Source organism: Meleagris gallopavo, chromosome 4 (assembly GCF_905368555.1).
Source record: "Meleagris gallopavo chromosome 4, MGAL_WU_HG_1.1, whole genome shotgun sequence".
NCBI classification, from domain to species: domain Eukaryota; kingdom Metazoa; phylum Chordata; class Aves; order Galliformes; family Phasianidae; genus Meleagris; species Meleagris gallopavo.
This window is the reverse complement of record NC_139407.1, coordinates 26,369,319-26,439,668: the sequence shown is the minus strand read 5'-3', so window position 1 is coordinate 26,439,668 and position 70,350 is coordinate 26,369,319. Positions and strand designations below refer to the sequence as shown.

Genomic DNA, 70,350 nt, shown 5'->3' with positions numbered 1-70,350 from the left:
CTTCTGTGTAGCGTTCTAAGCACAGATCGGAGCTTTATTTCACATCCCATTCCTTCTTTTTCACACAGTCCCTTAGAAGTGTCAGGGGCCTGACCTCCACACTGCAGGCAAGACAGCCCAGCTTCTTGCTCCACCCAGCTGCTGGGGTGGAAGACAAGTCACAGCCAACAAGTGGGCCAGTGAGACTCCAGCACCCAGCGCACCAGTAACATTCCATGCACTGCTTCCCAGAACCCAGAAAGCTCAGCCAAGCAGCTGCCTTCCCAGCTCGGGCTTCTGAGCTCAAACTGCTATGAGCACCGACACAAGGCTCAAGTTGAACACAGTGCTGGCACACCACAGCTGTAACCTTTCCTCACCAGCTGCACAGTCATCGTCACACCCCTGTGCACAGGCTGCCTTTGGGACAAGGTACTACAAGCAGGACCTGAAGGTATTATGATCAGAACTAAGCACATGCTACTTAAGTGATATACTTAGCCTTCTGGTTATCAGAAGATAGTATTTAACAGCCTTTAATCCATTGGCCGTAGGCAGAGCTCAGTTTGTCAGAGGTAGCTGAAAGACAGTATTAGGTAGGAATACAGTGAAGATCTTTCTCAACAACACACCACAGCTACTACATTACTCAGCATGACAACAAAAGCCCTAAGCCTCTCAGTTCTCACACACTGGTTAGCTAATTATGCAAGCCTCAATCTTCTCACTATCTGCTACTTACATTACTTGCATATGTCTTCTAGTGGATGTCACTTAAGTGACTTTAACAGTGTTTCAGTGTTTTCATATCTGTCAACTTGAAGAGGATTGCTTTTTGACCAGCCTGCACTTATACTGACAGCTCAGAGCTGGCTCCCCAGCTGCTCTGAGACTCAGATCTAGCCTCTAAATACCTGCTCGGCCAAGAGCTCTAATACTGGAACCAGCACAGAAACACGCTGCCCTCTATACATTAAACACAAGGTAACAGTCCCAGATAATTCCTCACGTAGCAAGAACCAGCCAACGTGTTTCTTGGGTCTTCTCCTCACACACATGGGAGCTGACTGCTATTTTTGCTAACAGGTATTAAATACACAGGATTTTGGTACTGGAGAGAAAGGCAGTGTCTGCTCAGTCACCTTCTCCTTTTTATATCAAGAGACCATGTGAGATTAGTATTTAAGGTATTTGAGTAAGCACATCATTCCTCTGTCGGGAAAAAAATCAGTCCTTGTATGTGCAACGTTCCCTTCTTTCCTGACCCATCTCCCAGTGAGGACTGGGTTGTTAGGACAGACAGGAGAGGTACTGCACATTCCCCTCGTGTCAGCCAGCACTGAATACACACGTGCATACACACATGCATACACACGTGCAGACCCCTACCTTTACCCCATTTTAATCAGCTACGCAACAATTCATTATCAGCAGAAATTTCTCCTCCCTCAGTAAATATTGCATAATGCAACCAGGCCTCTGCCTGCTTGCATTCTGACACCTCAGCAAATGCCAGTACAGGATTGATAGACCTTCACCCACCCTGGTCACCAAGTAGTCTCATCCACGTACAGGAACCTAATCATAAGTCAGTCCCTACAGAAGTAGTGCAGAGAAAGCAGTTTGGTATGAGAGCGCAGATATCCTCCATGCTTCCCACACCTTCTCAAAAAAGTAGATCAGAGCAACATGCACTACTTAAGTCTTCTCTCTGTGAAGCTTTCCTCTCTTTTCTGGGAAAAAACAGCCTATGTGCCTCCACAATCAACCCTACAGGAAGGACAGTGATCTCTATGACTCTGCAATTAAAGCAGCACAGTCACATCCTCCACCCTCTCAGTGACCCAAGGTACGATGGGACTCATCACTCTTAAATGAAGGATGAGTCTCACTCCCTGTTTCACTGACTCCGTGGAGCATAAGGCAGCTGACAAAACACAAAGGAAACCATTACCTCCCTTTTTGTCCCCCCAAATTATCTTCAAAACACATGTGACACAGAAAAAAATAAGTTTTTCTCCAGCCACAACAAAAATTGTTAGAAGACCAATTTTGACCTGCACTAAGAACTGCTGTGCAGTACCTCCAGTTTACTGTTACAGCTGCCAACTGATAGCTGAGTCTGCTACCATCAAAGCCTGTTTCAGGCCTGCCATGAAGACAGCACAATAACCAGTGTTTCCAGTATTGGTAAGGATGCTCCTTTAATTGCGTTTCATCTGCAATCAGCTCTGCAGCTCCATCCCTATTACTGTATCACAGTCACATCAGCTAACTGGTAGAATCAGATAATAATTCAGTTGTATACTAAAGGGCAAACTCCTGCTTCCAGCTCTGCTGCCGAACAAAGAGAGAGACAGAGAAAATGCTGACACTAAAGCAGTCAAGAAAACAGAGCAAATCCATGGTGATACAAAGGCAGTTGGTACCAGGACCAGAGCTACACTCACTGCATACACAGTTCCCACATCCTCTTGTGGCCAACAGTGACCCAGCACAAGCTACCATGACACATGCACTGTATGGGATAAGATACAGTTGTTTTTTGAACACCACCACATTATTTCAAAATTGGGCTAAAGAACGAAATATGAAGCAACTATTCAGTTGTCTTAACAAAAGAGAGCAGCAAGAAGCTTACCTGGCAAACAGTGAATTAACTAACTCAAGGGACCACCTCTTAACACCAGCACACTAAGAGAAAAAGTGTAACAGCATACATATTCATAGACCTCCAGTAGCACAGAGCTTGTGAAACACAGTCCATTACGCAGTCAGATCTTCTAAGATATTACCAAATGTACCCTGATGCTCCCAAGATAGAGAGTTGGCAAGCAGCCTTGCAAGCTGGAATCTAAACGCAGCTTTCAAGACAAAAGCAAGTTAATATTGCAACTCATGCTTCCCCTCTGCAAGAACAGGGAATGTGCCAGTAGTATTGCAAAATAATTAGACATACAGTAAGTAGATGGCCATCCCACTCCTCCGCTATTTCTCTTTCTTGAACTCACACATGCTCTCATTTGAAAAGGGCTCGGTCTGCCTACTCCAGCATGTTAGTCTTAACAATATGATCTTACTCCAAGTTCTTACCATTAGCAGCAGGAATCTTCAGCATCTGTGGCTGTGGCTTTTTGACACCTTTTTCAATCCGTATAGTGGCCCACTGTTGAAAAGAAAGAACACATTAATTTTCCAAATGTAGTAATCACTTAAGAAACAAGTCTCCTGCAAAGCAACACTGTAATTTTCAGTCTCTTCACCAGATAATGATCATTGGTATTCCTAAAACCTTATATATACTACCCCTCTGAAGGAATACTGGTGAATATGTCTAATAACAAAAACCACGCAGGTACAGTCAGCACTTTCTGACTCTGCTTGCCAGTCTTCAGAGAAGCAACACAGAGCCTGTGTCATTTCAGGCACAGAGCCACCACAAGCCTCCGTCACTAGGCAGCTCCTGGAGCTGAGCAGCACAACAGCCCTGATGAGCACGTAGCACAATGCAACTCATTCTACCAATGCTATTTCACTACCAAAAAAAAAAAAAAAAAAAAAAAAATCAAACTATAAAAATAAGGTCCTCAGTGAATTAAGTCCAACTGAGGCCTGAACAAGCCAGCTCACCAGGGTTAATTGTTGTTTTTTACTACATGGTTTGGGAAAAGGAGACTGAAACATGGGAGGAAGCAACCCCTGCTCCCCTGGCCACAGGGAGCACACTGATGCTTCTCAGCACCTCCACTTGCCCACAGACATGTGAGGTAGAACCTCCCTGGCATCATGAAACATCTTCTCACTTGCAGCTCTGGTGAGGCTGTAGCTAGTTTACGTTATTCTTGGGCTTTCTTGACCTTCAGCTCTGTCAGTTCTGTGCAGCACCATGCTACAGCCCTTCTGCCTACATCAGGTTTCATTTTTATCAGGTTGACCACGGCAAGCCCCTGGCTGCCCTGGAGCTTGCCCTTCACCCTGGAGCAGACCTTCTGCCCTGGGTCCACTCCTCCACACAGCTACTTTGCCATCAGATGGAAAGTCCAGCTGAAAAGGACTGGCTTAGCAGCTCATTCTGAAGGTAACTGTTTTAGTTCCTTCCCCCTGAGACTTTGCCTTATTTATAGAAAAGTTATTACAGTAAGTGCTTCCAAAAAACACTGATCCAGCAGCTCCTATGGAAAAATATGGATATTCTGCTGTTCAGACCTTCACAGCTCCAGCAGCAAAGTCATGTTGGTTCACAGCACAGAAACAAGCTGTGTTAATCTACGCAGAAAGGACTCGAAGCAAGGTGGGACAGATGGAAGTCACAAGACATCGTTTCGGTGATGCGTTTGATTCAGCCCAAAGCTAAACCATGCTGGTTTCTCCTTTTCCATTCAACAGAGCTGTGGGGCACTGGGGATTCAGGTCTATCCTGAAGGCATTACCTCTAGCACATAACCTCTCATGACCAGCACTGACAGAACTGCTTTCTATATCCCATCTCACTATACCAAGTCTTCCTCAAATAAGTCTTCAAAACCTTGTGCTGGCCCACTTTTGTTTTGCACAACCAGGGAAGAGAGTTTCTCTGGAGCTCAGAAAAAATATGCAACTCTCTTCAGATTATTGTCATTACAGAAATCCTGTGGTTACAAGCTCAGCTCACATCCAAAGTAAGTTTCAGCCCAGCCAAGCACAAGGCAGCAACAACTTGAAGATGCAAGCTATTGAGACATGGTTGTGCAATACTCTGAAATTTGCAATATGCCAATATATAGCAATATCCTCTGACACTTCACTTAGCAAAGCAAGAAATGGACTTTTCCTCAAAGCACATAGAGACCCACAGGCTCACCTAAGTCCACTAACCAACCTTCTATCACCTTATTAGAATACATTTGTGCTTCCCACTCAGTCTGACAGTCCACCTCTTCATCTAACTTATGCAAGCTGCAATACCCCCAGAAGAGAACTTGAAGGGCAAAGGAAAAGATCAGAGAGGACCGTTCTTATTGCCCTTTGCTTTGTCAGCAGATGGGCACAGGGCCACTGCCCAGCACCATAACAGACATTGTACAGAGCATTTCTAGGGACTGCTTCCTTGCACTCCATCAGGGGAGAGCTGAGGCAACTTCACTTTTGCTGCCAGCTCTCCCAGGAGACTGAGGCACACTTCAGAAAGCCATCCAGCCACCACATCAGGCCATCTTCCCTTCTTGTTCTTTTCTCACACATGAGACTTCGGGCACTTATCAGGGAACAGCTCTACCAGCCACTACTGCACACTAGTTTAAAATCCTATTAGCTCTTTCTCCTATGTCTGTCAAACTTCCAAAGACCAGGCACGTGCCAAGCAGCAAGACTTGATTCTAAGTCAAGTTTACTTAATGTAATCATGCCACTTATCCTTAGGCACTTGAAATAAATTGCTGGCTTTGACAGCACCTCTAACTTTGATCAAGTGAGAAGCTTGTTTATATCCAACTTGGAAAACAAGAAGCACCTCATGCAAGCTACGTGAGTCATTTTCCTTCCTCCTTGCCAGCTGGTGATCTGCACCATCCATTGCGACTTCACCTGCTTCCTAACCTAATGCTCAGCTTCACACCACAATGAGCTTTCACTACGTAATCTGATTCATCTCACAGAGAGGAAAATACTGTGTCTGCATACTGGAGATCAAAAAGCATCCTGGAAGTCAAGTACAGGCTCAGTTTTCTTAAGCAGATGACCAAAAAGCCACGTGGCAGGTTTCACGGATGTACTGCAGTAACACTGACATGAGTACAGGTGCTGAGCAGGCAGCCTGAGGCACCAGTTGTAGACCTAAGCCTTCTCCAGGGATGCCAGAGCAGATTTTGGGAAGAAGCATAATACACCAGATTCTTCAACACTAAAAGTAAGTTGTGCATCTTGTGCTACTCACTGAACTAGAATATAAAGCTAGAAATCAGCACAGTGACAAAGTATGCAAATACCACAGATCCAACTCGGTAACGTTGTTATTTGCGCTGCTCAGAGCTAAGTAGTTTTCATGCTTTAGTCACACACACCAGTCTGAAGATACCATGCTACATCTCACCAGATAAGAACAGCCTACCAACCTTCCCTTGAGAACATCCCCACTTCATCCTGATAGGAAAGGCTTTTAAGTTTCCAGCCCCTGAAAAAGAATACAGCACACGCAGCAAGCCAACAGCCTATATAAGATAGTTAAGAGACCTATATGGGTTATGCAGTACTCAAGAAAGATCCAATTAGACTTCAGATGCAGAAATAAATAAATAAATAAAATGAAATTGCAAAAGATTTTCAAAGCCAACACATTTACAAGCAGATAGCTATGTACAAAGTCAAATGCAACACATGGTTTCATGAAAGCAAACAGAAAAGATCATTTGTGAGAATAAATCAAATCAGTTCAGAATACAATGTGGATTTCCCCTAGTACTCTAGTAAATTGAACTTTTCTTGTTTATCATCTCGAAATATCATCTCTGATTTAGGAGCCGTATTCACTGATTACTGAAAAGAGAGATTACCAAACTACTGAAGCAGACTGAAATCTTAAGTCATAACGGTGTTGGAATCACTGCTGGTTTATTTAACGAGGCTGGCATGTCACACACTAGCTGCCGTGCTAGTTTAGGTGATCACTCCTTCCTGGAGGCCTTCCAAACCTCAACAGCAACAGAGATTTCAGAGCACCTCCCACACAATGGGAGGCGGGGAAATCTGTGTAAATGAAAACAGCAATGCAAAAAAAGAGCAATCATTCCAGAGGGGGAGTGAAAGGTTCTCTGGTTATCCATGTTATCTTTTCCTCACCCTCACGAGATGTCTTTGTCATTGCCTCCAAACAGGACAACTTGTTCCAGCTTTACAGGAAAGAAGAAGGGGGATCTGCAACAAAAATGCTTAGCTGCTAATGCCAGCTCCATGCATTATAACTTGAAGGCAAGATGTGGCTAGAGCTGCTGCTCTTTGTGAACAGCATTTACTAATCAACAGCATCAGAAACACTGGTGCTCATTTGCAGTGAAGCTGGGAGCATTTCAGGTCAGTGTTGTTGACCAGGAAGATGTTGAATTAATTATTGATGCAACCCTGTGGAGGGTAACCCCAGCTCTAGTAACCTGACCTGCATACAAGCAGTCTTCATTATTAAATCTGTTGAAACCACCCATAAGAACCTGCACAGGACTGGGGCAGCTGAGGAACTTAATTAACACAGCCAAGAAATTTAAGATATGTAGTAGATGTACTAAAACATTTTTCCAAAAACTATTTCTGGCCTGTCAGCATGAGTGCATCATCCCCATCAGACTCATCTTCAAGAGCTGCTTTCCATTAACTTCTGCCCCTTCAGAGCCGTCCTCTTAATTCAGAGTTCTCCACCCAACAACTCACAAACAACACCAACTAGGAGATACAAAGACCTTCAACAACGCTGTTAGACACCACTCGTCAGCAAAGCTTGCTTAAAGAAGTCCACGTGAATCAGCAGAAAACCCACAGTGATTCACAGATTAATAGGCTATGTATTTCCCCTTTTCTTTCCTCACCCTTACACTTAGCATCACGTCGTAGCTCCTAATCCCAGTGGTGGCTTAGGGAGCAAAGCCGATGCCTGGAGAATGGGGGAAGGAACACATCCTATCCCACATGGCAAAGGCATACTGTTTGACCAGTGGCACCAAGACATCCTTGCTGCCCCAAGGTATATTCTCAACTTTAGGTCCTTTCAGGTTGTACAAGAGATCTCTAAAGCAATCACCTTCACTTCATAGCTTCTAAATACTGTTACACCCTTGCTCAGTGAAAGTGCATTCCCTGCCTGGCAGCATAATAAGCTATTAGAAATTGCTTCTGTTACCGGGGGCCACAGTTACATAATGTTAACACACCTACTACTCCAAGTATCTGCTGTGCATTATCACACTCTGGGAAGAAAAAAAAAGCAAGCCAAAAAATGCTTTCTCTGCTAGTCAAAAGCCCCAGAGATGGAAAACTTTGATGGAGGGGAGCATACGATTGAGACCAGGAAGGAAAGATGCACAAAATTAAAAACTGGAAGCAACCTGGAAGTTTTTCAAACCAACAAGGAGAGCGGTCTCGCTGTGAGAGGTCACAGGAGGCAGTCTCTGTCATTTCAACAACAAGAAAGATTTCTGTGGTAAGTGATTCCACAAGCATCAACACAGCAGGGCAGCATTAGCCTAAAGTATTCTTCATAGAAGTCAGCAGCTGCCGGAGAAGCTTTTGTAGCAATTACCCAACATTTGAACAACACATACATGCTAACACTGTGCCAGAGATCGTTCTTATCATACTGGAAGGGAAGCCACAGGCAGAAGAAGTTTCCTTTCAATTTGGAAGAGCAATTCAGAAGCAAGTTAATATTCAGTAAAGAATATAGCAGGGGAAGATGATTTTCTGATAACAAGTAGGCAACCAGGACTCCTCCAATATAAGGATAGCTTGTCACAGTCTTCCACTATTTTCACCTTCTCATATAGAAAAACAAATACATATTTATGTACCTTATATAAAGCTGGTCATCCCTAGTACAATACTCTGGGTTCAGTCAACGAGCCCAACATCCTCGTTGAAGTACATCCTCAACACTGCTGTCTGTACATGCTTAGAATAATGTTCCTTGCTAAGACAGCTCAGCATGGAGAAAAAGTCATTGTGTACCAACTGATCTCCCTTGTCAGTAGTACCAGAACATCAGAGCCACAAGAACATTTTTGTTCTTTAAAGGAGCTTTTACCCTCCTTTTTCTTGGGCCATGCCTGCAACATGGGAAATAAGCATTGCCCCTTCTGAATCAAACGTAAACAGATCTACTTGTATGAGCAGATGAAAATACTATCTCAAGCCCAGCACCATTCTCATCTTACTTCATACCACAGTCTCACGTGTGTAATGTGGCAGACAAACGAGTGTGGATTAGCAGACACACTGCACACTTCAGACTCTCCTGTTACTTGGCACCCAGACTCCAGTACCCAAGATGGTGGAGCTGGCCCATTGTAACTGATTAGCTCTAATAACGCATGTACATTACCTGACAATACAAGCTACGCCGAAATTCAGCACAACAGTCACCGTGCCCTTCCAATGAGTCAAGATAGGAACACATATAGCCAAAGCAGAGTAACCTCATAAACAGCAATAGTTCCTTCAATCCAGCCCAAAGAGACAATAGCGGCTGTAGATGTGCAAATTGCTCTACAGGCCCAAGATCCCACCACCATCCTAGCAAAGATGAGGGGTTGGCTGGGAGATCTGAGGCTGGAACTGAAGAGGAAGCCGTCAAGAGAGCCACTGCAAGGAGTCTCACTTGTCTGAGACTGCAGCATCCTATGACTCAACACAGCCACTACTCAGCAGGAAGCCCACAGACTGAATTCAACAGCCAAGGAAGTTTCAGCCAAGGAAGCACAGCTGCACAAGGCTAACAGTTATATATTCACCACGTTCCTCTGCTAACGTTATTTCTGGCACAGAAAAGTCAGATGTGACAATACCTATCCCCAGGGGCTCCTGTAGGTGCTACCTGGAACTGGCTCTGTGACAAGCTGCTAAGCAAGTCATATCTGTGAGCCAAGGAGACACTTCTCAACAACAGGCCAGCTGTGAGATATTCTCTGCATGCACGCATTCTGTAGGAGAGAACGATCCACATCTCAAGTTCACCTTGTTTCATCTGAGCAGGACAAGTCTGTCTGCTCAGGGAATGAAGCAGAGCACAACGCGGCCGGCTCCTCACCTCAGAACCCTTCCCCAGCTTGGGAATGGCTACTCTGCACCCTACACCAGAATAAATCTGTCTCAGGCCCCCAAAAAGCACTTCAAGCACGCTCACTCGCACGAAAAGCCTTAAAACGTATCCACGGCAGACACACCCGAGAGCTATCGCTGAAGAACGGGACGAACCGAGGAGGCACCCACGGCACAGCCACAGGCACAGGCCGTACCCAGCCCGCCACGGCGGCCCCGCGCCCCCGCCCGCGCAGCGCAGCCCCGGGGCAGCGAAGGACGTGTGGGCCGCCTACCTCCAGCGTCTTCACCAGCACCCACATGTAGGCCTCGGAGATGCCCAGCGAGACACCCAGCGCCGAGGGCAGCACGATGAGGACGATCACCAGCGAGAGCCAAGCCGTGCCCAGCGACACCGCCAGCGAGCCCAGCTCCTCCATGGCGGCGAGCGCCCGCCGGCACCTCCGGCACCGCCACTGTCCCCGCGAGCGCGGGCGCCGCCGCCCTAAGGCCCTGCGGCCCGCCCCGCGGCCCGCCCCCTTCGCCCGGCACGGGCATCTCGCTGCCGCCTCAGCGCGGTGTGCTGGAAAGGTGCGGGACGAGCCGGGTGTTCCGTGTTATTTAGGCGCTTTGTCTGCAGGGGGCGCGCGGCGAGGGAACGCGCGAGAGAGTTGTTTCCAGGGCGGTCGGAGGCGAGAGGGCGTGGGGTCACAGCATCACAGGGGTCGGAAGGGACTTCTAGAGATTCCCAGCCCAGCCCCTGCTAGAGCAGATCCCTGCAGCAGGTCGCGCAGGAAAGGGCCAGGCGGGTTCTGAATATCTCCAGAGACAGAGATTCCCTGAGCGCACTGTTCAGTGCTCTGTCACTCTCTTTCATCCGAGGAGGACTTCTCCTGTTTGGGTTCAGTGGGCATTCTTTTGTCCAAAGCCCCTTCTGTCTACAGAGGGCTCACTGATCTATTTTTAGAGGAGCCCTCCCACCCTGAAAGGAAGATCTCCATCCTGCTCTTCATCCCCAGTTTGATAACCTGTTTGGGCTGATCTGCCTGCTTCACCAAGCTAGTGCTGCGGCCAGAGCTTGTCATTTACTGGAACTCTCCTTGCTCCTTTTTCTGCATCTTTTTCCTCCATTTCATCCCTGTTATTACGCACCCCCCATACAGCATCCAACAGTTTGTCAATAGATCTGGCATCCCTTTCTTCTTCTGCTTTGGCAATTTCTTTCTAATATCTGAATTTGACTGTCCCACAAACAATGTGACAAAGCTGAATGCATGTGACTCTTTTTCAAGATCCAGATCTGCCCATTTTCTCGCTGTTTAGCATAATATTTCATAAAATGCAGACGGAGTTTCATCTTTGCCCCGCACCACTTGACACAGTTTAGAAACATTCCTTGGTTTTGGTATTACATTCTTTACTCCAAATAGAATTAACCTTTGATATTCAGTTATTAAACACCTCTGTGCTTGATTGTTAAGGTCCCATCCAAGACTGATGGATGGAAAGTGATCATCTGAACTTCCTGCTTGGGTATCTTGAGCTTGAATTTTCTCAGCTTTCCCTTTAGCTTTAGCTAAGGCTGTTCTCTGTTCCTCATAGGAGGATGAAATGCCCAAAATTACCTGCAGATCCTGCCAATTGGGATCATGATTCTCAATTATAATTTCTAACGATTTTCCCACATTTTCTGGGTCCTCTCTATATTCTCCTGCCATTTCCTTCCAAATCTTTAAGTCCTGTGTAGAGAAGGGGACTTTAAGGAATACAGAAATGCCTTCCATTCCAACCACTTGCCTTAAGGGAGCCTGTATTACATCACCCCCTCCTTCTCCTCCTCTGCAAGTTATCCCTGATATTATACTGAAATGATCAACCTCTCCTTCACTGTCTATTTGACTGTTCACATCCTCTCCCCTGCCTCATTTACACTTTTGGAGGCCACAAATAATTCCACATCCTCTTTCTCCTTTGACATCTCCTTAAATTTCTCTCACACTTTACCAATACTGCACCTGAAGAACATTGCTTTAGCAATTTTACTATATGCCATTCCAATGTTGAAACATTTGCATCCTTTATCAACAATCTGCATTCCTTCTGACTTTTATAATCATTCCTCAATGTGAAAAATATATCCACATATGGTACCACATCCCATTTTTCCACCCCTTCTATAAAACAATATTAGTTGTAAAATAGTATTATCATTAAAAGTTCATTCCTTGATCATCCAAAGTATACATTGGCCACCACCAATTACATACATTATTAATTTTTTCTTATGAAATAGATATCCTCTAAACGTTCCCCTGCGTACCAAAATGTAAATGGCAATGCCTCAGGTATTCCTTCTACCAAGTCACAGGGACCTCCCTTTATTATTTTCAACAAATAGTGTACCAAAACTGAGCTCTTCACAATAATTTCTTAAACAAAATAAATATAAAACAAGTGTAAAAACAAAACAAAGTTGTCATATTTTGTCATCACTGTAGTAATGCAGAAAGACTATACACAGAAGTAATTTCCTGCAACTGAAATACCTTAAGATACTTTTTTACAGTGTTTCTGGAACAAACATTAGCCAATTATTCACCACTCCCTGGGAAGCAAAAGAAGAATCCCTGGAAAATAACACTGTTGTTCCCATTTTGCATCGATTGTTTCTTTGTTCCAAGGAAAATGAGAAGGTATACCCTGAACTAGACGTATTTCTGCTGTCATGCAACATTCCTCTTCTAACATTGGCAATTGTCCTAGCATCAGCTATCAAAATACATTTGAAAGAAATAATGATTACCCTAAGAATATATACATTCTTTCCCATGCCCGTATCACCTGGAACCAGACAAGTTGCTTGTGCTCAAAGCCAGAAAGCAGCTTGGATCAGAAACAGCCGGATGCTATTTCACAATATATACATTGTAGAGCTATTTAAAATTTGCATTCTCTTATTTCATCAGGAAGACAAACAAGTCCTTTATTCTTTACCCATGAATTTTCATTGCAGATGCAAATGGAGAAGGCCAAGGGAGGTGGTTTGTTTGTTTATTCAGGGAGCTGAAATCTCTCTCCTAAGGACAGATGGAGAAAAGTAGCAAAAATGTAATCTGTCTAGCTCTTCAGGACAATAATATAGACATACTCGTGCAGCGTGAGGGTTTCTTTTATTAGCTGACAGAACCTTGAAAATTGAAAATTTGACTTTGATTGAGCCTGTGCGCTTGTTAGCCAGTGCTCTAGTAAAACAAAAAGGTTGAAACTCAGTATAACGTATGTCTAATTTGGTGCCACACCAAATTCCAGAGTTAGAGGGCTGAGATCCATCCATGTCCCTGAAACATCAGAGGAAAATTCTGGAGGCCTCTTCTAACATTCACTATGAGGAATTGAAGTGCCACTTTTCTACTTAAACAGCATGGCTGTTTTACCTATCCCTGTTCTGGATGGCACTGGACGTAGCCAGACACCTGCAGACTCCATGAACAAACAGTAGGGAACGAACAGCTTCCACTATTTGTTTCTTACAGCATGGGAATATCACTATTTTGATTCCTGCTGTCACATAAGGATAATGGGGGAAAAAATGCTGCTGAAAAGAAATATTAATGGGCACAAGTTTCAGGTGCCACAACCTGAACGAGTAAACAGAACCTACTGCATCCAGGTTTCCACTGTACCCTTAAATGAATATTTCACAATGATATTAACATTAAACTGGAGAAAAAAATCAATTTTCTTAGTGAGCTGCTCAAAGAACCTTTTTCTCTGCCTAGCAAGTGTGGAGGAAATGCATCTGGTAATCTGACATCCTCTTCTTAGTGACAAAGCTGCCAGCTCCTGGAGTGAATGTGTTCAAGTGCTTTCTTTCAATTTATCTTGCATTCCTATCAAAGGACAGCTAGCTGCTTCCTACAAAAACTGTTGACTTACTTAAAGCAGAAATAAATTACCATCCTTGCCAAGTGGCCTTTGCCTTGTAAAAAAAAAAAAAAAAAAAAAAGATACAGCTGTTATAAACCACTGATCATTTATCTACTGATAAATTAGTTTAAAATTAATTCCATCATTTCATTTTGTTGTAAGCTCTGTACCCCATGAGAACACAGAGTTCTACTGCCCCACTCCAGGCAGTGAGCCTGCTTTTTTCTTTCAGGCAGTGGAACCATACTTTAACATGGGTATGGCGGCGTCATTCCATCAGTGGCTCAGAGAGTGGCACTCATGTTAACGATTTTCCATGGTTTCATTTTCTGAAGGCCTATTTTATGTGCAAAGACTACACACAGCCATATTTTCTAACGTAACATCGTCCAGGAGAAAGTGCAAACCACGAGAAAGAAAAATCCTGTGAAGATATATCAGCATCGTTAAACTCAGAAGAAAACTTTTTCCATATACCCTCATACTTTGACTTATTTCATGAAGTGTAATACATACAAAGAAGTGCAGAAGTTGAAATTAAATACTCCAAATTTATCTAAATCAGATGCTCCAAATGAATCCAAAAACTGCAGAGCCTTTTAATTTTTTTGGATGCACTTACTTTATCCTATTTGATTACCAGTCCCTGTAGAGTTTGGCTCTGTGAAGTGTAACTGCAAACCTGGTTTCCAGGATCATGGAAATCCTATTGAAGTGTCTGGACATCATCATCTCCTTCAGCACTGCTAAGTTATTGTACATATTATTGGCTGCTGGTGGGTCAGATCTAGCAAGAAGTATCTTTTTGTCTGTCTCCTGTCACTTGAGTTGGCAGCTTCAGAACATCAAACAGTAAGTTTCTGTATTCTATTGGAAATAAATATGGTACTTATCCATACTACCTTCTATCTCCTACCACTCTGCTATTCTGCAATGGCAGGTAGCTACTAAACCACTTGGGAATTCCGCTCTCTTTAATTTGTCTTATGACTGCAAGCAGGTCAGACTTTCTTTCCACCACTTTATTTGCTATAACTTACTGTAAAAATTGATACGCTGTATACACAAAGGAGTCAGATAGTTTCAGCTTCAATTTGTATCCTGGAACCTACCTGGAATTTTATCCTCTGCCATGTTGGTTGCTGTGCTAATCCTTGTTACACAGAAACTACAGATAAGCCTTAGAGGTACCTTGCTTTTACGTAGCTTTTATGCCTAGCAGCCTGTATTCACACAGCTGCAGTGAATTGCGTGCAGGCTCCAGGAAGGATCGAGATGCAGGAGCACTGTGCACTTCAGCTCAGCACTGAGGTGTATCCCACTTCAATCAATTTAAATTCCATAAATCAGAGATTATGGTTGCTAGGAGTTCAGTGATACAGTTACAATTATAAACCTTTAAAAATCCTAAATCTAGCTTTCTGTTACAAAGTATGGGTAAATGCGGGTACCCAAAGAATAATGTTAAAGAAGCTAGAAGAAACAAAGCTGATTCTTGCTGAAATAGCCAGCAAAGACAACTGCAGCCAAAGAAAAGCACCCATCTGCCCAGGACTGCCAGTCAAGCGGCCTTTCCCAGAAGCAAGTACTTCAATCAGCCCAGCCTTTTTCCTCACAATCATTGCAAGGTAGGCCCAAGGCCACGCTCTTCTCTTTTTTCCACTTGTGGAGTTCTATTTTGAGAAAATTGTTACATCATCCTTGGCGCAAACAGCTTCTATCCCAGCTGCACCTGTCACAGGGCTCCAGAGTCAAACTCCTGTCTTACCACAATTCCCAGTCTAGTAAGTGACACTAAGTTAAACTCAGACCCACTTCAAAGCCTAAAACCCAGAAATATTTTTCAGCTTCTCTGCGCAAAGGTTAACAATCCCAAACCAGCCCTGTTTACAGCACAGGTCACAAAAAAGGGGTATGTAGGGCAGTTCAGCTGCTAGCCCACAGATGGCACAGACTCTTTGGCAGCCCTTCGGCATTCCACCTGGCTCTCTTTCCAAAACGCCCGGGCTTCACATAGCTCCTCTATTACTTAGCTGTCAGCTTTGCACACGTGTCTCACACAACAGAGAGTGTCTATGCTGAGGTAGAGCCTGAATCTTTAATGCCAGCTTAAAAAAAAAAAATAAAATGGAGAAATTTCCTCCAGTTTGCAGTGATGACATGAATAAACGATGGGCAGACTTCCACAGGTGCTCAGCATCCAGCATTTTTCATCTCAATATACACAAAGCATTCAGGTTGGAGCATTTATCCTCACATGTATGATTTCGTCTCCTGGGATGTTATGGCTGAAACTGTTTGTACTGAAACTGTTTTTAATACCTCTCTAGCAAGCAATACATAAAGCATTTTTCAGCAGGGATGCCTTGGTGCTTGTTCCTGCACTTCATGCAACAAAAACACCTAAGCACATACTTAAAGCTCAGCTCTTCATCAGTAAAGAAGAATCAGAAGGCAACTGAGCATTGGTCTTCCTTTTGTGACTTGATCAGGATCTGTGCTCAGCTGACAAGTGCTGAGCTAATGTTACCACTGTGTTAACATGGGAGGAATTTTGTGCGTGTTGGTGTGGTTCTACGCATCAAGCACAGGAGGAGATGCACACAGCACCTATAGAGAGTGAAAATGCTAAAAAAGACAAGTCATTAGAGACAAGAGAATCTGCAGCATGAACCAAAGGAACATGCTGTGAGGATGGCACCTCCCACCACCGGCCACCATGACCTGAGGCCTGGCAGCCTGCCTTTTTTCCCTGCTTCTTTTTCAAATGCACGTATGTGTGCACACAGCTTCGAGCACTTTGCTATCTCTAAGTAAAATTATAACTTGAAATTCTACTGTTCTTCTCTGTTCATGACAATTCTGTAAGGAAGGACAAAACGTGCTGCTACCCAGTCAATTAACTTCCCCTTTCATCTTTTTGCTTAAGTGCTATTACTGTTTGTGCTTCCCAGATGACACACGAATACGGGTCTGTGCCTTCCTGCCGCATGAAAGATGCACGCAGTGCTGCCGCCTCCTGGTCCCACAGCAAGAGCAGCTGGATAGAAGTCAGCTTCAGCTTAATTCGAACATTTCAAAATGGCACAGTGGATTTTTTAGAGACCTTTAATGAATTTATGATACATACGTTTTATATATATATAATTTTCTAATCAATCGTAGGTGCATTTCATGGAATAAAATGAAAAAAAAATCTGACAAATTGAATGGTTATTTGAAACAGAATAGACGGTTTTATCAAATGTGTGTGCATACTTAAATCTCTCATAAAGTTATATACTGTATGGGTAAGGGAGACTTATTCTAGCCATATATGACACATATTTAAAATACATGTGACATAATTCATAGGCAGTATTTAATATGTAGACTAATAGCTAGTATTAAAACAGACTAATGAATGCTTGTGATGTTCTTACAGAATATGTTGTTTAACAGCTGCCTCTATGATATTAAGAAGTAGTATTTAGTAACGATTCCTCTATTTTAAAAAAATGACCTTCCTAAATTTTGTTTGTAAAAAAGCTGGTATACACAGACATAGCATTTTACTCACTATTATTCTATTTAATATCTATTAGTATATAAAGTGTTCTGCCACGTGCATCTTCCTTACAGTCAAATATAAATGCCGAGGGATATCAACTGATGTCAATAATCCTCAATTGCACACAAATCATGACTACTGATTAGTAAAGCAATTATCATATTAAAAGAGTTCAACAGGGCTCAACATACTGTAAAATTAGAAATCAGTCAATAGCACGGCCATTACATAGAACAGCATTGATTGGATGTACTGAATGCTAGCCTTGATGACAATTGATCAGAATGAACCCTTCTCACAAAGGAGTCCAGTACACTAATTGAGAAGCCATCATTAAATAGAATAGATAATCAAGAAGGAGAAGGGGGGGAGGAGAAATGGATACAAAGCTAAGGTCCTGTAGAGAAACAATAAAAAGAAAAGAGCCAAGAAGGTCTCTGCCCCTATACTAGTTCCTGAGAGTACTTTTCCAAATGCAGATGATCTTAAGAAACCCCCACAGGTCATCTCTGTAATCTGTTTCAAAGCTAGAGAACATGTTTGAAAGCACACAAACAAATGGGTTTTTCACCACAAGCATTTCCAAAAGCAAATCATCCTTAGAGTATAAAACTTCTGTCTGTGATGAATCTGTGACCTAACTTCACTGGTCTACTTGAAATCAGGCCTCAAACCACACAGCCCTGGAAAGCTGCACAGGCTGCCCTGCTGTTTTCACTGCTGCTCCAAGAAATGGGTGGTAAAAACAAGACCATGACATATTCTGTATTACAATGCCTTCAGCATTACACTGAATTTCTAAGTACAAATGAAACAAACCTCACTGCATTATAATGAAACGTTAAGAAGGATGTGCAGAAAAGAGTCTTTAGTGACAACTAGATGGCACTATTCACATTACTTTTAATGCACATTTCTTATTATACATACTGGGAGTCCCTCAAAACAGATGCAAAAGGGACTTGATCAGGTAGTTAGGAAAGAAAGAGGATCAGCAGGTCAGCTGAAGTCAGAGAGAAGAGCACTGCAGATGTTCCTAAAGATAACAGCTGTAGAAAAAACATTTGGACAACAGAGGATTAAGAATTATGTAGTTACAGCAGTCAGTCTTCACATGCAAATGCATTAAAGGATTATGAGTGGTTTTACCAAACTCTGACTTAATTCTCAGAGTCCAAAAGGTCATGAAGTTGCTTATCACTATGTCTTCTAACCATTTGTAACATTTCTCTTGATATAAGTAAGATTTCTCATGTCTGAGCTAGGCACGGTCTTAATAAGCAGCAGGCAATTAGGCATCCCTTACCCAGTGTTGCCAAACAAATTATAGAAAACAAAGTCACACTCAAAATTTCTGGTCCCTTCTGATCTTTGATAACATGCATAAATGTTCTTGGAGGGACATGGAATTTAGAGAAGCTGTCTAAAAAACTGGTAAATTAGGGCAATGACAGTCAATTACATGCAAGCTCACTGGAAAGTTAATAAGCTTCAAGTTACTTTACACTATTAGCAGAGCAGCACAATATACTTTAAACATAAAAAGTGATTATATCCAAATAACCTCTTCTTACTCCAGAGGTTAAAACCCAGATAACAGATAACCCATTACATATAATGTAAAGACGGTTTATGCTTTCATCGCAAGTTCTACTTTCCCCCAAGGAAGACTTAGGCAATAGTAACACGAGCATCTTAAAAGTTGTTTTCAAGTGACTTCTTTTCAAGCTCCAGTGTTGGAAGCATACCTGAGGAAGGACATTTTTTGAGTGCTTGCTCCACTGGGAAAAAAAAAATTACATAAGAAATAAGTTGCAGTTTTCCAACTTCCCACTCACAAGTTATCATGAGAACATGATCTTTTTACTGCCATCACATCCTCCTACTGGAGGAGGAGGACATGCTTGGCTATGATCTTTTTGGAAAACAACCAACTCCTCCATAACGCTAGCACTCTGAGTGCAGTAAACAATCACAGTATAAAGTGTCTGCCAAAGGCCACTGCTGACAACTGCAAGTGAAATACAAAACATGCATAGAATATCAAGGGAAAGGAGAGGGGGAGACGGAGGGTAGGTTAAAAAGCAACTATAAAAACAAGAAACATTTCTTCTAAGCAAGGTAAGAAAGTCTCCATATGAAGTCAGGCTGGAATTCACACCTCAGCTATCACTGAGAAGTTGTTGGGTTCAATGCTTGCTTTGAATGTCACTGTCTGCATAAAAAAGTACCTCTTTGACAAACTGTTTAGCTTTTTCTTGCCGAGATAGCCAAAAGATGGCAGAGAAAACAGACACACACACACACACGCCCACTCCTTCCACAGCTGAACAAGTGATGTGTAATACTTGCAGATTCAGACATCCAAGACGAATTATAACTGTAACAAGGATGACAGATCCAACAGCTCTTCTCTTAGTGAGCTGGAAAGCATTGCATGACAGGTAGAGAGGGACATCATCTCCTATTGTCTTCTAAAAACAGAACCCAAATGAGAAAATTTATATTTCAACAATTCTGATCTCACCATCTCTTTCCCTCTCTGTCCTTTCTTTTTGCCCATTCTGTCTCCCCTTCCAATTCTGAGCAAGATGAAGTGACATAGTAAAGTAGAAGCCATAGGCCCAATACTTATTTTAGCCCTTCACATAGAACTACAATCTCTGTTAGTGCCTTAAAGACATCTGCCACACAGAAAAAGTATTTTCAATTTTAAACTCTGGCACACCGAAGAGATTTAAGAAGTATCATTTAAGATGTAAGAAGTAATAATTACAACAGAACATAATGGAAGCCATGACATAGATTTTCTTTAATTTGTACAATGCATACAGACAGACACAGGATGGGATATAGGAAAATCAGAAGACAAAATATAAATTTTAAAATATATTTTTCCACACCACTGTCCTTGGCTTTCACCAACTGATCCTCATGTCACGCAAGCAGGCACCTAGAACACATTGCCATGGCTACTGTGCTGCTGTTGGTCAGTGGTACAGTGGGAAACATCCTACCTGGCAATCACTTGTCTTGTGACATGGAGTGTAAAGTCAGCAAGTGCTTTTGTCCTCTTCTGACATCCAACACTTCATCTGCATCTTGGAATTCTGAAAACATTATGGTGAACTGTTCCATGTCTTCTCACAGGGCAAGCGTATCTCTACAACACCAGTGTCTGCAGCTCACAGGAAAACAGCTAAACAAGGTGCTGATACAGGTTGTGAAGACATGTTTTTTTAGTAGTTAAGAAATTAACAGCTAAGTCTCTAAGTAACTCAAAGATTTCTTTTAAAAAAATGTGTTTTAATGAACTTAGGTAATTTTACTGCAGATTCTTCACATTCATCATTGAAGAGAATTTCACAAGAATCTCATAAGTGTTCCTATTTTAAAACTAATATCCTTATTTGAAACAAAATACTATTTGTTCATGGCTTCTCTGCTGTGTCATATGCAAAATATCTGACAGGGATAGCAGGAAAGAATTTTAATATAAATAAAGCCCATTTTCCATGAGGATAAGTCCAGTCAAAAAACAGGAGACAAAATAAATAACATTTAGTAAACATTTCCATTTCCCACAAACCCATTTTCTGTCACTAGCTGGCAATATTTTTTCTGCTGCTCTTCCTTGAAAGACTCTTTGACTTTTTTTCTTTTCAGTCCTCCATCCCTGAAAAATACAGATAAGGAAATGGCCTTCAGTTCATGTCAGAGTAAAGATAGAAAAACATTACAATAATTACATTGCTTAGTAAGAACAACTTTCACTCTAGATGCTGGCTTTTGCAGTGCAACACTAAGTGATTTGTTCTGCCAAGATTTCTGATGCTATAAACAACAGCCTCCCTTTAATCCAATGTTTAACAAGCAAAGTATTTATTCTCACCAAATTCCACTTTCTGGTTGGAACTATCTGTCAACTCTGTTTATCTTTTTATACTTTATTAGCCTACCTATTCTAGTAAAGCTGTTCACAGAATAAGGAAATAGTGCCTCACTCAGAGTCTGTAAGGATGACGGACTACAGCCAAAGCAAAGAAAACAAGGAAGAAGTTTTAAAAAGAATCCAGGACTAAGTTTTAGATTACAAAACACCTAAATACGCCTTCAGCTCATCTTCAAAGACGTTCCCTCTTACCATGGAAGTACAGACATTCCTCCCCGAGCAGCAATGACAGCCTTGACTCTGTTGGCAAAGTGAACAGCATCTTCTTCTTCCTGTAAAAGATACCAGTGATTTGCTGTGCAGTTGAAACGTTTTCTCTATGTCTCACTTGAAGAGACACCTTTTGTCAGAAACCAGGCACTTCAGTTCATGACACAGATACACTTCAGCTGCTCCTCAGGAATGCCACTTGGCAAGTCCATGGCAATTCAAAGTAACATGTAGAACAAGGTCACAGGTCTGGCCAGGGCATGGGAATGTATGTGTACCCAGTACCTCGGCACCAATCCAATCCCAGGAAGCTGGGAACACACTGAAAGGATCACCTCGGAGGACGTGAGGTGCCTTGAATAGAGCTGGGGCCAGACTCCACATTACCAGTGAATTTTCATGGGTGAGGGTCTGTTTGCTCCACTGCAGAAGACACTCAATTATTTTTTTTGAGTGTCATTAGCAGCAGCCTGCCTTTCAAAGCTAGGGCTGAACAAAAGCTGGGGTAGGCAGTACCAGAATGGGCATTGCTGGAGTGAGAGTCCTGGCTCTCAGCTTCAGGTTGCTCAAGTGCAGTGGGCTGACACATCCATGTTATACAGCTTTCTTTGCTGTTTCCAGTATTCCACACAACCTCATTATGCCAGAAAGAAAAGAAAATCACCACACAGAGAAATGATTATAAAGTATTAAATTACTTAAATTGGTCTGACTTGCAGGGAGCTAGCTAGTAAACAGTGATTCTGAAGCAGATAGAAACTAGTCAAACGAAAACTCTAGAAAGAATTTTATGACCATTCACTTTCTAGAACTTGCACACTAGGTTAGGAAAAGTACTGTCTTCTCTAGGAGAAAAAAAAAAAGAAAAAAAACACCAAAAAACAAACAAAAATCAGTAAAAAAGATAACCTTCTGGACCTAAGATCCATCTACACCTTCCTACAGTTACTGTTATATCGTCTCAAGTCTATTAAAATTAAAGGACTTTTTTTTTTCTTATTTCTAAATAGATGGATGGCATATAAACCTATGTCTTATAAATGTATACCAGGTCAGCCAAGAATTTCAGCACAAAGCAAGCTAGAGAGAGGATGCAAATCCATCTTTTAAAGTTTTGCAACTTTGTTTTGTTAAGTATGCAGTTTGTCTTGCAGCAGGCATGCATGAATGGTGACTATACTTCAGTTGTGCAGATACAAGGGCTCTGAGATATCCATGCATAGGTAAGTGACTGTGGTACAGGAAATTTACAGTCTTCACAGAAATTAGCTTAATTTATGTAAGGAGTGCACCGTGAACCTTAGAGATGGAAATAAAACCAAAATAATTAAATAAAATTACTTTCGGAGCAGCCCTCATCTACTAGGCTTGCTGTCATTATCCTAATAGGCTGCACATCCTGATTTACAATCTCTACTTAATTTTACGAGTACAGTGTCACTTCCTACTTTTTCCATTACATTGTCAATAAAGACTTGCTGACATCATGACAATAGTAATGCAGGTTTCCTCTTAGAAACAATTTGTGAGCATTTCCAAAACACAGACAAAAGCATATGTACCTCTTTGACCATTGGTGGCAGGTACCACACATTGCAGACAATAGCCCAACTGGTCAACACATTAAAAATATAGGTCATCATGGAATACTTGGTGCTGTTCCAGAATGCATCTCCAAAGCGAGGGTCATACTGGAAGACAAGAACAAGCTAAAGGGCTCAGACTGCTATCTAGGTGATACATTAAGGTGTACAGCATACACACAGAACGACAAGGGCAGAGGTAACAGCAATCAGAGATCATCCAGAGTAAAAGCAGACTTCAATGATGATACAGTAGAGGAGTACAAAAATATATGATGGCAGAAAGAGTATGGTGTCAGCTCTGAAGAAAGACAACCCAAAGGCACAGAACACCAAGTACATGCAGAATAAGAGCACATCCTTGACTATATACAAGTGCAGCTGTGCTTAGTTCTGATCATATAGGCAGTCTTTTTTTTTTTCCACCATGAAGTCATATAATGACTTGTTACATGAGGGACAAATCTCATCACACCTCCTAGAAGTAATTAGAGTTCAAAACTCCATGTTTTAACATTTGTTACAAGTTAATACAAGTTAACCTGTATATTGTGGCAGAAAAAAAAAGGGCCAACAGTACCCAGAATCAGACACAGCATCGATAGTTGGTTGAGGGAAAGGATTGCCTGCAACAAGCTCCCCAGGACAGTGATCATGGCACCAAGCTGTCAGAGCTCAAGAAGCATTGGGACAATGCTCTCAGACATTGGGTTTTAATGTGGGACGGTCCTGAGTTGAGCTCAGCCCCTGGCACTATGATCCTTGTGGGTCCCCTCCAACTCAGGATATTCTGTAATTCTAAGAACCCTTACAAGTAACACAGGACCCCAAACTAGGCCAGACCCACTGAAACAAATCTTAATTATAACCAGATAAAGCTACTCAATATGTAAAGATTTATCATCCACAGATATGCTGACTTGAAAGGTTTACTTGATAATGTTCATACTACTTGTAACAATTTCCATAAGATTATGCAACGTTATAGCTTCAGGAAAAGGAAGTCATGTATCTACAGCCAGAACGACTTGGCTAAAGCTTACTAGAAAGACTTGCAAGTGCCAAGGGAATAATTCAATTACTAGTGCCTTTATCCATCATGAGCCAGTAACTCCAGAACAGAAAGACCAGATAGAATTAAACACACAGCATTGTACTTTTCAAGTCGTTCCCAAGCCATTCAGCAAAATCATTTTCCATACTTACTTTGATAGCTACCGGATGGATGATCCCTCCTACTTCAAAGCTTCCCTTCTTAAACATCATAACTGACGTGTTGTTTATGCAGGTACCTGGCCAGAATGGAAACGAGTGAAAAGTTCAGTCCATTCTGCAAAAAAAAATATCAGCAAATGCATACTATATTGCCTTAAATAGAATTAAGTTGCATGAAGAGAAAAAAATATTTCATTCAGAAACATAATTCCATTATGTTATGCACTAGGTAAGAGACTAAAAAGCAAAAGGGTTAATGTCCCAAACACTTGGTAGAAGTGTAAAAGGAGATCACGACTTAACCAAATAAGGAGTAAGATAAGGAGTGATTGGAGGAGGAGGGTCTTGTGAAGGAGGAGAGTCAGTTTGCGATAATGTGAAGATCTGTTGAATTACAACAGGAAAATTTAGTAGGAAAAGGAGAGATCTGACAAACTACACCTTCACACCAAATGGGGTCAACTAGTAGTCATCTGGGCAGAGGGAAAGTGAGACCTCCTGAAGCCCCTCTGACTCACTCCCAGAATAGTCTCGATCTCAAATCTCAAACTGCACTTGGGCAGGAGTAAGGCCCTGCCTTGATCACAACGTTAGAGGGGGCCAGACAGCCACCTGAGACCCCAGACTCATTTACAACTGCTGACTGAACCACTTCTTGGGGGGCAGGTCACAAGCATGTGAAAGGCAGAATAGTGCCAGTCCAGGTATGCAGGCACCATAGGAAGAGCAACTGTGACTACACTGTGAGATCCAAGGGTGGTGATCGCTCATTTTTTTGTTTCATTTTTCTTTCCTCTGTCTATCTGTCTGCCTGTTGTCTGTCTCGCTCTCTCCCCCCTTTTCTCTTTTTCTCTCTCTCTTTCCAAGTCACATTAGAACATAAAGCAAGCCATACTATACCTTACTGGCAATAAGCTATGATAGATACTTTAATCAAAGTATCATAGTGGGATACAAATGAACATTTAACTGAGCATTTGGTGTCATTTCACCTTAATTTACTCCAAATGATTCTTGAACTCTGTGATCTCCACACATTACCCAGAGTAGCTCAGAGTCAGGTTGCAACATACTAAACCAAATAAACTGTCATAAAATTGTGTTACATAGTAGAATCTCACTTTAAATATCTCACAAGAGCTCAATAATTCTACAACTAAAACCAAACACCTCAGTTCTAAAGATTAGACATGATAAACTGCACTCAGTGTAAAGTGACCAAAGCAATATAGAGTTGGTTCCTACCTTCTGGAAAAATTAGAATGGGTAATTTGGCCTTATCTGCAATGTGTTCTCTGATTCTGTGGAGAGAAAATAAGATTTCAGTGTACCCTTCATTTTTGCAGAAGACTCTCATATTTCTATGCAGTTGGGAATGTAAATATGGATTCTCTCTTACATAGAACAGGAAAAGCTCTTGCCTAATAGTTCTTAAACAGACAGTGGTCTCACCAAGGATGTGTACTAGTTTCAGACCTTGAAAGTTTTATCTTGCTAAATACATAAATAGATTTTTCACAAAAAATCTTTGACAGGTTCTAGTAATGAAAAATGTTGAATTTTTGTTGATTGCTGTTTTGCTTTTTTAATAAAGAATATTCAATATTTTAAAGTTTTGTGCTGATGCTTATATATATATAAGCATATATATATACTCACATCTGAAGTTTCTCCACACCTATATATGAGAAACGAAGCTACTTTACTGCATTTTCTTCATTACTTAAAAACAACTGCTTTTAAGCAAATAATCCACTTAAGCAGATTACTGACACGCAAAATCTATCAGTTCAAGACACCTATCTGTCTTTCCTATGAATCAAGAGCATACAGTTCCTCTGAACTCCATGTAAAAGAGTATAAACAAAACATCAAATTAAAAAAAAAAAAAAAAAAACACCAAAAAAACACAGATCTGTCCAGTAAAGGGGCACCTTTTCCCTTTTCTAAGGACTAATTGCCATAAGTGCTTGTTTCATGTTAGCTGCATTGCACCCTATTTCACGAAGATTTCAGATGACTAAGAGGACCTAAGACACCATCAAATGCCATAACAAGTCTATCATTTTCATGTTCTTAAAAGTCTAATATACCTTCTCAGCCAGGAATAGTACTGCAGGCCTTTGGAGCAGCACGGGCATCAGGCACTGACACTTCTCCAAGATGCTCTTCCAGCTTCTAGCAGCTAGGTGGTACCACCTACAAACTTGTTTAATTTCTTCTGCAAAATTTTGCATGCAAGACAGCTGAGTACTGTGGATGTTTTTAATGAGCTGCAACTGGCTTCTTCAGATAGTCTGTCAATCTCCACAAGCAAATAGGTAAGCCCAATGTTAATGTTTGCTACTGTCAGCTTCCCTTTCTCCTGTACTCACAACAGACATAACCAGACTTCTGATGCTCAAAGCTTTGGGGAAAATGTGCAAGGGTAAGGTATGATCTAGGAAAATGATATGCTGACAGAATTCTGATGTTGGTCCTGATATCCAGAATCGCAAACTTTGAAAATGAATGAGCAGGCATCTGCCTGTGGCAAGCAGCCTGATTGTGCCAATGTGGAAAGAGATTAGAGGACAAACAATCAAAAACTCCAAAGAGCAGTGCTACAGCCTGCATCTTCATCAGAGTAATTCCAAATCTTACAAACGCCTACAGCTGCCTGCCACAAAGAGATTCAGGGTCAGAACTCACTCAGCTCACAATAAGACCTCACAATTACAAGACCTGATGAGAAAAGTAAGCAAAGATCTCACTGTCCTACCTTTTCCTCACCAGATGACGATCTTTCATTTCTGAACGTTCAAACAAAACATGCTGACTGGTTTGCATACAAGATTTCAGAATAAGTCCCAGAAGCCCTCCATGTACTTGGCCAACCTGCAAGCCAAAAACTGAAACATTTATATGGTAATAATACACACAATTATTTAATTGACTAAATTCTAACTAAAGATGCATCAACTTCTAAACTTGTTCCATGAATTATAGCAATTATTTTGGGCAAAAGTGTGCATTCACTTACCTGTCTGAACAGAAGTTCCGAATAGGAGAATTTAAATGCTTGAAAATCCCACTCTATCAATAACTTTATCCTCCTGCCCAACACCGTATCTGTGAGTGCCTCAATATTACCCATATTTACCAGCTGTCTTGCTCATACCAAGGAGTAGCATCCATCACTAGCCAGGATTAGAACATCTAGTGGAGATGTGTGGTTGGCTACACAGATGCCTCCTTTCTGTGGTCTGTTTTCCCTGTAACAACAGCCATGAGAGTAATTACTTCACATTTATTCTTCAGACTGCAGGTCCCACCAGGTTATCCATCTAGTGAATGTACACCCACAACAAAGATCCTTGGTGACAAAAACATATAATGTACATACATTATCTGTATGGACAGATAACGGAGGCATAAGAACACAAGACAATTTAAAATACAAGTATAACTCTAAGCTATGTTAAAACTTCTGGCAGTACATTACAGAAGCCATCTTTCCCTTTTTGAGAATTTGAGAATTCATTCAGATTTCAGTTGTTTTGGTCAAAACCATTTTCCTTACAGCTCAGAATATGCATCATCACCGGAGAAAGCATTACAACAGCATTCATTTCCATTCTCAGAGGCATATATCAAAGACTACTCAAGCACTAAACTTGAACTCATAGATACTAAAAAGCATGGATTTATTTCCTTCCTAAATTATCAACAAAAATTATTTTGAGGCCTCTGTTAATAAACCTTCACAACTAAGCAAGCAAGATATTAGAAATAGTTACTGAAATATCATCCATAACATACTAGAGAGGTGAATATGAAGACTTAGGTTATCAAGTTGGCTAATAGAACAGTTAATGTTTTTGTGGTGATGTTTTTCTAGGCAATTATAACATGTTAAGAGCAAACATACAGGAAAACATCTAAGTCTGTATTTAATGAAGAATACAGTACTACTCCAACATTGCATTCTCTGCAAATACCCAAGAGACAACACAGCAGAGCACAAAAACATCTTGAAAGAAATCAAGACAGACAGTCTACTACACAAGTTCTACCAAGGCTGCAATTCAATATGAGTATCAGTGTATTAATGGAATTAAAACCCTCTCTGAAACTTGAGATTCAGCACTGTGTGAAATGAATAATAGACAAGAGCAGGGTTGCACCACTCACCTGTTGTGGAATTGAACAAGACCACTCAGACATCGGACACCTAATGCAGCACATGTCAGCTGAACTTGGTTACTCAGCCAGTGTTTAACCCTGGAAGAGAAAAGTCACCCCACAATTGTGCACATCAACTCTTCAAATTCAAGTATATTTCAGTTCCAATACCCTAATTCAGCTCCTCAAAGAAATACAAGAGAAGTGGAAAGAGCCCTCAGAAAACACCCACCTGCCATTTGGAAACTGTCCTACTACTGTAGTTGCTGAGACCAGCAAGAGGATGCTGAAGAAAGCCAAGAAGATGCTAAAAAGTAAAATAATCTTCATTAATTGGTAAGAATGAAATTTGGAAGAGGAAGGTGAAAGTCTTTTAATCCTTTAATTCTTTTCCAGGATGCTTCTAGCCACCATAAATAGCACCAAACTATCATCACAAAGCAGTCAAAGCCAATGAGATATGAGTACAGGTTTTCATTCAATTAATCCTCCAGTAGAAAACTGTGCTTCTTGAAGCCTATTTTACAAAAAGAGCTGCACCTTGGTCTCAAGGCATCAAGTGGAGAATAATTCATCGTCTTCAAAGAAGATGGTCAGTAATGATTATGTGATTTGTTAACACAGGCAAAATTTCTGAGTAGCAAAACAGAGAGCTACCATCAAGCTTTTAAAAATCTACTCAGAAATTTCAGTAGCTATTTCTATTCCAAGCAGTAAGTTACTCTAGAACCATGAAAGTTAGGTACTGTTGGACACTAATGGCTTAGCAAGACAAATGTTGAAGTTATTCCTGCATAAATGGTGTCCTCTACTTAAGTGACTTCTACATATTTAAGTAGACACACAGGCACTTGTGCTCTGCTATGTGCTTAAGTGTTACAAAATCCTTCAACATATTCAAAAAGAATAAGACATTTTACAAGGTTCTACTTCTTACTAGAATGTATTTATAGTTGTATCTGCCTCGTCAATGTGATAAAGTCTGTTTTCGAGTAAAAGAACACAGAAATTTCTGTAAAGAAACACATTCTGTGGGATATCTCTTTCTTCCATTCAGCCCTGCACTGACAGAACATTGTCTTTGCTTCACATCCCAAAGGTTTGGCATACAGTCTTTCTCACTTCCTCACAAAGGTAAAGCCCAACACTCTCAGATGAAACAGCTTTTATTTTACATAATGAAAAGATCTCCAGATCATTGCTATGATTTAAAAAACAAATTAGATGAATAGATGTATTTGCATGCTAATAAAATGTACAGAACATAAGAAACACGCATCTTGAGCTTTCTTTTTTCTCTCTGCAGATCTTTGGTGGCAACCTGGAAAGCAAAGTCATGTCACATTCTCTCTCATTTCTGCACTAGTCAATAACATATAACGTCATACCTTCTATTAAAAGTAATACAAAAAAAAAACAATCCCAACAAATTAGACTTGGCTCACCGAAAAGGCACCAGGAGACAGTACCGGATTAAGATCCCAGTGACCCACACAGCGGTCAGTTGCCAGCTGACGCGGTGAAAGTTGGCATTGGTTCTGCTGAGGAGATTCCAGGACAACAGCTCCTCAGAGGTGAACCGCTGTGTGACTTCATCTTCTGCAACTGCCTCACACCCCTTCTTGGCAAAGTACATAATATCTGCAAGGCTGAAGTATCCTCTATGCTGGCCAGCAATCTCCTTTTCCATGGAGGTTTCCTCTCTCTGGATGATCCCTTTGTTTCAAGGAACAAATAGAAAAATAAAGACAAAAAAAACAAGCCAACAGCATGAGGAAATGAGCCTTCCTTCCCACTCAGTAAAATGGACAACGTAGAGTCCAAAAAAAGTAAAATAACTGTACTTTTTAGAAACATCTTTCCTTCTATTCTAAGCACCATAATTGCATTGGTATGCTTTGTGTATATACTAGCACTTAATTCCATAAGTTACTTCTCTAATCCTATGCCATGTCACACCACTAAATTATTGAAGGCAACAAGCATTCAGAAGGAGCTGCAAATAAAGCCCTGAGCACAATACCTACTTCACTGTCATTTATCAAACAACGTAAGTACACACAGCTCCAAATGTTGTCAGTGTACTGCTTAGATTACAGATCTCTCCTCCTGCCTTGACTCAAAGCTAGGCATTGTTTATATTGTTGCTGATTTTGTTGTTTAGTTCTACATTTTCCACAGTATTTTCCCAGCTGTAACAAACACCTTCCTCTGGCATTTTTTCTCAGTCATCTCCTCCCCATCCTCTCTCCTATAAGAGTCATCTCACTACCAACAAACATTAAAGCTTTAGATTTTTCTCTGAGTTATGCACTCTATAAAATAAATGCACAGTAGAGAAAGAATAAAAACTAATTCATATTTCATATCTGTAAAATTAATGCCTCACAGGACAGCCACACCTGTGATCATACCGATGTTTGCTGAGGTCACTCAGAGACCAGATTCCAGCTGGTTACAATGACTAGAATTTCACTGAACCGTATTAGCTATTATTCGGGTTTTTTTGTTCTTTTTTTTTTAATTTTTAAGTAAGGCTCATTTCGAGAGCTTTAATCAGCATAGCATTAACTGATCAGAATCAGAAAACTTCCTCCAGCTGCACTTTGGTCAAACTTACAATGTCCAAGAAATCACCAGACTTGAAGGTCATTAGTTAATAAACCAGTCCATGTGACTAATGACTAAGAATGGCACTAGCCAGTTCTTTTGTGGGAAAGAAGAAAGGAAAAAGAGATGTGAAAAAAAAATTTACTCTCTCTAATTCTTTCCCTATATCTAGAGAAAGTGCAAGATGTGTCTGTGATCCACAGGGTAGCAAAGCTGCTTTACTTGAGACTCAGGCATTTGTATGCTAGGAGGTACAAGAAGTAAGAAAAAAACAAAAGTGACCAATGTCCGCAGCAGTCAGACATCAGTCACTCCTAATCTTGTAAACAGAGAGAACTGTTGGAGTCAGAAATACAAAACAGACATGAAAAGAGAGACAGCTTCCCTCCTGGTTATCAGCAGTTCCTTTCTTTACCCACACTGGTTTCCTTTAATGCCTTTTATTCAGAAGGCTCAATCATTCACAGACATCTTTCTTATTATACACATAAGGCCTCATTTGTTGGTTTACAACATCAGCAACTATTTGCTCATTAACTCTTTATTTACCATCCTAGTTTTCCTACTTAACGTGAGATTAAATTTATATATCTGTTCACTCCTTCCTGGGTAAGATATCACAGTAGCTGCCTTTATACCAGATGAACAGTGCTGTGTCACTTTTGCTCAGAAATCTTACCGTTGGCGATTAAATTTTCAAGTGCCAGCACCTTCTGCATTTTTATTCCCTTCTCAATCTGCAGGGTGGCCCACTGTTCTCAAAACAAGAAAAGTAGATGGTGATGGTTTTCATTTTGTCATTTCCAGGTACTCTGTAACATCTTTACATGAATTGTCTGCCTCCTTTATTGAAGCCAGGACTCAGATTTGCAGTTTTCAAATTCCCCAGTCAATTTCAGGCACTAGAATGATGCAAACTAATATTACTGACACGAAAAACATTTTGGGAAAAAGAGACTTAAAAATGGATTTTTAAGAATAAAAGAGATGACATCAGTCTTACAGCATTCATGCAATTTGTATTAACAGAATACAAAGGAGGAACTATTTCATATTCGCAGCATTTCCAAAGTAGTAGTTGTGGTAATGAGCTTTTATCCTTCCCTGTCTTTTTGAAAAAAAGCAAAATTTCTTCTATTTGTGCAGACTAAACTCAAGATCAACCATACCAATATGCCTACTGCTAAAGTTTTATGTTGGCACAAAATGTTTTCATTATACACATATATGGGCATATGAACAGTAGCCCTCAGTACTAGATCTTCCTCAGTTTGTATCAGTACATCTGTCTTAATAAAGAACTTCAGGTTCCTGTTCATAGGCTCTGATTGTCTTTTAAGAATCAGTGACCCACTCAGCAAATGTCCTCACCTACATTAACTCTTCCACCTACTACGGACAAAAGTCCATCCTTCTATTCAAGCTCTTAACAAACAGTTTGTTTCTCATCTTACTGACACGCATAACCATTTAAGCAACACATAGATTGACCACAAAGAGTTTTCATTGCATTGCAGACCTATAAATCTGCATGTGTCATTGACTTTTGACTAGATTTGTGCTATGCTTAAGTTTTGCATGGTTCCTAACAGCTCCTTTCTTAGCTATCGAACTTAAACTCAATGACAAGACAAAGACAGTTATCCTGGCAGAATCAGGATGTTGTAATTACCTTCGGTTGACTTTTGCTACCTGCATCTTGGAGGGGGAGGGGGAAGGGAACAAACAAAAAACAAACAAAAACACCCAAAGGAAAAAAACAAGGATAGAAAGACACAGTGATGTGAGACATTAAACTCCATTAAATCCATCTTACATAAAACCAAGGGGGGGGAGGGAGAAAAGGCAACAAAATACAGACCTTTGCCTTATCTACACTAGAAAATTAAAATACAGTGTACATTTAAAATGTAATAGCTGTTCCAGAACCACTTACTCCCTAAGAAAGCTGAACTGGTACATCAACCATCTCAAGCTGTGATAACACGTGGTGAGTCATTCAGGAGTGGGAATCTAGGAGATATCAAAAAAACTACAGCCCACACACTGAGAAAAGAAAGAAGATACTCCACGTGAAAGAGAACATTCTGGAAGAAAAAAAAAAAAAAAAAATCAAGGTAGACATGTGGAAAATTCAACCTGTACGCATTCTGCTGCTGGTCCTCAACCTTTCCCCACTATCCAAAGGTATGAGGGATGAGAAGAAAAAAGATGGGGAAAAAAAATCACCAAAGTTCAGCAAATAAAGATCCTTTTCTTACTCTCTTCTTTCTCATATTTTGTCTATCACCCTTATCTTGCCCATCATGCACCTACATGAGCAGCCTGCCAGTGGCAAGTACCTCCAGAAATCAGTTTGCCCTTACTGTCTTGAATATCTCAAGAAGTCTACCTTTGGGTTCCCAAGTAGAAAAAGGGTACAATCACTAAGTGACTCACAAAAATATATTAACTAATTCAATGAGCAAGGTAAGTCAAAAACCAAACAGACATTGAAGAAATTGACTCGTAAAGCAAAATATCCAGCCTCTCAGCTGAGAGAAATAGTGGGACAAAAGCAACACTCTGTAATTAAGGAGGCAACTAAGGCAACAAAGGCAGAGGACAAGGCAGATGAGGAAGGGCTTCCAGTAGAGGAATGGTTAGACATTAGCCTGGAAAACAGCATCTACAAAAATTCAGCTGGGGCAGAGCAGGCACATAAGATACAGTTACATATTTTGTAACACATATATCTAACACAACACCTGGGAAGCATCCTATGAAAGCACTGGGCAATGGATATAAGCAGCAGAAAGGTAACACCTTTTCATGGAACTGACAGCTAAGTTGTAGAGTTCATTGTCGAGAACATACTACTAAAGATCAATTGAAATGGGTCCAAGGAACATTAAGGCACAGGCAAAAATCATATGGGATACATAACACAAAGTCACTTTTCCTAACTGATGAATCAGCACAAGAGGTTGAAGCAGTGGGTAGTAGGGAGAGTATTCTTAGCAATACAGCTGTACGTTCATGAGGCGTTTAGGCTTTTCATCAAGCACATAAGCTGTCTCCTGCCAAAACCAGGACTAGGTCAATCTTTTGGACTGATACAGCAGCTTAGTTACCATCTTCTCCAGCATTCTGTGACATCTGTATGCTTAATTTGTTTCTATAATATGAAATAAGGCTTTTTGATTGCCTTTGTTTTGTACGGTATTGAGACAGAACTGTCTGTCTGGTCTTTGTTGCAAAACTGTAATGAGAGGCTGTTTTAAATAGCTTACAAAACCACAGATGTTGTAATTAACACAGAATTGAAGAGCTGAATGGACTAACTTCATTCCTAAGTTTGCTGAGTGAATGACAACTCAGATACCGTGCTTTCCTCCCACCCACTTCTCAAGTGATGAGGACACAAAAAGTCCAAACATCCCTCAGGTGATCACACTTGAACTACTGAAGATTTGACTCCTCAGCTCCAGCAGCCCATGCGAGGTGCCCTATAATTACCTTCTGAACAAAAAGAGTATCCGTAATATTATATTAATTACTCTCTTCATAGTATGTAACATTATAAGCGATATGAAACCAAACACTAACTTTTTAAATCTCATTTCTTCTGTTTTTCTTCTCTTTTTTCCTTTTAAGTAGAGCTCAGTGTGTCGTTCAGTATTTTTTTTTCTGTATTGTGTAATAATTCATTTTTATCTCTTTATCCTTCCATTTCCATGTTTTACTATCTCTCTTTTCCTATGACCTCTCAAAAGCTTTTACTAATCACTGACCAAACTGGATTTTTCAATCTTCTTCTTAACTTTGTTATCATGAGTGACAAAGGCACAGTGTTTCCCTTAGTGAAATTACTCCATATAAAGTTTTCTGAGGTAATAACCAGAAGACCAATGGGTTTTTAGCGCCAGCGAAAATCACCATCTATGATCAAGCACCTATTTTTTTTCATCAAGCTATCCTATCTAGCCTCATTTTCCCTCTTCCTGATTTTGGAAAAAGATTTGCTCTGTTTCAAACAAACAAACATCTAGATCCTGTGCTGGAAAAGAAGCAAGGGACAAATTCAAGCATTTCTATATATGAATTCCATCTCGCTCATTTATATCAATCACTGTTCTCATTCCTAAAACACTTCAGTGAAGATGGAAATCAGAAAGAGGCATTTCATCAAATGCCAATGTTACCCATCGCCTATGAACAAATTTTGCAAACCTGAGCTCCAAGCAAGTTCAGTAAGGGCTGAACTGAAGGTATCCTTTCTTTGCAAATGCAATACTGAAAAAAAATAGTATTTGGACTTAAAACCCAATTTTCACATCTACTCTTTTATTTTTCTCAAATTCAGAAAACTTGGAGGAAAGTAAATCATGTTTTTCTTTTTTTTTTTTTCTTCCACATTTGTGCATTCATTTAAAGTTGTACAAAGCAAATATAGACTGCTTTTAGAAATTTTCTATTTATTTTGCAAGACTACATAACAGACTAAATCAAATGCATAACAACAGATAATCCAGTCAGCATCCAAGGCTGGATTTCTTGTAAAATATCAATCAGTTGTTACATACTGCCTAAAGAGCAGATATTGCTGGAATACCGTTGCTACCACACTGATATACAGCTCTAAGGATTTTTGGAGTACTTACTGGACAAGGCATCCTATTTCCCCACTCAAGCTAGCAACAAAAGAGAACAGTCTTTCTGCATCACCTTGTTAGCAAGAGCTCAAACGAATATTGTCACAGCTAGAAACAGGTTGACATTTCACTAGGTTATCAGTGCCAAGTTGCTCACGTCTTGAACTGTGTGTAAGTCCGCCTTAAAGTTTATTGCAAGCTAATAGCAGTTTCCATAGCGCTACTTGGTATGATCCCCAGGACTTTCAGAAGAGGCCCAGAAGGTGAAAGCAAAGGCCTTAGCCCAGCATTTCCCAATACTGCTCACGCTTCCTCAGGGCAAAGTGAGTCGTAGCACAAGTAAAGGGGACCCAAAATACCCTCCATCTTCTCCCCCATTTCCCACCAAGATGCATCTATGCTACTCTTGTGGCGTGAGAAGCCTTTTGCATAATACCTCAGCCTAAAAACAGCTAAAATTAATCAGAATATAAGGACAGCTTAAATATTTATTTGCTTTCAAGAGAGCCAGGAATCAACTTTCAAATGAACGACAAAACCAAAAAATGCCTACATAGAATCGGCATGAACTGCAGTACTTTTTGTTGTGCTGTTATTAGCTGCTGCAGAATTGGGAAACTATACATTAGAGAGATCAGATCACAGAGCTATTGACTTATTACTTTTTTCTCTGATAAAACAATCCTATATTTTGAAGGCAAGATTAGCATGCTTGTAAACTTCATACAACTAAAAAATATATATATTAATATACTTTTCAAAGAGAAAGTCTTCCTACAGAAAGCTGTTCCACAATGGGTCAAATTTCCTTTGAAAATGGGAAAGGCATAGAGGAGGAGGGAGGTAGGGAGAAAAAAAAAAAAAGAAAGAAAAAAAAAACCAACAACAAGAAAACCCACAACAAATATTTAAATATCTGTCAACTGCAACAGTAAAGCTGTCAAATGAACTCTTGAGGTTCTTACAAGCCCTCTTATTCAGATACCAGTAAGAGTTTCATCACCATACCACTGGCTGATAAAATATGACACATAAAAGCCAAAATTACATAGTGCCATTGGTCATATCCCACTGATATCAATATCTGAAAACAACTGGTAACACCTACAGGTTGCAGCCATTTCCACTATCTTTAAACAGCTGAAGACAGTCTCTGTCAAAGAGTTCTTAATCACTATTAAAAAAAAAAAAAGAGACAGAGGAATTCTAATAAGACAGAAACTATAGAGAATTGTCAGGGCAGGAGAGATGTAGTATTAATTATATCACATTGCCATGTGACGTGTTTAATACGACGAACTGACAGCACCTACTTTTGGCCATCAGTGGGCATAAAAAGATCAGACCTGAAAAACAACATGAAATCCTGGCTTATTAAAACCTAAAAGAAACTTTCATAATTATCAGCAGAATCAGGATCTTAGCCATGACCTGTTCACTTCTAGAGAAGTGCACTTCCAGAGGGTGACTCTGCATTTCTTGCAGAGCAGAAGTTGTGACTGCTGGATCACACAGAATTATAAATGGAATTGAAACAAGTGCAGTCTGTACTCTTACCTAGAACAGTACTAATTCCTGTAATATAACTGAAACAACCAAACCAAATCCATTAAACTTACACACTTGTCAAATACTTTTTTTCTTTTTTGCCATTTACAACTTCTCATAAATTAGTGCATCATTTTAATTATATTTGATTTCCCCAAAATATAGTGTGAAATATTGTAACCAGCTTGAACTATTAGCAACATATCGTGGAATCTCTACTTTAACACGAGAAAACCTCAACCTGATACTGTACTATAACCCAACACTTGACTAAATATCATTAAAAGGTATCATTCAAAGGAACCATCATGTAAGTCAAAAATGGGAAAAAAATCCCGCCAAAAGTCAATCAAACAAACAAACCACACCTGTCCCCCCAAAAACCCAACACCCTATATCCAAAAGCCTCAGAATTAATGGAAACATTCCTGGTGGCTTTAATGGCATCTAATTCAAATGAACAGGTATTTTAAAAATTAAAAATGTCCTGTAGAAAACACATACTTTTTAATGTAATTCTCAACTTACCTCCAATGTTTTTATTACAATTTTCACATAGACATGAGAAATCCCCAGCGACACTCTAAACATCGAAGGCAACAGAACTAGCACTACAAATGAAGTCAGCCAGATTAACAAAGTTTTGCCCTCTGCAAGGCTATAGCCCTGTCTACTTTCTTCCATGCTTGCTCCTTTAAAATATCAACCTGCTGACTTTTTTAGAATATTTGCTCATCTGCTGTGGAGAATCAGGCAAGCTTCAAGAGACAAAGGCAAACAAAAATTACACATTCTAAAAGCCCAAGGAGAGAACTGCTAAAAGTCCTAGGAGAGAACTGCTGCACCCTAAATGTGCCACCAGAGATGCTCTTAATGATAGCAAAATTTTTACCCCTTCTCCCGCCCTAGCTCCACCCACTTCCATATAATTGATAAGCAATTACTCACCTGATACAACACAGGGTAGAAGAATATATGTCTGGTAATAAGGTGCTGTCAAATGAGAACTTGTCAATATGTCAAATAGTTTACCCAAGGTGTCCTGCCAATAAATTATAATACAAAATCAAGTAGGTATGGTTTTCAAATCATCTAAAATGTTCTCTTCTAAAAAAACACAATGCATAAAAAGAACTTCTCCAAATGAAGACTGGTCAAATTACTGTCTTCCTTACTCAGACTTTCTATCTCACATTGAAATGACTGCCTCATTTCAGTATTTCACCACAAGAACCAAACTGAAGCTTTAGGTTTAAGTCAGCTACTTGTTATTTGTTTGTTTTAATACCTCTGAGATGTAGATGCAAATTGCAGCAGGCAGGAATCAACATCAGAAGCAAATAAAACCTGCTCCCTCTTGTTCTACAAGAAATTAGCCAAATTGTATCACAGGGTTACAAAATGCAGTGTGGTGACGAAACAAGTCACATATCTTTGCAGGAATCCAAACACATTAGAAGGGAAGTTTCACCTTCTATCCTATGAAACAGCAATAATTTAGTATAGTATTTTTAGGAAAGATCCAGTACAGCCCCTAATTCCAGCCCCTAGCCTGCCATTCTATATGCATCAGAGAAAGGACAGAAGTAACTGTATCCCTAGAACCTATGGGGAGCCCACCAACTCCACTTAAAACCTTACCACAGAATAAATCAGTTGACATTGGTGGAATGACCGCTCTGGGAATGACTTCCAAAGCAGTTACGTGTGGATCTGTGAAGGATCCTTCCTTTGCAGGTGGTCACATTCCCAAGCTTTCATAACTGCAAGGGCTGTACATTTGAAACTCCCCCATCCCCACATACCATGGTCTAGTTTGCGTGGTGGAGCAGCCTCACTCCACGCACACTGGATTCTTCAGGAATTAAAGCAGAAATGCTCTAGAAAATCTGACCCATATGCTCCAGTCATTAATAGAAACATAAGAATCAGAGTGTGCTGCCCAACACTAAGTCCTCCAGTTTGTACTATGCACCCAAGGACCAACAAACAGGCTCCTTGTTACAAGCTCATGATACCATCACATGCTTCACGTGCCATAGTCAAGTAACCTTTTGCGTCCTCAGATTTGCTGCTGGATGCCAGACTTCAGGTCCTCATAACACCACTGCGCCTTCTTCCACAATCTGATTTTTGTCTTTTTCCCCTCATTATTTATCTGCCTCTGATAATCTATTTCTGAGCATGTTACATCTTCTGGAAAAAACTATTTTGTTATATTTTTATGGTTTCTGCTTTCCCATCACTCTTTCTCTCAATGGCAACTATAAGCCCCTGACTCTGCCATGCAACAGGCCCTGCACCGTACGCCGTTACCCACCATTCCCAACCCATCTCACTGAAAGTTATAGGTTCTTCTAGGCTTCTCTAGAAACAATATTTCCTTGTTAGAAAAACAGTTCTGTTTGCTCATCCCTCTTTAGCTGCCACCCCTTACATTCTCATTTCTGGCCTCTTCCTATAGCTGCCTGCCCTGCTAGCATATGGTCGCACAAGGCAGGCGGTTGTAGATGATAGGATGCTGATCCTGAGGCACAATGCAGCACAACTGAGAGCTTCAGCTTCAGCACAGGTGATTGGCATGCACGCCTGCTGGGTGCTAAAACCTGTGGGCGGGAGGGTGGAGGTAGTTTCTGGGACCTGACTTGAGTCAGGAAAGGCGGGCCAAAGTAAATATCAATAGCCCATCTGGACATAACAGTGAGGTGTTGCAACAGCCTTAATTGGCAATAAGCCTAGGTATAGGTAAGAGGGATCCTTTCTTAAAAGGAGACAGATTTCCCTACCCTGCACAGAGGAAGTAGAGTTTTCCTCTCCTGAATGAGGGAGACTTGTTTTCCATCCTGTGAGAACTTATCATCTGCACTTCCTCCCTAACCTTTACCAAGTCATATTCCCACAAATCAGAAAAATAATGCGAACAGACAGTGTAGATCTTCCCTTTTACCTTCTAAAAAGACAGAGCACCCAAACCCCTCCCAGGCTCACCCTTCCACCCTGCTGAGTGACAGGACTTCAGCCCTTCGTTAGCTGTAATTTTCCTGGCAAACCATTCAGCCCAAGACCTCTGAGGCTTCCTCGGGGCTGCCATGACAGCTTCCACAGGTATATCACCAAAAAAGCAGAACACGTAGCAAAGTTATGCCTGCTAAGAAGTACTACTGAGTAGAGAAGGGGAACAAAAAAAGTACAGGGAGGGGAGGGAGCTGGGATGTTGACAGTCTATTGCTCTTCATCCACCATGTCACATTTGCCATAGCAACAGAAAATTCCAACTTTTTGTCCAACTGCACAGGCAAACATATCTTTTTTGTGGCCATAGAACAAATACCTCCATTGTGATTTAACAGTCTGAGAGGTTACTTATGACAGAAAGCAATTTTTCTGAACCTTCTTCTTGCTAGTATCAGCTTATTCTGACATGACTCAGATGCTTATTAGCTGCTTTTAATCCAGACAGATGACTTTTGAATCCCAATAAAGCTGGGAAACATTTGTATTCTGTGAGAAATGGTTATTCTGCCATAACAGTGTTAACTGCCCACTCTTGGCTCTCAGTTTTTGAGTTCATTCTACTCATTTGTTAATATTAGGCAATGCTTTTTTGTTGTCTTAGGGAACTGGAACTATGACCCATTCATTTTTCTATTGTGTGGAGAAGCAAACATAGCACTGACTGTTACCATTATTAACAACAATATTAATATTAAAATAATAATAATGAAGAAGAGCCCTCTTGGTTTTTGATTAAACTTTTCTGATGTTTCAACCTCACGTTGTGCAGACTCCTCACCTGGTTGCTAAACAAGAGTGAAATAATCTCTGGTACCTTTGGTCTGCTTTTTATAAAGACTAAGGTTTGTACTTCACTTGTGAGAGATCTCCATGTCACCAGAATTACTTTAAAGATCACCCGTTCTATGGTGAGCAATTTCAGTCTGAATATTCATATACGGAAATTACACTGTTCTCATGCAATGAAATGCAAATATCCACACCTCTGCATCCATACTCTAACTGACCTATCTCTGCTGTTCTTTAGGTCAGCAGAGATCTCATCTGTGTCACAAAATAGGTCTGTATTTGCATCTGACCACAGAGGAGTTGTGCTACCTATAGGTTATCTCTGCCTGTCAACAGTTTAACTATGACACTGAAGAAGTACATTTAAGCATTGTATTACTCATTAGGATGATTGTAACATGTTTAGCTCTGACCACACTAGCATTATGGTTTCCTCAGAAGATAAATTCAGTCATTACAAAACCTTAATCACCATATCAGGATACATCACCAAATCTGGGAGTCCACTAAAGATCTGCCTACATTTGCTTAACTCAACAGTGTACAGATCAGACGATTAGGCGTCGCATGGCTTTCAGTGCACATTTGACAATACACATCTTGTATATGATTTGCATACCATTAATCAAAGAATCATGGAATTATTAAGGCTGGGAAAGACCTCTCAGGTCATCTAGTCCAAACATACACCCAACCACCCCACCATGCCCAGTAACCATGACCCTCAGTGCCACATCTCCGTGGTTGTTAAACACCTTCAGGGACGGGGACTCCACCACCTCCCTGGGCAGCCTGTGCCAATGCCTCACTACTCTTTCCAAATATCCAACTGGAACCTCCTCTGGTGCAACTTAAAGCCATTACCCCTCATTCTATCACTGTTACTGACTGACTGAACAATCCTAGTTCCCTCATCCGCTCCTTGTAACACTTGTGCTCCAGATCCTGCCCTTCTTTGGATGCGATGAATACTGAAGAATAATTTGTCAATGCCCAACATTTCTCACACTGATTAAATGCATAAAGTGCCCCCGTTGCTCTGGTTTAGAAGTGGCTGCAATCACAGTACAGGGAAATTTGGGGGCAATTTCTGAAAGATGCCAGAATGCATGTTCATTTTCACCATTTTCTCCACAAACAGCTATGTAAGCTGGTCACATCCTTACAGTCTTGCTGCTTTTTACCAAGGCAACATAATCCACATCACGGTTTGCTCCAATACATCTCTTCAGATGCATAGTATTTATTACGCATTCATCTAATGCCCTGTGGCCAGGATTGCAAGAAATGCCTGATAACTATTTCCCATTCATCTTCTCAGTCGTTTTGCATCACCTGAAGAATTTGTCATCCCTGTTCATTTATAAGCTTATTGAGGTAGGAAAATAAAAACACTTAGCCAGTTCTTCACTGTGAGAATAGGTAAGAAGTGCAACATTTCTCCTCTTCTGAGTATTAGTACCATTTGCATGCACGTAAATATACTTAATTTCATTTAAATCTAAGTATGCCAGAAATAGCCATTCTTCTTCTAAGTTTTGCTGACAGGTTTAAAGGGAAAAGAAAATGCGCTGAAAACATTCATTTCTAATGGAAGATAAGAATACATAAAAATACATGTGACACTCCCAAATCAGTGCAAACACCCCTTGAGAGACTGCAGGTGCGTAAATATGCAAAAAACTCATTTTTACTTATGCAAAAAGCAAATAATAAGCTTACAATGTAGCTTGATGAAAGACAAAATTAAGCATTTCTTTTCCTGAAATGAAGTAACCCTAGTGGCCTTTACAACAGATTCCTATCTCATTTCTAAGAACACTGTAACTTCCACCTCTCCCTTTCTCAGGCGTTTTTTAGAGCTGCGTTCTGATCAGGAACACCTGCTAAAAATGTGGGGGGAAATAGAACATGACTGCAAATATTAAAGGGAATATGACTATTAAAACAAGTCAAAACAGAAACTGCACAGACTCCGTTCATACCATGAGGAGTGGTGCAATGTGCTTTTGTCAGATAGCTGTTCTACGTTATTTACTGTCTCCTTACCAGAATTTCTGAGGCATTTAGCTCAGAAGATTCCCACCACCATTCATAGAAGTGCACCTCCAGACACATTCACAGCAGCATACCCTGTTTCAAAAGGCAGGTGGTTTTCCTTCTGCAGATGCTAGCTCTGCCAACTCTGTGCCAGGACACATTTTGAGGTGTAATGACACAGGCTTCCTACTTCTAGTCAGGAGTATAGTCTGCTCCACCCACACTCCCAGCAGGATGACCCAAGCAGCTCTGTTTCACTGCTGTTTTGATGCTTTCACTTAAAGTCCAGTCCAGCCAGGACATCTCGGTTTGCTCTCCGGACCCACCTGCTAACCTGCCTTCCTCAATAATGGTATTGTTTCTCCTTTAAGGGAGGAATTCACACTTGGGAATTTCTTGATTTCACAGAACCGTAGAATCATTTGAGTTGGAAGGGGCCCTTAAAGGCCATCTAGTCCAACCCCAATACAAGGAACAGGCGTCTCTCATCCAGTCGTTACAGTGGGAAGGCGAAGGGATGGGCTGCAGAAACACGCCAAGGTCGGCACAGACCTCACAGAGGGTCACGCCGACAGACCACCGGCCGCAGGTAAAGCAAGGCACGGCACAGGACGGACGGGTCGTGCCGATCCCTGCCCTGCCCTGCCTCCAGCGACCGCTGGGGGCTCCCGCCGCCGCGGCGGGACCCGCCATTGTGGGGCATGGAGGGCGAGAGCACGTCAGCTCTGCTCTCGGGCTTCGTCTTCGGCGCCCTCGCCTTCCAGCACCTCAGCACCGACTCGGACACGGTGCGTGCCGCGGGCGGGACGGGGGCGGGCGGCGAGAGGCGGCCGGGAGGGGCGGGGCGGCCGCTGTGCACGCGCGCGGGCAGCGCTCGGCCGCCATGTCGCAGCCGCCGGCCTGCCCACGCCCGGGGCTGGCGGTACCGCTGCCGTGACGGCGGGCAGAGCGGCGGGCGGCGCGTCCCTGCCGGCGGGGAGCCCCGCTGACGGCGATGCGAGACTCGGCTGTGCCCCAACGCAGGGCCGCGCCTCGCCCGTCCTCGCGGCCTTTCGGCAGGGCTCCCACTGCTATTTCGGCTGCTTTCGCCGCTAACAGCGCCGGAAAGTTGTTTTTTATTTCCTATCTAAAGTTAGGAGGAAGCGGCAAGAGGCGGTGAGGTGCTGCGGCAGCCATAGTGCTTCTGCCGGGGGCCGATAAAAGTTGTGGGCACGGAAGCAGAGGGCACACGGACAGCCGCACACCGCGCCCTTTCTCATCGCCTGAGAACACAGCCCAACTTCTTCCTTCAAGTGTTATACATACATTTAAAAATGAAAGAGAACCTGCTCTGTTGAAGAGATCTATGCACTTTTACCCCCAAAGGTGTTTACTTACAGTTAAGACCGAACTCCTGTTAGATGTCAGTTAACGTGACCTTTTGTTCTTTCCCGAAAAAGGAAGGCTTCCTCCTTGGAGATGTGAAAGGTGAGGCCAAGAACAGCATCACCGACTCACAGATGGACGATGTGGAAGTGGTTTATACAATCGGTCAGTGCATCCTCATTTCTCATAGCAAGCTTGCTGCCAGGACAGTTGTGACTGCACACAACTGCTAGATCCTAGGCTGCCCATTCATGTCCACCTGGGCACACGCAGCTTTATTTTGCAACATTTAATTGCTAAAACATTTGTAATCTTAATCTGAAAAGGATAAATTTTAACAAACACAAGTTCCTAGCTCCTTGAGCATTGCTACTTTGCCTGAAGCGCAGTTGCCTGGCAGAAATTCAGTACAGTCAAGTGAACTTTATTGCATTCATGCTTAATACACAACTTGAAACTTATACTGTGGATGTTGCAAATTATATACTTCACTGAGCAGATGGCAGGAGTATTTTTCTGTAAAATCTAAACTGCAGTGGGAGCAGATATGTATATTCTAGTAGCCCTAAAGAAGAATATATGCATACATTAATTTAACTTTATTCCTTCAGAACACAGTTAATAAAATAAAATAAAAAAAGTAATGCATGCCTTCTTTCCAACCTTACTGACAGAGAAGTCACATCTCATTTTTCAGTTTTACCTTGGTTTAACTTTCCTCCACTGAATCTCACTACTGAACCTAAAGTCTGAGGAAATTGTGGTGCCATTGATCACACTACCCAAATTCTTGGGCACTATTAGTTGCTCCAAACTTTGTGGGGTTCTTTTTGGTTGCTTTGATTGTTTTATTTGCTTGATTTTAGAAAACTTGTAACGATAGTTGTGGAGACAATGAGTAAAGAAGAGGATTCTGAATGCTATCCCTTATCCTCTATTCAGTGGTAGAAAGTTACCCCATTCTTCTCACGCACCCTGTTCTCCAGCTTTATTTCCCTGCCTAGCAGCATCTGTGCTTTGCTGCAACATAACCAAAGTTACCATTCTGTGATACTATATTGTATTCTAATTCTGTACTCAAGGGAGGGAAAAATTGACAAATTTGATTTTCCACTTGACAAAAATGTCAAGTGGAAAATCAAAAATACATAACTTATGGAAGTAGCTCCTTTTTACACTTGGAAAGAAATCTGGTTAGACTTTCTTAAAGATTTCCTTTAAGTAGATAATAGTTTGATACAAAGATGTAGCATTTAAGTTCTTCCTCTTCCTTATAACAATTCTCATGACAGCATACAGAAAAATGTACATCTTGAGCTGACAGACCAAGTAATATTGCTTTCTCATTTCAGATATACAGAAGCATATTCCATGCTACCAACTGTTCAGGTAAGAAAATTTTAAGATGCAAAAAAAGTTAATATTTAACATTTGTTGAGTTAAAATTAGGTTTAACTTGTAATATTTATGTCTGAGAAAATCACCAAGATACAATAACAGATACAATGTCATGTCTGTAGAATTACAGATGCTAAAAGTCTTGTTATTCCTATACTAGTTCTATGCGTATTGCTTGTGCTTGCATCTCTTTATGTAAAGTAGAGATGTGGTACACCACACCCTAGTGAGCTGGGGAACTATCTACAGAATGATGTCGGTCTGCTGCAAAACAACACCACCACCACTGCTTTTTTAAAATTGCATATCCTGACCCCTCACCCAATCAGAAAATAGAAACATAGAGTCCTGAGTGGGGCAGAAGAAACACCTGATAATTCTGCATCAGGAGTCATTTCACAGACTGATTTATCAGGTTCTGTTGTAAATAGGAACACAGCCATGCAGATTTACATCCTGATGAGAGGAAAATCACAGTATGATTTCCCTGTGCAATCTTTCTGCAAATTAATAAATAAAAACATTGCCAGAAAGGCACTTTACAATAGAAGTCCTAATTGTCATAATTTTCTTCTAGCTTTTATAATTCTGCAGGAGAACTGAACGAACCAGCCCTGAAGAAAATACTATCAGGCCGCAAGAAGGTATTTTCAAATCTAATACATGCCAAGGGACTATCCCAACTTTTGGGGGTTGTTCTATTTTTTTTTTCCTCATCTACTCCAACATACTGCTTGTCAAGACAGCTCCCCTAAAGAACACTATTAATTTAGGTCATCTTTGACTAAGGTTTGCAACAACAGTGGAATTGGTTCCCTAGGGACGTGGTTGAGTCACTATCCCTGAAAGTGTTTAAAAACTATTTGGATGTAATGCTCAGGGACATGATTTAGCAGAGGGTTGTTAGAGTTAAGATAGTATGGCTAGTTTGTGGTTGGACTTGATGATCTTTACAGTGTTTTCCAACAAACTCCATGATTCTTTCATTTTTCTTAGTTGAACTTTCTCAACATCCAAAATCAATTACACTGACTCCTAGATTGACATCAATTGAGGTCAACTTTCAATAACTCCCTTAGTTAAGCAGAAACAAGTTCACATACTGTCTTCTCTGTAGAAGAACATTTCTCCAGGGGAAAGTATATGCAGAAGAACAGCAAGTGGTTAAGTAGCTAAACTACCTTTGCAAACTTCCAGGTTGAGTATAGCCTCAGAAAACTGTTTCAGTGGATTCCAGAACAAGAGATGTTGTCGTACTAGAAAATAGTCTTAGGCATTCCAGGCATTTATAGTTAATTATCTGCTTAAATATGTACACAGTACCATTTAGATCAATGCCTTTATACTGAACCTCCCATTTTGCTCCATTATGGAATACACAGACAGTGTAGTTTAAAAGCAGTACTGATAAACTTTGTTCTATTTGCAGAGTGTAATAGGATGGTACAAATTCAGACGTAACACAGACCAGATCATGACATTCCGGGAAAGACTTCTACATAAGAACTTGCAGTCACACCTATCAAACCAAGGCCTTGTATTCCTTCTATTAACTTCTAGTGTGATGACAGAAAGCTGTTCAACTTACAGGCTAGAACATGCCTTACACCGGCCACAAGAAGGGTAATCAGTTTGTTTTCTAGTTTTAACAAAGCTGTTAAATAACCTGATTTGACTCACTTTTTATTTTTATTATAAATTTTATTTTTATTTTACTATTAGGACTCGTTTATTTTAGTTACAGCTCTTGGTAGGCTTCATGAAGCTGTTGAGATAGGCTGTTAAGTGGCCAGGTTTAACAAGGAAATAACTGCATTAGAGTACACCTGACATCTAAAAGCAGTTTTAAACCATATACAGAACTATTGCTCAAAGTCTAGTCACCTGTGTGTGATATCCAGCAAGAATTATACCGTGCACCTCTGGTTGTGGTGCCCAGTGAGAGGGGACATTGAAATACTCAAGCTTAAATGGTAATGCAGCACTTTCTCATACTTATGCTCTTCAAGTCTTTTTCAGAAAGTTCCTCTAGTTGTTACCAACTTGGGTATGGCAGAACAGCAAGGTTACAGAACAGTGTCTGGTTCCTGTGCATCTTCTCGCTTTGTGAGAGCAGTAAGACAACACAGGTATAATATAAACCTTACATACTTGTACTTAAAGCTTTCCAGTAAGGTTAGCATAGTTGCTTTCTTCAAATGAAGGTTTTTTTTTTTTTTTTTTTTTTTTTTTTTTTTTTAAGTACTCAAAGTGAAGTAGTGGTACAGCTACACTCTGCTCACTTCTTGACTTGCTCCTGTAGTTTTTGCCCTTTACACGGGACTTCACAATTAGTTCCTCCATGTACTGGCAGTGAGAATAGTCAAAATAAGCAGCTAGCACCACACCAGCCTACATAAGGTAATCACAACTGGAAACAATACTTAAGTCTTGGTGACTTAAGTAGAGATATGCAATACTATTGCTAGAATTAAGAAAATATTCCAGATTGTTAGCCTAACAAGAGCAATTCATTTCTTACTTGAAATGAAAGGTCCAGGTCATTTTTTCCTCCCTTTCAATTTTATGCATCAGCCAGTAGTCAGTACCATCTTCAGTAAAGGGGTCTCCTGAAGTTAAAGATTAAATAAAATAATAAAAAAGTTAAATAAGCTTTAGAAAATCTGACTTAAAAATTGCTAATCCTGAAACAAAACAATGAAAACCTAGAACACTTCTTTATTTAATGAAGTTCCTTTCAAATGAGCATCGATATCCACTGGAATAAATTTTCAGTTATACAACTGAATTTTTCCACAGATCAGAATTCTTTTATGAAGATGGATCCTTACAAGAGGTTCACAAGATAAATGAGATGTACGCCACCTTGCAGGAGGAGCTGAAGGTCAGTTAAGTATGCCCACAGCATAGATATTTTCAGCAGTACCAAACAGTTAAGCAGAGCATTTGGTATCCTGTACCAAGTTGGAGGTACAGTGCAAGATCAGAAAGTTCTTTGCTCTACGTAACAGTTGCAAATAAAAGTTTATCTTTAATAAACTTCAAAGATCAATCCAAGTATACTGAGAAATTCTTTAAAGAGGATTATTTATGGAAATCATCATCTCTAGTTTGAGAGAGCTCTTTTGGGCAGGTGAGGACAAGTAAAAGACACTGCACCTTGCTCATTACAAGGCTGAAGTTCTTATCTCCAAAAACCAACCTCAAGTTCATTACTTCAGCTTTTTAATACTATTACCAATATCAGAAAGTCTTTAGTTTTACCAAAACCTGTAAAGCTACTTTCTACTTCTGTTAATGCAGCTGATCTCAAGTGAGATTTTTCTTTCCAGAAAATTTGCTCTGATGTAGAAGTCAGTGAACGATCTGTAGAGAGACTCCTAACAGAGGTGAGCCAATTAAAAGAAGAAATCAATAGAAAAAAGCAACGCAAGATCTCTTCAGGTAAGTTACGTCCAATGGTAACTTCGCTGTCTTACCAGTGCTATTTCACTGATGGAAAAAGAACACTTGTGAACTTGAGGAACCCAGAGCAGTACTGGTGGAAGTATACAAGAGGGTCTGTAACCATTGTTTTTCAGGAGGGAACAAAGATCACCTAGAAGAACCAAAGGAGAATGTTTTGCTTTGTCAGGCACTGAAAACATTTTTCCCCAATTCTGGACTTCAGACATGTATTGTTTCCTTCGAAGGAATGATCTCTAAGAACTGTTGTAAGATTGACCATAATATTAATATCATGGACAAATTGACTCTCATGGTAGAGGAAAGGGACTTTACTGAAGCTGAAACAAAACTAGTAACCAAGCGCAAAGTCAAAGACACCACAACAGGACCAAAATCATTTAAGAAATTAAGATCGCCGCAACTTGAGCAAGAATTACACCAAGATGAAGAGGACAGCAACCAAGAAACAAAGCTTGCACTGAGTAGCACTGAAACAGATGAGGAAGCATTGGAAAATCCCAAAGATACAAATGAATATTCATACTCTCCCACTTTTTGATCACTTAATGATTTGCCCAGATGCATTTGTACAAAAAGCAATTGCCAGCATATTAAAGTGACATAAATTACTGTACTGCAGGGATGGAAATAGCTTACTGAGTTTTTGTAAAGTACAAAGATGTATTTTTAGGCCAAACAGGATTTGAGCGTTTAAGTCAAGCAAAGTCTAAAAGACATTCCTTAATTTTGCCTCGCAGAGTTAAGTCTGTATTCTCTATCTCAGGGTTCTAAAACTTTACCAGCACTATGTTAGCATTCTAATAATCTCACTTAATGCCTCAGTGATAGAACTTCAAGCTGCTGCTGAAGACTTCAGGACCACTCCAACAATGAGAGTCTCCTCAGCAGAAGGTGATGTGCAGAACATCAAATCAGATGCATCTCAGAAATAGCTGTTTATATATAACAAAGTTTTTAATACTTTTACTTATCCTTAACTATCTGGTACTTAATTATCCCTTTCTGAAATGGAAGGGAAAAACTGAACTTCAGCAAGACCTCTGGATAAGTTTAGTGGTCTGCACGTCTAGGAGGAAAACATTATCAACAAATCAGTTCACTCTTACACTCCCCAAGGGTAAACAGTCTAGAATGATAATCCTCTCAATTCAGTATCTATCGTAAGGGGTGCGCTCATATTCTCAGAGAACACCACGTGTTGGTCCATAGGGAGGCAGCAAGTCAGTCAATGACATCTCATTGACCAGCACACTTGCAATTTGGCAGAGAGGATACCCATTCTACCTCAGAGCTCTTTGGGTTTTTAGGCTCTTCACAGCAGAATTTTGGCTGCCAGGGGCAGCAGCTGGTTGTCAGGGGGCACTTCTGCGTGGTTCATCAGAGCTTCCTTTAGTTGTCAGGGGTACTTATGTTTTGTTCATCGGGGCAACAGAACATCCGTAGCACAGCCCCCTCCCATTGGTAATCAGCAGTTGAATACACAGTTGTCACATGGTGGGCTGCTAGGTATGCACACTGACCGCATGGTGGTCCTCTCCTCAGAGAGGATCCCCACAAATCAGATTGAATACCCAGGAAGAGCAACAGCTAAAAAAGGGTTTCTCCTGGTCACCCACCACTATTTCTCTTATCACTGTGATCATGGTAATCACTAACCACAAAAACTTGCTGAACAGGTTACATCTCAGCTAAATGCCACTGAACAAGCTTTGAGCCAAAAAAAAAAACTATTCCAGTTACTCACACCAGTAGAGAATATTAAGCATGACTTTGTTTTATTTTTATTTCTTTACAGTACGTTACTCTCAATACTTAATATTACAAATCTTGGGGTCTGTAAGAAATGATGGGTTCTTAAACATTACTGGCATAAATCCTGTAAAAAAATAAAATGGAGGATCTTTTTAAATAAAGGGTGAGCGTGACTTACCAAGTACTCTGAAGTATAACAATACTTACCAAGTATATGAGCTCTTTTTATGGCTTTTGAAATTTCTTTCTGCTTCTTATCACACAAGCCTAAACAAATAAGTTATTTTTAGCTTCCTGGTTTCACTGACCATAATTCACTGACTAGTTTAAGGAGGAAGAAGTTTCATTAGTGACAAATTGTTCTAGCTTTATCAAAGCCTTCTTCTTACAGAAAAGTATATACTTACATACCTTTTATGGTTAAGATTAAAGAGTGATTACTTAAAGGATATTCTCATTTCTTGATGAAGGCTACTAGTTAACATGAACATTTCAAGATGTGTACAACGAGTAATACGCAGTTCTGTAAACATATCTGATAAGTGAACAAGACTTTAGAAGACATCGACATTAAACAGCAAGTAGTATTCCACATACCTGTTATATGCCTGCCATAAATGCGGCCAGAGTATGGAGAAACAAACTGGGACAGAAGCTATTGGAAAGCAAAGACAAGAGCGTAAGGATTGCTTTGTAAAAGAAGCTTTAACTTCCTCATATTTGGACCTGTTTCTTCCAGAACCTAACACATATCGTATCATTTAAGCCACACTACAGTAGAACTAGAACTGAACATTTTATTTAATAGGGCTAGAGATTTGAAGTAACTAGTTTACTGATAAATCTAGTAATGTAACACATACTACTTCAGTTTTTAGATCCTCTAAACATTGGTATTAATCATTCAGTATTAACTTTAGACTTCTGTTCCCAAGCCCTTGAATGCTTTTTAAACATACATTTTCAAGGCACTTACCTGCACATTCTTGTAGTCCACTTTTATTCCACATAAGATACATTTTTTAGGAGGCTCTTTATATGGATTCTCCATTTCTATAGGCTGTAATTAGACAACAGCTAAAATGTTTTAAATTTACAAGAAAATAGTCAGCTTGCACTTGATTTCACATAGATCTTCAGGAAAAAGAATGCCTTCAAACCAAAAGGAGCCCCTCCCTTACAAAGACAGGTTGAGGAAGTTAGGCTTCTTTAGCATGGAGAAGGTTCTAGGGAGACCTCACTACAGCCTTCCAGCACTTGAAAAGTGCATACAAACAAGGAGACTGACTTTTTAGATGAGCTGACAGAAGTAGGACAAGCAAAGTGACATAAAACTAAAACAGCAGATTTAGATTAGATATAATGCAGAAGTTCTTTACTCAAGAGAGCAGTAAGGCCTTGGCACAGGCTGCCCAGAGAGGCCGTGGATGCCTCATCTCTGGAAGTACACAGGACCAGACCAGATGGGATCCTAGGCAGCCTAAGCTGGTGGGGAGTAACCCTGCCCATGGCAAAGAGTTGGCGCTGGGTAGGCTGTGAGGCCCCTTCCAATTGAAACCATTCTGCAGTTCAGAAAAAGAAACAATATGTCTCTTAGATGTGAGCTATTGAAACAGCACGGAGGTTACATTCATAGTAGTAGGCCATACCTTATATAGGGCACTCATTAACACTAACTAGCTGATTCCAGAAGCAGTGCGAAGCAGCAATAAACACAGTAACCTACACAGCAACTTAATCACGAGAGCAGCAGGCACAGCAAAAGATGCTATCTTCGTTTTCATTTTTGCTGTTTGACCAGCTCACCCACTGATACTGGAGTCCGTGTACAGCTGCCAGAAAGCAGCCACGGCACACCTGGCAGTGAGATGAGGAACCCTTACCAAGTCAGACTGGACCGCTGCTTGCTGGTGCTGAAGACGACAAGGCCTCTCCCGCATCAAGGCTGCACAGCAAAGAGATAACACCGTCAGCGGCAGCTAGATAGGGCAGCCTAAAGCCACCGCAGAGACACACGGCAAAGAGCAAAGAGCAACGCGCAGCCCGCTCACCCGGCACCCATCCGCAGCACAGCCTGCCGCCCCGCACGCCCAGCGCCGCCATCTTGACCTCTCCCGCCTCCCTCTGCGCGCAACTTCCCCCGCACCATTCAGCCAAGCGGAAATACGATCCGCTGGCCAAGGGGCTGCGGCCTGCACTAGTGGCTGCGCGTCTAACACGTGGTACAGTTTGTTTTGTTCTGGTGCCGAAAGCGGCGGTTGAGGCTGGGTTGCTCGTGGCGTTGCCGGCCGTCATGTACGCAGCCCCGGTGCCGCTTTGACGTCTTCCGGCTCCCTCCTCATGGCTGAGCCCGCTCTCGCCGTGCGGAGGAGGAGCCGCACCAGCTCCGCTCGCAAACGGAGCCACCCCCCTGCACGGCCCGGGGCCGCCTGCTCGCCGCTGGCTCGCAAGAGACCCGGTGCTGGGGGTGAGGGGTCCCCGGCCGAGCCCCCGGTACGGAGATGGTGGCTGGGACGGGGGAAGCGGGCCGGAGTGAGGCTGTGGTGGTGGGGAGCACTTGAGTAGGGGGTGTGTTCGAGTTCAGAAATCTCACAAAAATCTTCTCGTTGACTCTGCTGCATTTCACTCATTTGCAAGTATACGTTCAATTACAAGTTGAACTGTTTTTCAAAGGCAGATTAATTGCTTGATAAATTGCAGAACAGTTAAATGAATTACACGTTATGCTTCGGTTGCCAAGGTTTTTCTAGCTTGTTACTTTGCAGTGTTAATTTTCTTATTGTTCTGTTTTCACAGTGTAACAACGATAGTGAAGAGGATATGTTTGGTGACTATGACAGCTTCCATGAAAGTGATTCTTTATTGGCTCAAGTTCTTGATGCAGAGCACCAGCACCCCCAGGAAAAAGGTGTGGACATGAAAGCTGCTGGAGAGTTTGCACATGGGAATCTTCAGTCAGAAATGAACCAAAGCAAGCAAGGTAATTTGCGTGCTATAGAAGACAGTAGTGTGCATAAAGTGGACGAACATTTTGACTTCCAAATGAATGAAAATGATGTTGAAGACACCAATGAAGACCTCAGTGATTCTGTTTTCGATGAATTGCCTTCATCACAACTTTTGTATTTGGAGAAAATGGGTGAGCTTTCTTCTCGTTCCCAAAGATCTGCAGGCACAGAAAAGATGGATGAGTGGAAGAATTCCTCCTTGGACAAAATCCAGAGTCTGTCATCTCCGTGTCCTGACTCCGGACACAAGAACAGAAGCACAAAATCTTCCAAAGGCTCTAGGTCTGATTCATGTAAAAGCGCGAGTCTTAAAGATCATCTGAAAAATGCTATGACTGGAAATGCCAAAGCCCAGACTCCAAAGGTCTCAAAGACCAAGCAGCTTAAAGAAGCTATTTTATCTGAAGAGATTTCTGTTGCTAGGGAAACTATTGAATCATCGTCTTTTGATATAGGCCCGTTTTATGGATTACCCAGTAAAGTTAAACATCTCCTCAGGCAATTTCGAGGCATTGAAACACTTTATGGTAATAGAACTTATGGGTTCTTCAAAGCAAACAATTGCAGTATAAGTATTTTCTGTTTAATCCACTGTGGTATAAAGTTACTTGTTTATGGTTGAATTACTGTCCATTACACAAATTAAATATTTAAATTATTTTCAAGTGTAAAAGTAGGATAATGTAATACTACTTGTTGCATTTAAAGGAAAGCATAAGTCATGTTGGATCTCCAGAGGAGGAAGCATAAGAAAGTTAAGGTAATAATAGCTAAGCTACGTCAGAAGAGAATTGTTTTTCAGAAGTGTGGAGGAGGAGGATGTGGCTTACAGGAATACTTTCTTGTGTGAGATCTGAGAAAATGGTAAGACTTGTAGCACTTAACTGAAGAAAACTCTTGAATGCTGAATTGATGGGTTTTATATAGCATAGGCAAAGAGCCTTGTGGGGGACAAACGTCCTTAAAAGGATTGGCAATAATTCTTCTTTAATTTTGCAGAATGGCAGCATGATTGCTTAACATTAAAATCTCTACAGCAGAGGAAGAATTTGATTTACTCGTTACCAACTAGTGGTGGAAAAACACTTGTTGCTGAAATTTTAATTCTCCAAGAATTACTCTGCAGACAGAAGGATGTTCTGATGATCCTGCCGTATGTTGCCATTGTCCAAGAAAAGGTCTGGAAAGTTCCTAGGATTGTGCATCTTCTGCAATGTGCCTTGTTATATGATTGGTTTTAGCAGTAGTATTAGGTAACTGTATTTTTATGAAAACATTTTGGGAAATGAGTTGCTTTGCCTTTTAGTGCTGCTCTAAGACTCAATTCTATTCTAGTAAAATATTGTGGTTATCACTTCAATATGCTGAGTTATAAGAAATTCTTGAAATGATAGCGTTCTGCAGCATCACCCATATTTTTGTTCTTATATCAGTGTCTTTTGCTGTCAACCCTTCTGGCAAAGTACCGTTGTAATAAAAACATATGCTACTCTGACTAAATCAAAATGAAGTTAGATAACAGTTTGATAAAGTTTGTGAATGCTTTTGCTTTTCAACTGGGGAACAGATTAATTATGCAATGGATTTAGATATGGGTAGGTTACATGCGTGGTTGAGTAATTGAGACGGGTCTGAAATTCAGAATGAGCACAAGTTTGTTTTCCAACTAACATTGCATTTGTTTATTTATTTATTTATTACAGGTTTGGGGTTTATCAAGCTTTGGGATAGAATTAGGTTTCCTGGTTGAAGAATATGCAGGAAGTAAGGGAAGATTTCCACCCATCAAGAGAAGAATAAAAAAGTCACTTTATATTGCTACCACAGAAAAAGGACACGCTCTTGTGAATTCTTTAATTGAAACAGATAGAATCAATGACCTTGGTTTAGTTGTAGTAGATGAGGTAGGTCACAAGATTTTCTATAAATAGCTTTTAGTTTATTTCATTGGTTTAGTTTCCAGGGCTTACCATGTCACAAATAGTATAACTTCATTGGGATCAGGAAACTGATCTGTAACCAATGCCTGTTACGATGAATGTTATTTTTATTCATCAACTGAAGTTAACATATCTACTATGTTAGTGGTTAATTTTAAATTAACTGTTTCTTAGTTTGGCTCTACAAAGTAACAAAAATTAAAAAGTGATATTGAGTTGTGTGGAATGTGTTTTTGTATATGCATGTTGCGTGCCTGAATTTGTTATCCTGGCATCTGAAGGCTGGTATACTGGAGAGAAAATGAAGTCACATTTCACTGAGAATTACCTATTGCTCTGCTTTTTAATAATATGACTGAGTTGTACTGCTAAAGGTTAACTGTGGGATTGAATCCCATGGATAATGTGTAAAATTGCATTCCAGGAGTTGAACATGCTCCAGTCTGGCCTTATTTAAACACAACTTCTCTAAGTGTGAAAAGGCTTAGTAAATAAGTTAGGCTTTTTCTGGTAGCACCTGCCTGCTAAGAAAAGATTTGCTTAGGATTCCTAGCAAGTGTTTCTTAAAAATAAGTTGAACAGGGTAAGTTTAGGTTGCTTTATCTCCATGCCAATTCTGTACTTGCAAGAGATCTTATTTCCACAACGCTTGTGACCTAATTAAATGGAATGAAATTTTAGCTGCTTGTATTCTCAGATCTTTTGTCTGGTGGTTCTTAAATACATATTAATTAAGGCAGTACTTAGAGAAGAAGCCTAGCATGTCAGTTTACCAAGTAGATCTCTAGATGGAGTCTTGACAGACATTCAACTCAAAATTACTTAGAAATATACTGTTGTATTTGTGGGAATATTTGTAACCCAGTAGTAACTCTTGGTTGCTTTCTCTTCTGGTCTGCAGTTGCATATGATTGGTGAGGGAAGTCGTGGAGCAACGCTGGAAATGACTCTTGCAAAAATACTTCATGCTAGTAGTAAGTCAGTCTCTAAAATATTGTTCTATGATTACCTCTAGAGAGAGATCACCTTGATTTTGCTTTCTAGATCTGTATTGTCTTGGCTGCTTTTGGAAAATGTGTTGATTGCTTGAGGAGTTTTACCCCATAAGGGTGGGCTGAGTGTTCTTGAAGCTTTCTTGATATTTTTCTGAGCATTGTCAAACATCTTTCATTTCTTCATAGGAGCCCCTTAGCCATTGCGATTAAACATCTCTATAGAGAAGATTTCCTTTTTTATGTTTACGTCTCAGGCAATATTTCTTAGCTACATCCTCATGAAACCTGCTGATTTGGCACTTAAAAGTAAATGCTAATAATAAATAAGCAGGGTTTTGAGTTAAATATTGAGCAAAGTGTTTAAAATGGTGACCATGGAAATAAACTCATTTCAACCTGTGTTTTACAGAAAATATACACATTGTTGGAATGAGTGCAACTTTAAATAATGTTGGAGACCTGCAGAAGTTTCTGCAAGCAGAGTACTATACTAAAAATTTCAGACCGGTATGTACAAAAGATATTGTAAAACAGTAAATATTGTTTCTGGCTTTAAAATTATAGCAGCCCTGTTCAGACTTTTAACATGGGCCACATGTTTACTTTCACAATGTTTTAAAAATTAAAGCAATATGCATGCTAAGGCTTGCAATTGTACTAACAAAAACTTTTTTCACGATTTGCCACACAGTGTGTTGTGTACATACATACACTTACATATATGAAGTAGTCATAAATATTGTTTATGTAATACATGTGGAATCTGAGCTAGTCGTCTTCAATCATGAGAACTGCTTATGAACAGTGATGCGTATTCTTAGCTAATTAGACATTTATTTTGTCAGAGCAGATAATTAGATCTATTTTTAAAAAATGCATGCATGTATTTGAGGGAAGCATGATGTTTATTAAAAAAAACAGCTACATATTATTAATGGCTTCATCTTGGTAATTTGACTATTGTTTCTGGCTTAAATCAATCTAGGTAGAGTTAAAGGAATACATAAAGATAAAGGATACAATTTACGAAGTTGACAGCAAAGCAGAAAATGGCTTTACTTTTTCACGTCTCCTTAACTTCAAGGTAAGATCTGAGTTTCTTTGAACTATGATGATAAAACATCATTATTCGTTGATGTCTTTGCAGTGCTTTCACAGAAGAAATAATATAGTTGACTTGTAATGCATATAACAAAGACAATAGCAAACTTAAGGAGAGGAAAAAGGTCCTTTAAATATCAGATATTTAACTCTATTTTAACATTTTTACTTCTCTTAGTAGAAGGCGGGGTGGGTTTGTTTTCAGTATTCTCCCATGTGGGTAGCAAAGGGCTTGAAAATTCCATAGAACTAACTGCAAGTCTTTGGCTAGATTTTCTCAGCTGTTTATCACTCTTAAATAACAGAACATATGTTCATTGTTATAAGCTTATTACTGACTTATTTGGATTCACTTCAATGTTAAGATTGGTAGGTGATGGTATACTGCCAGTAGCACAAGCAGCATTGCTACTGTGACACTACAGATAAAGATATTAAGGAGGAGGAAGAAGAGTGTTGATTTTATATGGAAATACTGAGCTGAATCTTTTGGCAAACTGTAAAGTGCTTGGTTGGTAGAAGTTCACCCTACAAATTCTTGTTTTTTAAGTCATCTTAAAACAAACGGAGAATACCCTAGGAAAGGCAGAGAACAGGTACTGAATACTTGCTGAGTTTAAGAATTAAATTCTACGTTTAAAAAATGATGTTTGTCAATCTGTTGATAGTATTCTAGTAGTCTGGAGAAAGCAGATCCTGACCACATCATTGCACTGGTTACTGAAGTTATTCCAAAATATTCCTGCCTAATCTTTTGTCCTACTAAAAAGAACTGTGAAAATGTGGCTACAATGGTTTGCAAGTATCTGAACAAGTATGTTTTATCTCCTGATTTTTTTTATTGTATATGAAATTGTTGGCTAGAACTTGAGGTTTATCTTAACTAGTATGGAAGTGGCTTTTTCTGGGTGATGAGGTGTATTTTGAATATACAGAATTGCATGAAGCTATTAACTGGATATATTACAGAAAATTGCTCAAAGCTTATTAGTAAACTGTTTTACAAACTTTTTTTCAGCAGATTTTACAAATAGAGGATAAATAATTTAAAAAAACATAGTAAGAGAAAAGTATACTAAAAAGTATACCTTATTTTATTGGCACTTATCTCCACAAGCTACTTAAAGACATTTTCTCTATAGCCCTGTATTTGGTCATGTATGTCATCAGTTGAATATGGAAGTGTCAAGTATTCTCTACTTGGAGGATGTAAACACTAAACTAGGCTTCACGTACAAAAGAAGTTGAGATTTGTTTGACTGGATAAAAGTCTGATTTAATACAATTATAGTCTAGTTTAAACAGTATGTAGGAAGAAATTACATTGATTATTCAAATTCCCAATCTTGGAACCAATTTTAGTGTCTATAAGCTTTGCTATAAGCTTCTCTCTTGTCTTCAATGTGTTTGACACACACCTAATCAATATTTGATGCCTTCTGTACCCATGCTTCCAAACAACAACAAAAAAAATCAGTGTGGGTGACTTCAGTATCTACCTGTGTATTGCTATTTTGAAGTTATCAGAAACAGATCTTTATCCAAACTTACATATTTAGTTACAGGAACAGATAATGAAGAGAAACGTAGATGATGTCTGCCTTAATTTTTTAAAGTGATTATTACTTGATCAAAGTCTGAAGAAATGTTTTTTGTTCTCAAAGAGAATTCAGAACTCACAGGGAGAAAGAAAAACAGGACCTAATTAAGAACCTAAAGGATATTGGAAATGGAAGCATCTGTCCTGTTCTGAGGCAAACAATTCCTTTTGGTATTGCCTATCACCATAGTGGCCTTACAAATGATGAAAGAAAGAATATAGAAGAAGCATATTCTAGAGGTGTCCTGTGTCTTCTTGCTTGCACAGCTACATTAGCTGCTGGAGTTAACCTGCCAGCCAGAAGGTAAGTTAACCAAAAATACTACATAGTTTCATCCTTGCATTGTAAATAATAATAATAAACCTTAAATGGAAATATTAGAGCACTATTAGATATCTTTCAGCTGTTACTTGGAAATTTCAGGAGGAAGTAATTTAACACACTGAGCTTAGGACAGAATTAAAACTGCAAAATTATCATCTAGGAAAAATGTATCAGTAACAAGTCTCTCAGAATGCATAGTTGAGGAACACTTTCCTGAATGGATGAAGGAACTTCTACTATATTGAGAAATTTCTTCAGTAATAATAAGTTCAGTAATAATGAGCAAGCGATGATGCTTTTTTAATGCTTTTACAAGAATAATGTTCAAGTCCTAAAATTATTTTATAAGGAGAAGGTGCTTAAATATATTTTACCAGAATAATATGCTAGCACTTGTTACACAGGTATTGATGGTATGGCTTGCCCTGGTCTTGAAGACCCAAGACTGTTTGCTAAGAATCCAGTTTTGCGTGTGTCTGTGTTTGAATAACACATCTGAGGAGAGAGAACTTTATTTTCCTAACAGAGAAATGTGGCCTGTTTTTAGCATTGCTGACTTAGGGTCAACATTGTTTGTGTTTGACTAAGATACAAAGGCACTGCAGCAAGTAATTAAAACGGATTGTGATTCAGACTTCAAGGTGTTAGATGTTTTGATGAACACTTTTTTTTGAAACAAGTATTTCAAATTCAGTTTTGCTTATCTTAGTTGCAAAGCATGAAGCATAGCTAGAGAATGCATTTTTAAGATATTACAACTATAGTAATTTTAATATTAAGCACAACTTACCAATGATTTCTTTTTACAGGGTGATTTTAAGAGCCCCTTATGTTGCTAGTGAGTTCCTGAAGAAGAATCAATATAAACAAATGATTGGCAGAGCTGGTCGAGCTGGTATTGACAGTGCTGGTGAAAGTATTCTCATAGTGCAGGAAAAAGACAAACATTTGGTAACTTTTATGAAGCTGTTGGTGATTTAAGTCATTAGATTAAGTTGGTGAGATGAAGAGGAGTAGATGAGCTCCTTAGCCTAATTTTTGTAGAATTTGTTTGAAGTAACTGACTTATGAAATACCAGTCAATTGCTTTAGCCATTAACAGATTGTTTTCACGCATTAGCTATAAATGCTACATGTTTACAGATATTTGTTTCTAAGCAGAATCACAGGTATCAGTATTTCAGAACAGTTTAAAACTATTCCATAACTATTTTTCTGTACCAATATATTTCTTGGGACCTTTTAGGTTCAAGATTTAATAACCAGTCCTTTGGAGAATTGTTACAGCAACCTTCTGCCAGAGTCCACCAACGGAATGCAGTACCTGTTGCTATCATTGGTTGGATTGAAGGTATTAGTTAAATATTATGAGCAGTTAAAGTGTTTGGGGGATGTACTAAATATTGTATTACTTGATTCTGTAGGAAAAATCAGATGTTTTCAACAGTTGAACTTAACTAAGTTCAGCACAGCTTCCCTTCAAATGAGAAGTGCAAAACTGTGAATAATATTTTCCTCGCTTAAAAAGCAGTGACACAACATGATGCTTTTTCAGCATGGACAAGGCCAAAGTTATGTCTGCCTTCTTCATTGTCCTAATACTTCAATTTCTGATACTGGATTCTATAAATAGAAACTAGCAACAGTCTAAACAAATGAACATAATAGAATAGCCAAGATAATAAACAAATGGACGTGCTGTCCCATCAGATCAATGATCAGCTGTCTATTCTATTCGTCACTTAGCTCTCTATAAACAACTTAAATTATAGTCTGAGTAATTGTTTTGAATAGCATGCTCTTTTTTGTGTGATGATACATTTAAACATCTAATCGCTTCCAAATCTTATACAGATTGCAGTTACCCAAGAGGAAGTGTACAGTTTTATGTGCCATACACTGCTGGGTGTCCAGCAGCAGCTGCTGTTGAAAGAGAAGAGCCTCTCAGAGATCGTTAGAGATGAACTAGAAAATCTAATAGAAAAGGGACTCTTAGAAAGAAAAATAATGGAAAAGGATCAAAATCCCAGAAGTACACTAACAATCACACTGTTGGGTAAAGCTACATATAAAGGTAAGATTAATCTTATTCTTCAACAAACCCTTTCATCTCAGCCTTACCTCCATTTAATGTGGTTTTCTCTCTTCTCTTTGAAAAGGCAATTAAAAAAAAGCTTGCCCAGTGCTAGTTTAGTTACTAAATAACGTGTTGGACTGAAATGAAGAATGAGTAAGCATTATGTGACTGAATGTTACGGGTATGAATTTTAAGAACACGAATCACAAGAAGACTCAAACCAGAACTGTATTAAAATTAATGACTTAATTTGATTTAGTGTTTGAAAATTACTCACAATCTCATTTTTACACGTAGGCATTGTGAGTAATGTTATTTTTTAGCCTACTAGGAGACTATTGGGGAAAGAAAGTAATATTACATGCGGTCCAAATCTAATGTAAAAAGCATACCAGTGTACAGTCAATAAGTATACAGAGGTTAGGCTTGATAAGATGTAGGATCAGTAAGTATACAGATGTTAGGCTTAGTAAGATTATCACAGTGGAAAGATAATCAAAATAAATGAAAATGCTCACCGGTGTTGTAGGCTCACAGTAATCTCCTCAAGGAGCAATCTCCAGAGAGAGATCCTTCCTCAGTGGCAATCAGTCCTTAAGTGGGGTCTAAGAGAGGTGGAGCCAGGCTCCACCCCCTCCTGGTAGCACAAGTGAATTGCCTTCACCTGTGCTCCTACAGCTGACTCATTGCTTGCCTCAGGTGGTCAATCAGAGGTTCAGGCCGTGATCAACAGTTCCCATACAACCAGAAAGTATGGGGTTTTTTTTTATCTCATAGCATAAAGATGTAGGATAAGGAAAGTACTTGTATGAAACTGAGAGATAGCTTCAGTCTGCAAGAGTTTCTTCAAAAGAAGATAATTCAAATGTTCCAAAAGCACACAAAATGTATGTGGAAACCAGTGATCGCAGACTTTTTGCAGTTCCTTTTTACCAATAATGATAGATTACAACGATTATTTGGGCTACACTTTTCTCTTGGATTAAGATTGCACTGTCAAACTTTTCTGAAAAAACAAAATGATGACTTCATGTGAGAATCTACTGCACTGAACTCTGTATGCCTACCTAAAATTGCTGTGCATTGTCTGCTTGTTTTAGGTTCTATAGACGTGTCGTACTGCAATCTCCTTTACAAAGAACTGAGGAAAGGTTTGGAAGGGCTGGTTCTTGAGAGCAGCCTTCATCTTCTCTATTTAGCTACTCCATATGATATGGTTTCCAACTGCAGCCCAGATTGGATGATATACTTGAGGCAGGTGAGATTTGCATTTCAAACACTGATTGGGGCATGCACTAATGCTGCTTAGTGGATTTTGAGTGTGTTTATACATACAGAATGTAATTAGTACAATAATGCTTTGATGAAAAGGTAAAGATGTTAATGTTTTCAATCATAGGGCAGAAGTGCTTTTCTTTACCTCAAGAACCTGATTTGTCTTATGCATCGATATTTTGTCCTCTTAGAGAGAAACAGCAGCACAATGGCACTAAAGTCTGTATAACTGGGTTTGTTAATGTGCAGTACTCAAGAGTTTGACAGATAAAGCAGCTGCAGATTTGACTGCAGAGAAGTCAGCCTACTATTCAAATATTAGATATTTAAAAGCATGGTTTTACTTTCAGTAGCAGACTTCTGATTTCAATAACATATGTCATAAGAACGAATTATCTGAATTTTGTATGAAATTATCCTAGAGTTTGCAAAACAACTCTTAAGCATGGAGTACAGGAAAAATATTGTTTGTTGGTCATGGAGCTACTTATTTTCGAAATATTTGGTGAAACTGAAACTGATCCCTTTTTATACAACTCTATACTAGCATTGATCACTATCTGACAGGGAAGAACTTAAACACATCTGGAATTTAAGTAAATAACGAGACTTGGAGAAAAATACTAGAGCACATAGAAGAGCTATTGGTAGTTCTCTGGGGTTTTTAACTAATTCATCTTGAATTTAATATAGACTAACTATCATTACCAAACGAGGTGAGAAATGTGATGCTGTGTGCACCTTAATAGTTAAGCTGTGTATGCATTTCAAAAAAAAGTACACAGCCTTTGTACACATACACCAGAAGTTTAGCAGCTGAACACATCTGTATATGTGGCTTTAAACCAGTTGAGTTAAAGGTGAAAAATGTATGTTCGTTTCTTATTTGTGGAGGAGAAGGGAAAGCAACATTAGCTATTTGCCTGCAGGTGGTATGCTTATTAAACAAATTTGATGTGAATTACTTTTTAGAGCTAAATATACTGTGCATACATTGTCTAGAACTATTCTGATTTGTAACATGTAATTTCTAATTAGTTGTTATGAAGAAATGATTTTGACTGTAGTCAATCTTCCTTTAGTTCAACCAGCTGAGTTCAGCAGAGCAAAGAGTAGTAGATATGGTGGGAGTACCTGAGAGCTTTATTGCAAAAAAGGCTTCTGGTCAAGCCATCAGAAAGGTAGGCTGGAGATTTGTTACACCTAAGACAACAGTGTAGTCTTGTAATTCAGCTGTTTAGAAATGCTGGATAACTTTCCTGAAAGTATTTAATTATTACTGTTCTTTTACTCATTAACTTCCTTTTCACCTCATCTTGTTTTTCATAATGTTTAATGTATTTGGGTCTAACATATCTGTTTCAGAGATGTGAAGGAATAGGGACGTAAAGACTTAATCCTTGAAGAATGAGCAGAAAACTGTGAATTTCATAGAGGGTACCAACTTCTAACTTGTTTTATTCCTAGAATGTGGACACTGCTGTTGTGAACAGGCTCTACCTGTCATTTGTCCTGTATGCCCTACTGAAAGAGACCAACATATGGAGCATCTCAGAGAAATTCAACATGTCTCGAGGCTATGTGCAGAATCTCCTTACATCTGCTGCCTCTTTTGCTTCTTGCGTTCTGCATTTCTGTGAGGTAGTGTGCTAAATATCTCCTAGTATCTTCTCTTGATTGGCTTTGTAAAACTTGAAATTTTCTTCTGTTATGTTAAACTTAATGCATATGTTGCATTTCACCTCTCCTGTGCGTAACTATACATTGTCAAGGAAAGCATGCCACTACAGTGCATATTTCTTGTGTTAACAGTAAGCTTCATGGACAGAAAGTACAAGAATACCTACTCTAGAGGTCATTGATCAGTGTCATTAAGTGCAGTTGATGACAAATTATGAGCTTGCCTTTGTGAGATGAGGCCTTCTGGTTGTGGAATGTCACTGTGAGAAAAGAGCTGCCTTGGTTGTTTCTTTTTCCATTTAAAAAATGCATTCTTCATCCTTCAGAACCATCCCAGATTTAGCTGAGGAGTGCCAGATGCAACTCTGCAACAAGCTGAAAGAATAACTAGAAGAGTTCTCCTACTGTCTTTTTTACTGCCTTTTACTTTTTGACTTCTAATTGTCCTTGTCTTTACAGGAACTGGAGGAATTCTGGGTTTATAAAGCCCTGCTGACAGAACTTACCAAGCGCTTGACATACTGTGTTAAGACAGAGCTCATTCCACTGATGGAGGTAGCAGGGGTTCTAGAGGTAAGTAAACCTATCTTGGACAAAGGCAAACTTTTGTGCTAAATGTTATTATCACTAAAGTATCTCTGGAAGACCAGGCTAGTTTTTTATTCCAAGTCTGGCATCATAGAAATATCTCACAACAGTCTGCTATGTCAGGGACTGTTGGGGGAGTGCAAGCTGGAGCCAGTCATATTCTCTCTATTATCTCATATTCTCCTTCCAGTTGCTGCTGCAGCAACGGTGAAAACACAGCATTTGCATACTAACTTAGAGCTTTGTGCTCAACTGTAAAACACAGCCCAGGTCAAGTTTATTTTGAGGTTAAGTTAGAAGATCATCACAGAATACGGGAGCTTACATAGGGAACATAAGCTTCTAGTATCATTGATGCCGGTGCATATATTTCAAATGAGAAATGTGACTAGTTTCTGATCTGAGGGCTCCGATTCAAGTAGTAAGATACTGTGGGAACTGAGTGCAGGATTATGAGTCATTAGTGAACCTGCTTTGAAAAGGATGCGTCTTTTCTATTCCAGCATACTGTAGAAATCACCTTGTTAGCAGATTGGTGGCAGTGAGTTTTTACACTGAAAAGTTAAAACTATGGAGACTTACAGCTTGATGCATTTTGTATGAAATGGCCTGAGTTTGGTACAAAGGGAGAAGAAAGGTCTTCATTCCATGGCTTGAAGTCTGTAAGGGCAAGAGTCTGAACAGCATGATTTTGCTGAAGTTGCATTGTACAGATTGCTCTTAAAAGCACCTTGATGAGAGCAGTGCATTTAAAACTGTAATTAAAACCATACCGACAGCTGATACTTCTAGCAGATACTGACACTTGAATAGACATGAATTACATAGCTTTGTGTGTAGGAAACTGACAGAATCAATATTTGGGTTACCGTAGTAAATGAGAAAGTGTCCTTAGCATTTTGAGTTGCTAAAGAGCAAACTATAGTTTCCCTATTAGTTATTAGGGAGGACAGGTTCTGAGCTATCAGTCATGCTGTGCATACAGCTGCAAAACAGTACAGAAAAGGTTTGCTGCCATTTAATAGATTTTTTGGGGAATTATATGACCACTTCACATCACTAAATACTTATGCGTTGTTTGTTAGCTTTTCTGTTAGTTGCTTAAATATATATGCGCCATCAGATAAAGTTTTCTATTCCTTGATGTCTTAATGATAGGAGAAAAAAAAAATGTGATTGACCAAATGTATGATGGCAGTTGTATGATCAGTAAATATACAGATGTTATATAGTATAGAGAGAAGTTAGGCTGTTAAGATTATCACATTGGGAAAGACAATCAGAAATAAACAAAAAGTACTCACCAGTGTTGTAGGCTCACAAGAAACTCCATGAAGAGCAGTCTCCAGAGAGAGATCCTTTCTCAGTGGCAGTCAGCCCTTAAATGGCGTCTAGGAGAGGTGGAGCCAGGCTCCACCCCTTCCGGTCACACAGCTGAATTGCCTTCACCTGTGCTCCTGTGTCTGACTCATTGCTTGTCTCTGGTGATCAATCAGAGGTTCAGGCCGTGATTCAACAGTTCCCATACAGCAATGTACCACTTTTCCATCTGATAGGAATTATTACTCAGGCAATTAGAGCCTTGGCATTACAAAATGTTCTTAAAACTAGCCTAGAAATGCATTTTGACTTAAACTTTGTAAACAAGTTCAATCGCTGTAAGTTTTGCAAAAGAAATGTCTCCAAAAAGACTATATACAGTAATTACTGTCAGGCTGCATTGCATCCTTATACCACAACAGGACCAAGCCTAGTAAAGAGAAGCAGATCACATGTACTCCCATGCTGATTTTAGCTGTCAAATTTCAGAGAATCTCTCCTGTCCTTGTGAGCTAACAGCCATGACTTAGTATAAAACTAGAGGAAAAGATACTAAAGCAAAAAAAATGTTAATAAGCTTTGAGCAGCAAAGTGCAGTCTTATCTGGAGTTCTATGGAAGCTCATGAGGTGGTATTAAAAGTTGCAGAAAAATAGGGGCAACGCTTTTCAAGCACAACAAGCTCTCATTTCATTTAGATCTTCTAAAGAAAATAAGGCAGTGATTTGTGTCAGTGACAGCAAATGCAGAAAACGACAAAAGAAAAGTGAGGCTGGCAGACACAGAACTGTGCAGGTGCAGAGGAAGTAATGATGACTCATTTACTCAGAACTGTGTAAGATTTTTCAGGTTTAAGTCAGTAATTCTGAATTACTAGTGCCAGTTCCTATGAGGCTTGCTGTTCTTGACAAGGTGAATCAAAGGGAACCTGGATCACTATTAAAATATATATATATAAATGTTTCAGGTGGGTGCAGAGATTAGGACTGAGGATTCTTATTGCCTCTTAAAATAACCTAACACAATTTTTGGCTTACAGGCACGAGCTAAACAGCTTTATAATGCAGGGTACAAAACTTTAGCACACTTAGCTAATGCAAACCCAGAAACTCTGGTGAAGACGATCGAGCATTTGTCACGACGTCAAGCCAAACAAATGGTTTCGTCTGCAAAGGTAAGCAAGTATGTTAAAAGAAACCACTTGTGGAATTCAAAGTTTCAAAAGTGAATATTTGAATATCATTAAAAGACAGTGGAAGATTCAGTTTAGAAATAAAGGCATTTGTGAATATTTGCAATGGCAACTGTGATCAGTATTAATCTAGTGAATTCATTTTCTTAACCACATTATTTATCTAAGACGATTACAATGGGAGTGAATTCAGCGACTACAGCCCATGATGCACTTGAATGATTGGCAAATAGAAACTACTTAAGCCAATTCTGTTTCTGTGGGGGGGTCGTAAAGAGTTCTCTTCATTAGAGAAACAAAGACCAGAAATGTTCTGGTAGCTGATCTGGAACGGTGAACAGTACAAGGTCTTGGCATAACACATAAGAAGATATTAGACCTTGGAGTGCTGCAGTCCTGTGAGCAACAGCATTGTTTCGTTTCATTTTTCAAGACCAGATACAAACCTGGAAAGGAACTGATGTTTAATCCTAACAATATAGCAAATGATTGTCTAAATTTCCTAATAATTTGATTGCTATTACAGATGCTGCTGACTGAAAAAGCTGAAGCTTTACAAGAAGAAGTAGAGGAACTCCTAAGGGTGCCTTCAGATATCCCATAAACCTACTGACCAGCTCAGTCATGAAAAAAATAATAATGAATTGAAGTATTTGGGCGTGTCTTAGGTTTTAACTTTGTCCTATGTACACATGCTGTAAATATAATAAATATTTATTATCTTTTTATACATCATATTTGTGTGAATTTTAAATTGAAAATATTTCTTGGAAACTTTTCTTTATTTCAAAATTTTGATAAAGAATCTCTTCTGCATAGACCTGAATCAAAAGATGTGCTATTAAATAGTTCCCATTTTTATACATGGCTCTAGGAATGCTTTGGGGGCTGGACTAAGTGGTGGTGTGTACTTATGTACATAGAACTATGGCTCATAGCTGGCTTAAAAAGCACAGTAAAGTGATGCTGTAGCATCCTTTAAGACACCCATGTGTGAGCAAACTACTTTAAAAGTTCTGTTAATAGGAGTTCCTGTCCTCTGGGGAAAGCTAATGGAATGAGAAGTAGAGTTGTAGTTTTAATGAAGAAATACCAGAGTCACATAAGGAATTGTAGATACTGCCTCTTTTAAGTATTATTTTTAACAGGTTTGAACACCAAATGACTATTCTGTCTCTGTTAATGCTTGGGGAGAGAATTATTAAGGATGATTCTGTAAGATTTTCAAATAGGGTTTAAATTTTATTTAAAGGTTTTTGAATATTAAGGCAATATCAGAAGGCATATCAACTTCTGAGACTACAAAGGTAAATTATAGTTATAGTAGTAAGGGTGTTGAAAGCCATATAAAAGAGAGCAGTTCTAGTAAGAAGGTATGCTTCATAAAAACAGCTTTAAAAATGTCTTAAATGTTCAGTCATGACACAGTTGAGGTCCTTTTTCAAACTGCTATGTAAAACATAACATTAAAGCACTTCATATGAAGAGTAATCAGATCACAGTTGGGTCTGCATTATAGAACACTGTGCTTCAAAAGGTGGTGGTGAATAAATGATGAGTAGTATTTTACTGCTGATTTGTTTGTTTCATTAGAGAAACCTTGAGTAACAAGTAAATAATCTGTTACCCTTCTTTTGATGGAAAAATGCCTAAAAGGTTAATTCTCCTACTTTCCTTGTGGCTTTGAGATTTTAATAAATGGAATTGAATATTTGGAATATTAAACCAGGCCAAGAACTTAAACTGTAAGTTATTTCCAACACCTAACCAGCTGCTTTAAAGGCTTATTGGTTTGCTCAGCTGTTACTCCCACTTGAAATGGTCTTACTTGGAACCTCATACTGAGGGATTTTGGAAACAAGCACAAAAACACGCCAACGTTTCTGAATTAATCCTCTACAAATAATACAATAAATCCTTACAGAAAGTAGCTAACCTGCTGGCCAAGAGCAATCCTTGCAGCCTTCTCTCACCACACGTGTGGTTCTATGTGTGGCTTGCAGAAAGCTGTGTCCAGAAGGGGCTGTCGGGAGGCTTGCAGCCAGGTTCACTGCTGTGGTCTCTGTTCTAGAAAGGTGCTGCAGTGGGAGCTGGCCCTGTGTAGGCAGTTCTCGTTTCATCCTGTGACTGAAAGCTTCATTCATCGCTTCCACGGGCCTGGCATGGGGTGCAGGTTGCAATGAATACAAAGCACGTGAAGGTTTTGTTTTGGTTTGTAGATAAATTATCTGGCTTCTGAAATCAAAGATTTGTGGTACACAGTGTGAGGAGACGTGAGGATGATGTGAGAGGCCTTTG

At 39.9% G+C, this 70,350-nt stretch overlaps 5 protein-coding genes across 14 annotated transcripts in view; 2 read left to right on the top strand and 3 right to left on the bottom strand.

Annotated features, from left to right (window-relative positions):
* The window catches only part of LOC100545367 (glycerol-3-phosphate acyltransferase 3), a 17,688-nt gene extending 7,392 nt beyond the window's left edge, over positions 1-10,296 (bottom strand). The window contains exons 1-2 of the mRNA XM_085222603.1: positions 10,029-10,296; positions 3,073-3,145 (exon numbers count right to left, since the gene is read on the bottom strand). Coding sequence (XP_085078729.1) covers positions 3,073-3,145; positions 10,029-10,172 — 217 coding nt within the window. The 5' untranslated portion in view covers positions 10,173-10,296. The remainder of the gene's footprint in view (positions 1-3,072; positions 3,146-10,028) is intronic.
* Positions 10,297-20,684: 10,388 nt separating this feature from the next.
* LOC100544441 (glycerol-3-phosphate acyltransferase 3-like) lies at positions 20,685-48,304 on the bottom strand. 4 transcript variants are annotated; one of them, XM_085222588.1, is made up of 13 exons: positions 48,254-48,304; positions 38,074-38,167; positions 31,623-31,695; positions 29,779-30,049; positions 28,566-28,640; positions 28,343-28,432; positions 27,330-27,423; positions 26,931-27,046; positions 25,415-25,470; positions 24,161-24,246; positions 22,934-23,062; positions 21,354-21,433; positions 20,685-20,885 (listed from the first exon to the last, which is right to left on the bottom strand). In XM_085222588.1, exons 3-13 carry the CDS (start codon positions 31,660-31,662, stop codon positions 20,771-20,773), a joined length of 1,152 nt encoding a protein of 383 aa, XP_085078714.1. In that variant the 5' UTR covers positions 31,663-31,695; positions 38,074-38,167; positions 48,254-48,304; the 3' UTR covers positions 20,685-20,770. The 4 variants fall into 4 exon arrangements, with proteins under 4 accessions (XP_085078714.1, XP_085078712.1, XP_085078713.1 ...); XM_085222586.1 differs by lacking the exon at positions 48,254-48,304 and adding an exon at positions 44,347-44,479; XM_085222587.1 differs by lacking the exons at positions 38,074-38,167; positions 48,254-48,304 and adding an exon at positions 44,347-44,460.
* On the top strand, positions 43,472-51,136 carry ABRAXAS1 (abraxas 1, BRCA1 A complex subunit). Of its 3 annotated transcripts, none has more exons than XM_085222581.1 (9): positions 43,472-43,757; positions 44,413-44,499; positions 45,687-45,723; positions 46,310-46,376; positions 47,162-47,355; positions 47,742-47,861; positions 48,532-48,616; positions 49,065-49,176; positions 49,314-51,136. In XM_085222581.1, exons 1-9 carry the CDS (start codon positions 43,487-43,489, stop codon positions 49,736-49,738), a joined length of 1,398 nt encoding a protein of 465 aa, XP_085078707.1. In that variant the 5' UTR covers positions 43,472-43,486; the 3' UTR covers positions 49,739-51,136. The 3 variants fall into 3 exon arrangements, with proteins under 3 accessions (XP_085078707.1, XP_085078708.1, XP_085078709.1); XM_085222583.1 differs by having other exon boundaries at positions 43,601-43,757; positions 44,409-44,499; XM_085222582.1 differs by lacking the exon at positions 47,742-47,861.
* Positions 47,413-53,247, bottom strand: MRPS18C (mitochondrial ribosomal protein S18C). 3 transcript variants are annotated; one of them, XM_085222600.1, is made up of 7 exons: positions 53,004-53,247; positions 52,836-52,897; positions 51,929-52,012; positions 51,550-51,607; positions 51,160-51,219; positions 49,212-49,330; positions 47,413-48,341 (listed from the first exon to the last, which is right to left on the bottom strand). In XM_085222600.1, exons 1-7 carry the CDS (start codon positions 53,245-53,247, stop codon positions 48,303-48,305), a joined length of 666 nt encoding a protein of 221 aa, XP_085078726.1. In that variant the 3' UTR covers positions 47,413-48,302. The 3 variants fall into 3 exon arrangements, with proteins under 3 accessions (XP_085078726.1, XP_085078725.1, XP_010708004.1); XM_085222599.1 differs by lacking the exons at positions 47,413-48,341; positions 49,212-49,330 and adding an exon at positions 50,950-51,100; XM_010709702.4 differs by lacking the exons at positions 47,413-48,341; positions 49,212-49,330 and adding an exon at positions 50,950-51,076.
* HELQ (helicase, POLQ like) lies at positions 53,061-68,787 on the top strand. Of its 3 annotated transcripts, none has more exons than XM_085222573.1 (18): positions 53,061-53,174; positions 53,749-54,487; positions 54,960-55,138; positions 55,664-55,864; positions 56,802-56,874; positions 57,305-57,402; positions 57,881-57,979; positions 58,665-58,810; positions 59,661-59,900; positions 60,731-60,872; positions 61,168-61,272; positions 61,776-61,995; positions 63,099-63,256; positions 64,356-64,454; positions 64,741-64,914; positions 65,413-65,526; positions 67,900-68,034; positions 68,579-68,787. In XM_085222573.1, the coding sequence occupies exons 2-18, from the start codon at positions 53,773-53,775 to the stop codon at positions 68,654-68,656; spliced, it is 2,976 nt and encodes a 991-aa protein (XP_085078699.1). In that variant the 5' UTR covers positions 53,061-53,174; positions 53,749-53,772; the 3' UTR covers positions 68,657-68,787. The 3 variants fall into 3 exon arrangements, with proteins under 3 accessions (XP_085078699.1, XP_010708005.1, XP_085078698.1); XM_010709703.4 differs by lacking the exon at positions 53,061-53,174 and adding an exon at positions 53,293-53,445; XM_085222572.1 differs by lacking the exons at positions 53,061-53,174; positions 64,356-64,454 and adding an exon at positions 53,293-53,445.
* Positions 68,788-70,350: the final 1,563 nt, after the last annotated feature.

Coding starts and splice junctions, on each gene's coding strand:
- LOC100544441 (XM_019614612.3), bottom strand. CDS start 37,809: ATGGAAGAAAGTAGACAGGGCTATAGCCTTGCAGAGGGCAAAACTTTG. Junction 28,433..28,565: donor GGACAGTTTCCAAATGGCAG/GTGGGTGTTTTC, acceptor TTTCTCTTCCAG/GGTTAAACACTGGCTGAGTA. Junction 20,886..21,353: donor GGAATGTCTGTACTTCCATG/GTAAGAGGGAAC, acceptor TGTATTTTTCAG/GGATGGAGGACTGAAAAGAA.
- ABRAXAS1 (XM_085222581.1), top strand. CDS start 43,487: ATGGGCTGCAGAAACACGCCAAGGTCGGCACAGACCTCACAGAGGGTC. Junction 43,758..44,412: donor TCAGCACCGACTCGGACACG/GTGCGTGCCGCG, acceptor CGAAAAAGGAAG/GCTTCCTCCTTGGAGATGTG. Junction 44,500..45,686: donor GGAAGTGGTTTATACAATCG/GTCAGTGCATCC, acceptor TTCTCATTTCAG/ATATACAGAAGCATATTCCA.
- MRPS18C (XM_085222600.1), bottom strand. CDS start 53,247: ATGACGGCCGGCAACGCCACGAGCAACCCAGCCTCAACCGCCGCTTTC. Junction 51,220..51,549: donor TTATGGCAGGCATATAACAG/GTATGTGGAATA, acceptor TTATTTGTTTAG/GCTTGTGTGATAAGAAGCAG. Junction 48,342..49,211: donor CCATCAGTGAAATAGCACTG/GTAAGACAGCGA, acceptor CTTTAACTTCAG/GAGACCCCTTTACTGAAGAT.
- HELQ (XM_010709703.4), top strand. CDS start 53,293: ATGGCTGAGCCCGCTCTCGCCGTGCGGAGGAGGAGCCGCACCAGCTCC. Junction 54,488..54,959: donor AGGCATTGAAACACTTTATG/GTAATAGAACTT, acceptor TTAATTTTGCAG/AATGGCAGCATGATTGCTTA. Junction 63,257..64,355: donor GGATGATATACTTGAGGCAG/GTGAGATTTGCA, acceptor ATCTTCCTTTAG/TTCAACCAGCTGAGTTCAGC.